Source organism: Hemibagrus wyckioides, linkage group LG28 (assembly GCF_019097595.1).
Source record: "Hemibagrus wyckioides isolate EC202008001 linkage group LG28, SWU_Hwy_1.0, whole genome shotgun sequence".
In the NCBI taxonomy this organism is placed as follows: domain Eukaryota; kingdom Metazoa; phylum Chordata; class Actinopteri; order Siluriformes; family Bagridae; genus Hemibagrus; species Hemibagrus wyckioides.
In genome coordinates this window covers 3467630-3539323 of record NC_080737.1, presented here as the reverse complement: position 1 = coordinate 3539323, position 71694 = coordinate 3467630, and the positions used below count along the sequence as shown (strand labels likewise).

Here is a 71694-nt window from a genome sequence, read left to right as displayed (position 1 = left end):
GGTTGAGTCTTTTACACTCTGAGTAACAATGAAACACGGTTTCTGTTTCATTACAGAAGGGACACATCTTTAAAACATCAGAATTCAGTTTAGAAATTAAAGCATTGACCCCCACTGCACCATGTAAAATTCTCCACTGTAGGTCACCAGCTCTTTTCCTAATCGGCATTTTATAAAACACCCTCCATACCGGCTTAAAATCATCTAAAACCCCAAGTTTCTTCCTCCACACTGTATCCACCTGCCTGTCAAGTTGTCTTTTATTCATCACTTTTACACAACATTTGTAAATTTCTTTCCCTTTTGCTTCAAAAATTGGTAAAACATGTTCTTCTTCTGCATCAAGATAAATGCCCTCATATCCATTTAAGTTGGGTGAAAGCTCAAGTTCAGGAAAGGGGTCACCTTTGTCTGGTGTTTCCGTTCCATCATGATATTCTTTTATCAGGTTCAGCTCATCCTCTGACAGTTTGTTGATCCATCTCTATGCTGTCCTCTGCATGCCGTAGTGACCTCAGGCCAAGTTCCTCTGCCACCGCTCTCGTGTCCTTGAACTCTGGGCCTGCAGTGTCCACTAGTCTCTTGAGTGTTGTGAACCTCTTTGATTGTGTGATGCGTGTGATACCTGGTGAACTGTCCTTAATGTCCATACGTCCTCCTCCCACTAAAGGCTCTTCTAGGAGCCAGTGCAGAGAGACGGCAGGGCCGTGAGAGCCACGTTTAAACAGAGTCCATGCTTTAAAAACACTTTTATAAAAATTAGACATGTTAGAAACATTTAAAACAGTTGGATCCATTAGAAATAAGGTGCGATCGCAATCAAAGTCATTAACTCCTCTTAAAATAAAACTAGTGACATCTAGTATGGTCTGAAAACAGAAGGTTGTGGTTCTACTTCTGACATCCACCAGTCCTTGACCTCCTTCTTCTTTGGGGAGAAATAAAACACTATTTGGGACCCAGTGCAGTTTATCCCACACAAAATTAACCAGTAGAGCTTGCACTTTCTCAATCAACCCAGTAGGGGGCTCTAGGCAAGCTAGGCGATGCCACAGAATTGATGCCACTAGGTTATTAACCACTAGGACCCTCCCCCTGAGGGACATATTTGGTTTAAGCCATTCCCATTTTTTTTAGTTTACCTTGTATTTTTTCTTTGATCCCTTCCCAATTTTTCTTTTCTTCATTTAAGTAAATGCCCAGGTATTTAAATTCTCCTTTTTTCCATTCTAGCCCACCTGATAACTTCGGCAAACCTTGGGACCAGTGTCCTATTGCTATTGCCTCGCTTTTTTTCCAGTTGGATCTAGAGGAAGACACCAGACCAAAATCAAAAAGCACCTTTTCTAAAATCTCAATCTCAGTTTGATTTTGTACTAAAATCATGACATCATCAGCATAAGCAGATAAAACATGTGGAAGAGTAAAACCATTTAAGGAAGCTCGTAGTCTGTGTAAAAAAGGTTCAGTTGAAAGAGTGTATAACATACCCGATAAAGATACCCTTGTCTTTTTCCCCTCTGTACCTTAAAAGGAGCACTTAACCCTCCGTTGATCTTGAGTACACTTTCCACATCCTGGTACATCACCTTCATCATTGCTATAAGACTAGGGCTGAGACCAAACGCCTCCAGGGTCTTCCAGAGGTATTGATGCTCAACCCTGTCAAAAGCTTTTTCTTGGTCCAGTGAAATCAGACCAAGATCGACTGCCAATGACCTGGAGACGTCCAAAACGTCCCGAATCAAAGAAACATTGTCAATGATGGACCTATTGGGCACACAGTATGTTTGGTCTGGGTGGATTACTGAGTCCATGATGTCTCTGAGACGGTTAGCCAGCGCTTTAGACATGATTTTGTAGTCCGTACACAGCAGTGACACTGGACACCAGTTCCTGATGTTCTGGAGATCTCCTTTCTTGGAGAGAAGTGTAATCACTGCCCTCCGGCTGCTCAGGGGTAGACACCTTTTCCCGCAGCTTTCCTCAAGGACCTCCAGCAGATCTTCCCCCAGCTCTTTCCAGAAGAACTTGTAGAATTCCACTGGCAGGCCGTCAATTCCAGGTGCTTTTCCTCCTGGCATGGTTTTCACCGCAGCCTGCAGTTCCTCCAGAACCAGTGGACCTTCTAGTGCTGCATTATCATCTGAGGAAACCTTTGGAAGTCCCCTGTAGAAGGTGTCTAGCAGCTCTTTGTTGTCTCTGTGTTCACTCCTGTACAGGTCTTGATAAAAGTTCGCGGCATACTGTCGGATCTCATTGGTGTGTGTTATATATTGTCCATTTCCTGTGTGTAGTGTGTGTATGTATCTACTCTGACCATTTTTTTTCTCCAGTCCAAAGAAGTACTTTGATGGAGCATCCATTTCATTAGCTCCTTTAAATCTGGACCGGATGAGAGCACCTTGGGCTTTTGTACCAAACAGATCCCCCATTAACGCCTTTTTCGCTTTGAGTTCCTCAACATGCCTTCTATCTCCTGTAGACTCGGCTAAAGCCTGGAGATCCACTATTCCTATCTCCAGGTCTTTTAATGACTTGGTGATGTCCCTTGTGATGTTGACAGTGTACTCACGACAGAGCTGCTGGATTAAAACTTTGCCATAGTCCCACCATTGTCTACGGGAGGAGAATAAAAACTTTTCATTTTTAAAAGAGGTCCAAAAGAATCTAAAAGCCTCCGTAAAATTAGCATCATCCAGTAAGGAAACGTTAAAATGCCAGTACGCACTTCTGTGTTTCTACATCTGATTAACGAATGGTCTGAGAAGCTAACAGGCGTAATTTCGCTAGCTTTAAATACATTAAAATTATGTTTAAAGCAGTAAAACCTGTCTAACCTAGCTAACAAAATAGTTATCTCTAAAATGTGCCCATGTGTACTGTCTTTTAGTTCCATGTAGCCTCCTCCATACCTCTACCAGATCATGAGTTTTTATGAGATGTGTTAATGTGTTCTTGGATGCTGCATGAGGTTCTCTGTGGCTCCTGTCTACTGAGTCGTCTTGTGTACAGTTAAAATCTCCTCCAACAAATAAATAATGGTTTGGATCACAGCTGGTTAAAAGTTCACTTAGTTCGTTTAAAAATAAAACTCTTTCAGGACCTCTGGTTGGGGCATATGCATTGATTAGTGTCAGGTTAAAAAGCTCATATTTTGCATTAATTAAAAGTAACCTGCCAGCGATCACTTCCTGTTTGGTGTAAGACTCAGGTACAAAATGCTTAGCAAACAGAACGCCGGCTCCTGCACTGAGCTCTCCGAACTCAAGGGAACTTCCCCTTCCCATTCTAACTTCCATTTAGACTCATAGTCTTTGTCACAGTGATTTTCCTGCATCAACATTACATCAATTTTCTTTAATTTAATTAGATCAAAGAGTTCTGCCCGTTTTCTAACATCCCTTCCTCCCCTTATATTTAAGGAAGCAATGTTGAAATCCGTCATGAAAAAAAATAAAGAGACAAAGAGAAAAGTAATCCCCATCAGTTCCAGGCTGTAGTTTATACACTCTCCTCGTCTCCCTGTACCAGACCTTGCCTTGTTCTTGTCACAAACTTTTTGAGTCTATACACCTCCTGATCTGTGAAGTTCTTGTTTTTTGTCGTTATTATGGTGGTTGCGGATTCCACAAAGTTGAGTTTATTTGGGAAGTATTGTTCTATTTTGACTCCCTTCATGTTTTTTGTTTTCTGGAGAAACTGTTTGATTTCTTTATCCTTGTATGTTTCTGTTTTCTCTTTAACGGTCTCTTGGTCCTCATCACTGTCTGTTTCTGTATTGGTCTCTGGGTTACTGCTCGAATCTGTCTCGGTTTTTTTATCAGCTGTGATCTGCTTTTCATTCTTTGTTTCGACTGGACCTTTCTTTCTGGATTGAGCTCCACCGCTTCCTACTTTTAGCTTTCTCTTTGACCTGACTGGAGCAAACTCACTGTCATCTATGGCCATGTCTGTTCTTTCATACTCATCAATGTTTTGGCTGTTATTTAACTGTGTGTTATTTTCAGTGTTTTTATTCATGTTACCTTGTGATTTTTCGATTTCTGTCTCTGTATGATTTATTTCTGACTCAGTGTTTTTTCCCCCTTCTTGACTTTCCATGGTTGGTTCCTGCTGTTTGTTTTCTTCCTGGCCCTCTGTTTGTGTGTTATCCTCTCCACTGTCCTGTTTGTTTTCACCTTGTACCTCATCCTGACAATTCTCATTTACTGTTTCTGTCTCCTGTTCACCTGCTGCCTGTTCTTTGGGACAGTTCCTAGCAAGATGCCCCTCCTGACCACACCCGAAACACTTCAAACCTCCAGAAGTTGCATAAATAGTGTATTCTTCTCCATCCAGCTTAACTTTAAAAACAACATTGAGGTCTTCATCTCTGTTGTTAAAAACTACGAAAGCCTGTCGTCTATAGGAGAAGATATGCCTGAGCTCGGGGTCTTTGCAGCCTGTCGGTATCATTTTAATAGGTGATACTACTTTACCGTACCTGGACAACAGTGATAGGAGATCTTTATCGTCAATGAAGGGGGGCACATTAGACAAGATCACACGTTTAGCGGGGGTGCTAAGGGGAGAAACTTTCATCAAGGTCCCTTTTATAACAACGCCCTCCAAAATCACAGTCTCAGCTTTCTGAACCTCGTCCACAAACATGACCACAGCCTTATTCATCCTCACGGCAGTAACAATGCTCTTCGCACCGATTAGTTTAGCCACCGCCGCAGCGCATTCCTCCACCGAACACGCTGCCGTGACCAACACTTTAAACCCGGGGCTCCGGGTTAGAGTTTTAAATGCCATGACTCCGGCAGCGAGCCCACTGCACCGGCGTCACACACACACACACTGAAACACACACACACACTCAAACACGCACACACACTCAAACACACACACTCAAACACACACACACACTCAAACACACACACACACTCAAACACGCACACCCGCACACACACAATAACCGCACTACTCACCACTCACGCTCTTTACACACCATACAATACAACGAGTATAGCAAAAAAGATAGAAAATAGAGTTTTCACTCGCACGCTCCGTCCACGCTCACGCACTCACTCACGCATGCGCAGAGAGAGAGAGAGAGAGAGAGAGTTTTGTGCAGTTCAGTCCTGTGTGTGTGTGTGAGAGAGAGAGAGAGAGAGAGAGAGAGAGGTGTGTGTGAGAGGGGTGTGTGGGGTGTGTGGGGTGTGTAAGAGTGTGTGTGAGGGGTGTGTGGGGTGTGTAAGAGTGTGTGTGAGGGGTGTGTGGGAGGTGTAAGAGTGTGTGTGAGGGGTGTGTAAGAGTGTGTGTGAGGGGTGTGTGGGGTGTGTAAGAGTGTGTGTGAGGGGTGTGTGGGGTGTGTAAGAGTGTGTGTGAGGGGTGTGTGGGGTGTGTAAGAGTGTGTGTGAGGGGTGTGTGGGGTGTGTAAGAGTGTGTGTGAGGGGTGTGTGGGGTCAGCCACAATGCTGTTAGTTTTGCGGATGCAGCGTGTGGAGTAAATGTCTGTAATAGAGGGAAGAGAGACTCTGATGATCTTCTCAGCTGTCCTCACTATCCACTGCAGGGTCTTGCGATCATACACAGTACAATTCCCAAACCAGGCAGTGATGCAGCTGCTCAGGATTCTCTCAATGGTTCCTCTGTAGAAGGTGGTCAGGATGGGAGGTGGAAGATGAGCCTTCCTTAGACTTCGCAGGAAGTAGAGACACTGCTGGGCGTTCTTGGTGATGGAGCTGGTGTCGGGTGACCAGGTGAGGTCACCTGAGCCAGGTGAACACCAAGGAATTTGGTGCTCTTCACAATCTCCATGCTCCCTGAGGAGTTCCAGTGCTCAGTGTGGTGGTGCTGGAGATGCTGTTCCTGATCCGGACTGACTGAGGTCTCCCAGCTTCTTGATCAGGTGCTGAGGAATTATTGTGTTGAATGCTGAACTGACATCTATGAACAACATTCGTACATAAGTGTTTTTATTGTCCAGGTGTGTGAGGGCTGAATGTAGGGTTGTGCTGATGACATCGTCTGTGCAGCGATTTAGACGATATGCAAACTGCATGGGGTCTAGTGATGGTGGCAACATGTTCTTGATGTGCCTCATGATGAGCCTCTCGAAGCACTCCATGATGATGGGTGTGAGTGCAACAAGATGGTAGTCGTTGAGACAGGACACTGAAGACTTCTTCGGCACAGGGATGATGGTGGTGGTCTTTAGGCATGTTGGGATGATGGCGCTGCTCAGGGAGATGAAAATGTCAGTGAAGGCATATGCTACCTGTTCTGCACATTCCCTGAGCACTCTGCCAGGGATGTTGTCTGGTCCAGCAGCTGTGGGTTTCTGTGGGTTAACTCTGTGTAGAGTTTTTCTCACATCTGCTGTGGTAAGACAGAGCAGCTGGTCCTCTGAAGGAGGGATGGTCTTCCACGCTGTCACGTCATTCCATGCCTCAAACCGAGCGTAGAAGCTGTTCAGCACATCTGGAAGGGAGGCATCACTGTCATAGAAGCTGGCCTGTAGTTGGTGATGGACTGGATGCCTTGCCACATGTGCTGAGTGTCACCACTGCTCTGGAAGTTGCCGTGGATTCTCTGGGAGTGTGCATGCTTTGCCTCCCTGATGGCTCGAGACAGTTTGACCCATGCTCTTCTTAGGGTGTCCTTGTGTAAAGTTCTGAAGGCAAAGTCTCTGGATTTTAGCAGCACACGCACCTTTTGCGGTCATCCATGGCTTCTGTTTTGAGCGTGTGGTGATGGACTTGGAGACGTTGGTTGCAGCCTCCCTGAACATGTCCCAGTCAGTGCACTCAAAACAGTCCTGAAGAGCAGAGATGGCTCTTGCTGGCCAGGTTTTAACCTGTTTCAGAACCGGTTTAGAGCATCTGAAAAGTGGTCTGTATGCTGGATTTAGCATAACAGAAATGTGGTCTGAGGAGCCGATGTGGGGGCGGGGCTGTGCATGGTACGTGCTGGGAATGTTTGTGTAAACAAGATCCAGCACTTTCCCTCCTCTGTTTGCAAAGTCCACATATTGATGGAACTTAGGGAGAACAGACTTGAGATTTGCATGGTTGAAATCTCTGGCGATAATAAACAGTCCATTGGGGTGAGCATTATGCAGCTTGCTAACAGCTCTGTAGAGCTCACTTAGCTCCTTAGCATTATTGCTGGGGGGAATGTACTCTCCGACATAAAATATGGTGGTGAATTCCCATGGCAAATAAAAAGGCCTGAATCTAACAGTCACAAACTAGAGATGAACAGTAACTACAAACAAGCACAGAGTTCTTGCACCATTCCGTGTTGATGTTGTCAGTGGTTGCAGAGGGAAGGGTCAGGAGATTCAGGTTGAAGCGCTCACACAGACTTCACTTTATTAAACACCAGAGAAGAGAATAGACAAACTGAGATGCTTCCAAAACTTAGGTAACTGCCACTGCAGGAGAAACTAAGGAGGGCTAGTCAAAGAGCATTACAGAAAGCACGCAAACTCAAAAACAGTCAACAATACTCGCCAACGTCTCTGACGAGTATGGCCTTTAAATAGTCTTTCGGCTAATTGTCAGCAGGTGCACCGGCGGCGCTCAGGTGACTGGGGCGTGATGACGTCACAGTGTCCTGCAGATCCGTGACAGATGTAAACACACACACCACCACCACGAGTCTTACTGCACAGTGCTGCACTCCTGTCGGCAGAAAATGCAGTTAACCTGGCTAGATTTAACCTCCTAACACCCAAGCTTTGGTCTGGCTTGCATTTTAGATTTCTTCTAGCTATTTTGAGGAACAAATAAATATAATAATCAGATATTTTTGAACATGAAGGTTCCAGTTACAAGGAATTAAGTATTATAATGCACACAACCAAAATGTGATGTCCTCGTATGAGGACACCAGGTTGTAGGAGGATAATTACAAAAAATTACAACATTGGTAAAGGTCTCATATGTAGATCACCTGATCACATTGAGATCATTACAACCAAACACCTGAACTGAGAACATGGTACAATCATGAACCATCTATTATGTATTTAATCAAGACACAGGAATAGCCATGCTTGTCTGTGAACAGCGTCAAACTTTAATGAGTCCAAACTGCACAAGCGCATGATAAAAGCCAGGATAAGAGGATTTAGTAAAGGAACATTCTATGCACATTGTATTATGGATATGTGAGCAATACACTACACCATCAGTGTCTGTTTTCATAAAACTGCAATAAAAGGTCATACCAAATCTGTGATCTTCTACTGTGAAGAATTCAAAGTGTCTTCAGTGAACATCAAGTGAGTTTCCACTTCAGTTCCAGTGATTTGAAGTTCAGGTTTTTGTTGTTTCTGGTGTTGTGTGAAAGCAGAAGTGAGTGTGAGCAGTGAGGAGGTTTTTGTCATGGTGTATATCACTGTGATACGTGCTCTTTAGCAGAGTTGTCCCATGTGTTACAGTAATACACTGCTGAGTCTCCCACCTCCACATTACTGATTATCAGTTTATAATCTGATTTAGACAAATGTGTTGATGTGAATTTAGGAGATGAAAAACCAGATCCATATGAAGGAGAGCTCCAGCTATGATGGTTCTCTAACACATACTGAGGAACTCCTCCAGGAACCTGTTTGTACCAGCGTGCAGTTCTTTCAGTGACAGTCCCCAGATTACAGTCCATGGTGGCCGTCTGTCCTGGAGTCAGTGTGAGAACAGGAGGCTTCTGCGTCACCACACTCACACCACTGACACCTGGAATAAAAACAGCACACATGTTACATGGCTTCATGCTCACATTAGATGGAGGCTGAATGCTGATGAGCTCCAGAGTTGTGAAATCTTACATGAGAGAGCAGTGAAGAGAGAGCAGAGCGCTGGCAGCATGGTGTCCGTGTGTGATGGGACTCTGGTGCTGAGTGAAGAGATGAGCAGCGTGACGAGCAGATAAAGGAGAGACTGCAGGGACGTGCTATAAGAGAGACAGGAGGAAGGAGGGGCAGAGGGAGGAGACACTCAACATCACACACCACAGCTGACTCACTACAGTACTGTCATGTGCTTTAGAGTTCACATCTTTACATCTTTACACTGAGTTTTTACAATCAAAGTTATCATGGTCTGGATTTATATCGTCTGTGGAATCCTACTGATTAACTGAGTTTAACTAAAATATCTTTATTAATCATGAACATCCAGAGTTTGTCGTTCTTCCACTCAGAGAGAAGTGAAAGAGAGAAAGAGCATCATTTACATGGAGCTGAAATTACAGATCGGGGGCCAGCAGGTGCATCCTGAGTGAGAGAGGACGTCCACACACTGATTAGGACTCTGAATCGTCTCTTGAGGAAAATCTCTTACTGTGACAAAACCCAGACTAATATGTAACATTAAAAAAACACAGTTATTTCTATGTGTTCCTTTTAATGACGTGTTTAAAGAAGTGAACATTTAAATCTCTGCTTCACACACAGTTTAATCCCACAGACACTAGTGTACTAAATATACTGGACTACAACCAAAATTCATTTGGTTTGGACCCTTTATATTCCAGATGTCACTAAAGTCCTGCTAAACTGGGTCATGTTCTTTATTTTTTTAAAAGAAAGCCTTATTTTAGCCATGTGGAAACATGTTTTAACAAACAGCTTATCATCTTTATTTCTAAAATCTCTGCCCTTGACATTCTAATTTCCCTTTACTTTTTATTCCTGTACCTTCCTTTATTTTACTTTATTTATATCTATATTTCCTTTTCCTCCTTTTCCTTCCTTTTTGTACAGAGTAGTTATATGAATAACTGTAATCATCCTTTCAGCTCAAACCATTCTTGCAATTCTTCATGGACATTCAAAGTACCTTACAGACTCCATCACTAATAATTAAAGTCAAAGAACATCGATCATACAACAACCCAGCCAACATGTATATGTGGGCCCCATATGGGCTGTATCTAGGTGGCATGGACTCCAAGTGGGCATGGGCTGAAAATGGGCAATTTATGTGGGTCCCATGTGGGTATGATAATATGGGACCTTCATAGGATCCAAGTGGGCAAAATGATTTCACACCTAAAATATATCTTTATACCTTTAAACGTTTTGAAATAATTAAATGTGGTTACTAATCACTTTTAAACAACGAATATCACAGATTTTTGATATAGCTATTTTTTAAATTAAAATGCATTATTTTCCATTGTGTTCCATTGTATATTTCCATTATTTTATTTTATTTTATTTTGTTTCTTTGTTTGAATGTTCAGCATTTCAGTGTTCACTTGCCTGTGCATTTATCAAAATGTATTTAACTGGGAATGAGGAGAAATCGGAAAGGAAGACATTTAAATGGGTCTCACTGGACCTACCTGTTCAATAAGACCTACTCACTCACTGACAACACCTTCCGCTTGACAAAGTAGTCCTACTGCTTTGAATGCTTCCTTACGAATTTCTTCTTATAACATTATATCATAATATCATGTGATCTTAGTTGAAAATAAGCGGACATTTAAAATGACAGCTTTTGAATATTTTAAATATTCGAAGTAGAGGAAATCCTGCCATGGCGTAAGGATACAGTTTCTTCCAAACACGTGGAACCCGCGGACAAACCCATATGGGGCCCGTGTTTCAAGCCCATATGAGGCCCACATGGGCCCCACCTTGCAATGTTGGCTGGGACAGTGACTAACAGGTGGGAGGGAGATCATTTCATCTGCTGAAGGCAGCTGAAGGATGTGGATGTGGAGCGAAATAAGCGGGTAAATGCATATTTTTTAAAGATATCTTTATTATTTATCTTTATTATCTGTGGTCTCAAGCATCGGGAACTTTGTTTTGACAGTTTAAATGATCTTTAAAATTAATTAACCGCTAAACTAATGTTAATAACTTTTCTGTGGGGGGTTGGGGAGAAGCGTGAAACAGTTATAATCACTTAAGTGTGTGTGAGAATTAAAATATGGTTATATGTGTTGATAGTGATGTGTAGCGGTTTTTGTTTCCTGAGTGTGAACACAATTTTGTTTATTTTCTGCTTTCCTTGTGTATTTTGTGGCTGTGTAAGGTTAGTCGCCATTTTTTCCCCTGAGGTAAATGTGACTTTACCGTACAGCCAGCTGCTGATGAGGAACGAACGGAGCGCCAATTTACAATAATTAGCACAATTAGCATAACTGTGAATTCTGAGGTATCCGATCAGGCGTCTAGAAGAGTAAAGTGGTGAATTTGAAACAGTTCTGACACCAGGCCCGGAGTGGTCATCAGGTGAACCGGGGGAATTCCCGTTGGTCAGCTCTGTCCTGCTCATAACAGGGCAGAGACTCACTGGATTTTATTTCACAGACAGAGAAAAACGTATATGTGCTTAAGTTATTGTGTGTGACTGATAATTACACTAATTACACTATATTTGGATCTAAATCGGCACATAATGACACCGTGCATTAAAAAGAGCCGTTTTCTTTTGTCAGAGAGCGTGCACGTTTTGATTTTGGGCTAAACTGACCTTTTACCCTGTAAGTAGATTTTCATCATTAATATCACTGAGTACTTGAATGTACAATGACACTGGAACAGGGACACCAAAAATAAAGTGTTACCATAATATACAGTTGGACATTTCAGATGTTAATGTGCATTTGCTTTTACAGGTGGACTGAAAAAGAACACAATGACTGAAGATGTAAACCAAAAAGAGGCAGAAAAGGCTCTCCAAATGGTTCACTGGGGCAAGAGACAGGGGTGGAAAGAGGGCCATTAGAGCACAGCAGGAGAGAAGACCATCTCCGGGAGTGTCTGGATACTGTAATGTTCAACAGGTTTTTTTTATTTTTTATTTTTGTATAGTTTTTTTTTGTACTTCTACTTTGTTAGTGTAGTTCAATTAAAAGAGCACTCATGTTTCTTAAAAGGGGCAGTTCACCCAAAAATGAACATTCGGTCATCACTGACTCCCCCTCAGGTCTTTCCAAACCCTTAAGACTTTCGTTCATCTTTGGATCACAAATTAAGATATTTTTAATGATATCTGCAAGATTTATGTCCCTCTGTTGAACGTTTATTCCCCTCAAAATTCTGATGCTTCAGAATATTTGTAAAGAGATCAAAAATAAATCAAAATGAATCGAGCGGTTTAATCCAAGTCTTCTGAAAAGTCATTATGACTTTATATTATGAACAGATCGAATTTAGGTTTTTATTCACATATAAACATCGATCAGCCAACAATGTTTACAGCATTCAGTTTTGTTAAATAGAAGCACAAGCATTTATATGTGAATAAAACCTTAATTAAATCTATCAGATAAAGCGATCATGTCTTTTCAGAAGACAGTAATTAAACTTCTTGATTCATATTAATTTATTTTACCACCTTTTTATGATTTTTTTTGAAGTGTCCGAGTTTTGGGGAAATAAACTTTCAACAGAAGGACTGAAATCTCAGATTTCATTAAAAATGTCTTCATTTGTGTTCTGAAAATAAATTAATTTCTTGTGAGTTTGGAGAAACATGCAGGTGAGATTATGACAGAATTTTCATTTTTGCATTTTTGGGAGAAATATCACTTTAACTTTTGACTGTTTATTTCTTTTTCCCCAAATGTTATGTACCATTGGTTATATAAGACCAGATGCTGGTAGAGTATCATATGTGAGTTTTACTGTTAATGTTGATGTTCAAAATTTTAGAAAAGCCTGAAAATTTTGATTGAATGTGTCAGATAATAAAGATGATAATAGAGTATTTGATATACTGAACCTTTACAGCATTTTGATTTCTGATTTTTAAAATTTCACCGTTTTCATGTTTTTTCTTTATAGACTCTTACATTTAGACATTTACCAAAGTAAAATCCTGATGTTGCTTTTATCACTTAATAAAAAAATATGTTTGGGATAGCACCAGAATGTAAAAATCACAGGTAAATTAAAAATAAGAATTAAATACAAACTGTTTGAATATAAATAATTATACTGTTCAGGTAAGATGCCTCAAAACACACACACACACCCATGTGGTGCTAGTCCAGTACCCACTGATAAACCTATAATGGGCCCTTGTATATACCACATGGGCTTCACAAAGTGGGACCAATATGGGCCTCATGTAGGTTGCCCAGTTGGACCACACATTTGCCCCAGTCAGAATATACGTGGGATTCATATGGGCTAATTTATATGGGGCCCACATGGAACCCGCGGACAAACCCATCTGGGGCCCATTTTTCAAGCCCATATGGGGCCCACATGGAACCCGCAGACAAACCCATCTGGGGCCCATTTTTCAAGCCCATATGGGGCCCACATGGAACCCGCGGACAAACCCATCTGGGTCCCATTTTTCAAGCCCATATGGGGCCCACATGGAACCCGCGGACAAACCCATCTGGGTCCCATTTTTCAAGCCCATATGGGGCCCACATGGAACACGCGGACAAACCCATCTGGGTCCCATTTTTCAAGCCCATATGGGGCCCACATGGAACCCGCGGACAAACCCATCTGGGGCCCATTTTTCAAGCCCACATGGGGCCCACATGGAACCTGCGGACAAACCCATCTGGGGCCCATTTTTCAAGCCCATATGGGGCCCACATGGAACCCGCGGATAAACCCATCTGGGGCCCACCTTGCAGTGTTGGCTGGGTAAAGTCCTGCTAAACTGCGTCATGATCTGGGACTGTCCTTTCATTTTTATTTTTTTTAAAAGAAAGCCTTATTTCATTACAGTGGGAACATGTTTTAACAAACAGCTTTGTGATGAGGCCCAGTTTCTCTCTTTATTAAAATTAGATACTCTCTCAGGTCTGAGGTCTGATATTCATGACTTTTTTCCAGAACATTTCATCATCCTTATTTCTAAAATCTCTGCCCGTGACATTCTAATTTCCCTTTATTTTTTATTCCTGTATCTTCTTTTATTTTACTTTATTTATATCTATATTTCCATTTTCTCCCTCCTCCTCAGACAGTTAGATAGTTGAGGATGGGTTTGATGTGTGTGTTGTGGGTGTGGAAGAGCTTGGTGGCCTGTTGACTGTATTCTCATATGTTATGAATTGTATTTCAGTCCTGCATTTTGACAGTTTGGGTGAGTCTGTGTCCACTGTCGCTGGTGACCGAGTGGAAACTGATGGGGTCTTCTGCTGCTGTAGGCCATCCACCTCAGAACTTGAGTATGTGTAATCTTCCTTTCAGCTCAAAACATTCTCACAATTCTTCCTGTACAGCCAAAGTGCCTGACAGACTCCATTGCTAATAATTAAAATCAAAGAACATCTTCCATAACGCTCTCATATGTAGATCACCTGATCATACCGAGTTCATTACAACCAAAGAACTGAACTGAGAACATGATCATAAACCATCTGTGCCTGTTTACATAAAAGTGGAATAAAAGGTTGTACCGTATCTGTGATCTTCTACTGTGAAGAATTCAAAGTGTCTCAGAGACAAGGTCTGGGAGAGAGAATGAATGCAGACAAATACAGAGATGTACTTAAAGAAAACCTGCTCCAGACTGAATGCAACATTATAACCTGAAAGCAAGAACTTGAAAAAAGTCTAAAAGTGTGTCTTTGTTTTGTGATTTTGGGTTATGATGTGTACATCAAAGGTTAAGTGTACATTTTTTCATCTTTAATTAAATCTATAAATTAATCAAGTGAGCAAAAACTGAAGAGTCAGGATGATTTTGTTTAACTGTTACTATAATAAGTTCTCTTACACAATCAGAGTATTATTGTAAAATAAATGGAATAAAAGGTCATACTGTATCTGTGATCAGTAAATGTGAAGAATTCAAAGTGTCTTCAGTGAACATCAAGTGAGTTTCCACTTCAGTTCCAGTGATTTGAAGTTCAGGTTTTTGTTGTTTCTGGTGTTGTGTGAAAGCAGAAGTGAGTGTGAGCAGTGAGGAGGTTTTTGTCATGGTGTATATCACTGTGATACGTGCTCTTTAGCAGAGTTGTCCCATGTGTGACAGTAATACACTGCTGAGTCTCCCACCTCCACATTACTGATTATCAGTTTATAATCTGATTTAGACGAGTGTGTTGATGTGAATTTAGGAGACGTGAAACCAGATCCATATTTAGGAGAGCTCCAGTCAGGATAATGACTTATCACATACTGAGGAACTCCTCCAGGAACCTGTTTGTACCAGCGTCCAGAGTTCTGAACAGTCCCCAGATTACAGTCCATGGTGGCCGTCTGTCCTGGAGTCAGTGTGAGAACAGGAGGCTTCTGCGTCACCACAGTCACACCACTGACACCTGGAATAAAAACAGCACACATGTTACATGGCTTCATGCTCACATTAGATGGAGGCTGAATGCTGATGAGCTCCAGAGTTGTGAAATCTTACATGAGAGAACAGTGAAGAGAGAGCAGAGCGCTGGCAGCATGGTGTCTGTGTGTGATGGGACTCTGGTGCTGAGTGAAGAGATGAGCGGTGTGACGAGCAGATAAAGGAGAGACTGCAGGGATGTACTATAAGAGAGACAGGAGGAGGGGCAGAGGGAGGAGATGCTCAACATCACACACCACAGCTGACGCTCTCCACAGTGGTGTACTACATACTGAACACTCACCTCACTGTTATTATTAACACTCCACACAACATGGCTTCATGCTCACATTAGATGGAGGCTGAATGCTGATGAGCTCCAGAGTTGTGAAATCTTACATGAGAGAGAAGTGAAGAGAGAGCAGAGCGCTGGCAGCATGGTGTCTTGCTGAAATGTCCATCCTCGTTTCATCTTCATCATCCTGGTAGATGGCAGCAGATTTCTATTAAGAATGTCTCAGTACATTCTTAGATTCATCCTTCCTTTAATTAGATGAAGTTTGCTAATATCGTATGCTGAAAAACAGCCCCACACCATGATGTTCCCTCCTCCAAACTTCACTGTTGGCATGGTGTTTTTTGGGTAAGGTACAGTGCCTCTAAACATGGTGTGTATTATCCATCCTAAGTGTTCAGTTTTGGTCTCATCAGACCAGACTGTATTCTCCCAGTATTTCACAGACTTGTCCACATGGTGTGCAGCAAACTTAAAATGAGCTTCAACATGCTTTTTCTTCAGCAATGGAGTCTTGCGTGGTGAGTGTGCATACAGGCCATGGCGGTTGAGTGCATTACTTATTTCTTTTTTTATTTGAAACATTCGTACCTGATAATTTTAAGTGTTTCTGCAGATCTCCACAAGTGGTCCTTGGCTCTTGGACAACTCTTCTGATCATTCTTTTCACTCATCTGTCAGAAAGCTTGTGAGAAGCACCTGATCATGGCCTGTTTATGGTGAAATGATGTTCTTTCCACTTCATGATTATTCAAATTAAAATTTTATTTATCACATACAAAATCTCACACAGTACGACATGTAGTGAAATGCTTTTTTTTTTTACAACTGTGCTTGTTCCAAGAGAAAGAAGAATAGAATAGATTTAAGTGAATAGACATAAAAAATGTAGGGAATAGATAAATAAAGATTAAAAGAAAATAGTTTTTCCACCATGAAATAAGGAATAAATGTATGCTTTGGTAAGAACTTTGAATTTAAAATAAAATGACCAAATAATCCTGAGGGTCTCTCTGCTCCACATTCCTGATGGCACTGTTCAGACCAGTCCAGTTCCAAATTACTGCTACATCTTATAAAGCCACTGCATCCCTTTGTCCATGGATTGTAGATGTAAAGTAGTCTCATGACTCAGTGTTCAAGTGTTTTCAGTGGAGATCACAGTGAAGCAGTGTGGCCTGGAATCCTGCTGTTGCAAAGGTCTCAAGGTCTGATATACAGAAGATAACTTTCAACTTTCAAACATCTCATGGATTTATTTTCAGACAGTTTATGACCTCATCAGGTATCTGTCAGGCAGTGTCACTAATCACAAACAACAGAGGAAATCAGAACCAGAAAAAGTTTTATTGCCAGGTACAGCAAAGGGTTCGCAAAGAGCACTTTACAGTACTAGGAATTGGTCTTGGTGTCAGGCGCAAACATATACACACATAGGAAATGTGTACACAATTTTAGAATAAACTAGAATAAATTAAATAAATACAGAAAGTGACTTTCATGAGAAGTAGTGCACTTTAGAATGTAAAAGTGAAAGTGACCGTCCAAACATATATACAGATATGAAGTATGTACACAATCTAGAATGCCATAAATATAGTATACAGTAGTATGAGTTTGCATGAAAAGTAGTGCAATTTAGATGAAAGTGAAAGTGACTGGAAGGTTGTTTTTTTTTGTCATCTGGGGTAAGTGGGGCACTGTTCAGCAGGCTGACTACAGTGAGAAAGAAACTGTTCTTGTGACAAGAAGTCCTGGTCCTGATAGATAGACTAAAAGAGTTCATTTCAGGGATGAGAGGGGTCAGCTGCGATCTTGGCTTCCACGTCCTGGAGACATACAGCTCCTGGAGAGACAGGAGACTGTAGCCAATCACCTTCTCAGCAGAGTTGATGACACGGTGCAGCTTGACCTTGTCCCTGGCTGTAGCTGCAGCAAACCAAAATGTGATGGAGAATTGTGAGGATAGATTTGATGATGGCAGTGTAGAAGTTCACCAACATCTTCGCAGGGAAGAGAAACTTCTTCAGATGTCACAGGAAATACATCCTCTGCTGAGCCTTCTTGGTGAGGGAGCTGATGTTCTGCTCCCACTTGAGCACCTGGGTGATGGTGGTGCCTAGGATACGGAAGGACTCGACAGATGTCACCAGAGAGTCAGAGAGGATGACAAGGGGGAGGGGGACTGGGTCCTTCCTGAAATCTACTGTCATCTCCACTGTCTTGAGAGATTTGAGCTCCAGGTTGTTCATGCTGCACCATGACACCAGACGGTCCATCTGACTCCTGTAGGCCGACTTAGCCACATCAGAGATGAGGCTGATGAGGGTGGTGTTGTCAGAAAATTTCAGGAGTTTGACAGACTGGTGACCAGATGTGCAGCCGTTGGTGTACAGGGAGAATAGCAGAGGAGAAAGGACCTTGGGGGGATCCAGTGCTGATGTTCCAGGAGTCAGAGACATGCTTTCCCAGCCTCACAAACTGCTGTCTGTCTGTCAGGAAGTCCATGATCCAACTGCACATGGAGTCAGGCACATTCAGCTGGGAGAGCTTGTCTCTGAGCAGAGCTGGGACGATCGTGTTGAAGGCAGAGCTGAAGTCCACAATCTCCTTTAGTGACCACATAAATAAAATGTTATAAATTTGGGGCAGCTACCATACACATTTTTCACAATTTAAAAAAAAATAACTTCACATTTTTACACTTTTTTCCTAATTTGTGAAAGAAAAATGTGAAAGACTTACTCGATTCTGTGCTTAATTTGATTCCAAGAGAGTCTGTGGGGTGACAATGGAACCTTCAGGAGATAAACTTTTAAATTCTATGCTTTATCAATAGAAACATACTTGTCCATATGCTTGTGTGTGTGTGTGTGTGTCAAGGTAAGGGTTAACGGGTTGTATGTGTGTGGGTGATTGTGGGGTGACTATGGAATAACCTTCAGAAGATAAACTTGTGTGTGTGTGTGTGTGTGTGTGCGTGTGTGTGTCAAGGTAAGGGTTAACGGGTTGTATGTGTGTGGGTGATTGTGGGGTGACTATGGAATAACCTTCAGAAGATAAACTTGTGTGTGTGTGTGTGTGCGCGTGTGTGTGTCTCAAGGTAAGGGTTAGAGGGGTGATTATGGGGGTCTGGTAACGCTGCATTATGTAACCTTCAGGAGATAAACTTATAACTTCTATGTTTAATCAATAGAAACATTAACCATATACAAGTGGTTAAGTGTATGTGTGTGGGGTGATTGTGGGGTGTTGATGGTTTACGACCCCTTCAAGGACAAAACTTCCATAGGAATTCAGAGGTGACTGTGTGAGACCTTCAGGAGTTAAACTTTGGCTTATGTGTGTGTGTGTGTTTCCACGTGCAAGGGATTTGTGGGGGTGTGTCAGGTATGTGTGCGTGTGTGTATGTGTGTGTGTGTGTGGGTCTCAAGGTAAGGGTTAGGGGGGTGATTGTGGGGGTCTCAGAACGATGCATTATGTAACCTTCAGGAGATAAATGTACAACTTCTATGTTTAATCAATAGAAATAGGTGGGGTTATTATGTAACTTTTAGGAGATAAACATTGATCATCCTCATTGGACGTAGACGAGTTCTGATTGGATCAAAGGGGCGGGACATTGTGACGTAGACGAGTTCTGATTGGATCAAAGGGGCGGGACATTGTGACGCAGACGATTCTGATTGGCTAATTGTGGCTGATGGTCAAAATTTAGTTTGATGAAACATACCAACTATTGTCTCTCTTAGATTTAAGTGAATAGACATAAAAAATTTAGGGAATAGATAAATAAAGATTAAAAGAAAATAGTTTTTCCACCATGAAATAAGGAATAAATGTATGCTTTGGTAAGGACTTTAAATTTGGTTAAGGAATTTAAATTAAAATGACCAAATAATCCTGAGGGTCTCGCTGAGCCACATTCCTGATGGCACTGTTCAGACTAGTCTAGTTCCAGAAAACTGCTACATCTTATAAATCCACTGCATCCCTTTGTCCATGGATTGTAGATGTAAAGTAGTCTCATGACTCAGTGTTCAAGTGTTTTCAGTGGAGATCACAGTGAAGCAGTGTGGCCTGGAATCCTGCTGTTGCAAAGGTCTCATGGTCTGATTTACAGAAGATAACTTTCAGTCCCTTCAGACATGTCATGGATTTATTTTCAGACAGTTTATGACCTCATCAGGTATCTGTCAGGCAGTGTCACTAATCACAAACAACAGAGGAAATCAGAACCAGAAAAAGTTTTATTGCCAGGTACAGCAAAGGGTTCGCAAAGAGCACTTTACAGTACTAGGAATTGGTCTTGGTGTCAGGCGCAAACATATACACACATAGGAAATGTGTACACAATTTTAGAATAAACTAGAATAAATTAAATAAATACAGAAAGTGACTTTGGATGAGAAGTAGTGCACTTTAGAATGAAAAGTGAAAGTGACCGTCCAAACATCTAGAATGCCATAAATATAGTATACAGAAGTGTGAGTTTGCATGAAAAGTTGTGCAATTTAGAATGTGAAAGTAAAAGTGATTGAATTAAAAATGTATCAACAAATGAAATGAACATCAAGTGAGTTTCCTCTTCAGTTCCAGTGATTTGAAGTTCAGGTTTTTGTTGTTTCTGGTGTTGTGTGAAAGCAGAAGTGAGTGTGAGCAGTGAGGAGGTTTCTGTCATGGTGTGTATCACTGTGATATGTGCTGATTAGCAGAGCTATCCCGTGTGTGACAGTAATACACTGCTGAGTCTCCCACCTCCACATTACTGATTATTAACTTACAATCTGATGGAGATGAACATGTTGATGTGAATTTAGGAGAGGAAAAGCCGGCCCCATATTTAGGAGTACTCCAGGACTGATGGTGGCTTAATACATGCTGAGGAACTCCTCCAGGAACCTGTTTGTACCAGCGTGCATCGTTATTAACAGTCCCCAGATTACAGTCCATGGTGGCCGTCTGTCCTGGAGTCAGTGTGAGAACAGGAGGCTTCTGCGTCACCACACTCACACCACTGACACCTGGAATAAAAACAGCACACATGTTACATGGCTTCATGCTCACATTAGATGGAGGCTGAATGCTGATGAGCTCCAGAGTTGTGAAATCTTACATGAGAGAACAGTGAAGAGAGAGCAGAGCGCTGGCAGCATGGTGTCCATGTGTGATGGGACTCTGGTGCTGAGTGAAGAGATGAGCGGTGTGATGAGCAGATAAAGGAGAGACTGCAGGGATGTACTATAAGAGAGACAGGAGGAGGGGCAGAGGGAGGAGATGCTCAACATCACACACCACAGCTGACGCTCTCCACAGTGGTGTACTACATACTGAACACTCACCTCACTGTTATTATTAACACTCCATCAACACTCTGACACACACCCTCTTCTTATAAAGACTCTTTATTCATGAGCTGATCTCAAAGTGATTGTTACAATGACACAGTTTCTGTAGATGAAATAAGTCAGTAACATGCAGAACGTGTTCCTCTACATTTCAGAGAAGAAGTTCATCATTTACATAAATCTAAGATGTCAGCATGAGGAGCAGCAGGTGTTTCCTGAGTGTGTTTCTCTGTCCATGATGTACGATGAGTCAGTGTTAAACTATAGAGACTGACAGGACCATACAGTTCAGTGTATTATCTGGACTGGGGGAAGGATGAATGATGTTCTGGATGTCCTTTATTACGTGAATATCTGACTCCAGATTATACTGAATTACTGTAACTGACTCCAACCATCAGACATTTAGTTATATGTAATATCTCAGTATCTTAACATCTACCTAGCTTTATGTTGATCAAATCTGTCAAGGCATTACTGTTTCCTGAGAAGAACATCTGAGAACACTTTGTTTCTATAAAAGATATAAAGAAATATGCACTGAGGTGAATTTAAAACAATTCACAGGTTAATGTTAATGAGCTCGTTCTAATATGTTATTATTTCCACAGTAGCTCCATAGGGAGCGAGGGAATTGATTGAGACACACCCAAGGTAGCAAACAAAGCTAGCTATTTAACTTCAGTAGCTAATCACCTGCTACTACTGGATAGTTATATCCATTTTTTTAGATTTAGAGTCTTGTCTTATCTATCTATCTATCTATCTATCTATCTATCTATCTATCTATCTATCTATCTATCTATCTATCTATCTATCTATCATCACAAAGTAATGGCTTACCATTTCAACTGTTTATAAAATAATATGACTAATACTGTGTATTCACTTCTTTCAGATTTGTTTGAATTATTAACCTCATTTGATTGAACACATTTCATTTCCACAAAGAAGCTCTTCATTTACATAGAGCTAAAATTACACACTGCAGACCAGCAGGTGTTTCCTGAGTGTTCCATCCATGACATGTGTGTGTCTGTGTGTGTGTGTGTGTGTGTGTTATATAAACGTACCACTAGATGTAGTTAAGTGATCAGAAATAAAATCGTCGAAAATAAAATTTCGAACATTCTGAGGTAAAGTTTAAAATGTTCCACCACCATGTTACTGTTTACGCTCCAAAGTTTTTGTGCTGACAAACTTTCTAAAAGTTCCTCCACTATCAGCATGAAGGACATACAGACACAGTTCTCTTTTTTCAGGATTGCACTTTTATTAAGCTTCTAATTTGATTACATGCAGGAGTTTAGATCCTTTCTTTCTACAGATTCATCTATAACATCTATAAACTTTTGCTGAAAGATTGATATATGTATAAAGCAATAATCAGGTTCATTCACTGCATTCAGACTTGTTAATCTTCACTGATGCGGCTTTTCCTCCAGCAGACACTTCACATGTTATGACTTTGCTGTTGTCCCACTCGGAGCTGTCGATGGTCAAGTAGCTGCTCAGTGTGAATTTCTTATTGTCTTGCTGCTGTACAGAGCCGGTGATGACTCCACTGGTGACCGAGTTCCCGTTCACGAGCCAGCGGACATCAGCAAAACCGACAGACATGTCACTGGCCAAACACACTAGAGTGGCTTTATTAGACTTCAGCTCTTCACTGGACGGAGGGAGAACGGTCAGAACAGGAACCGGGAGAGCAGCATCTGATTCCACACACAGCGGGAGATATTCATTACACAAAACAACACAAATCTAATGTGCAGACAGGAATCTAAGACATTTTTAAAGAAATGCTTCCATTCAGAATGAAGTCATAAATCTGTCTGTGTGGCAGAACATCAGGAACAAAATGAAGCACTAGAACGGATTTATACTTCGTGTTGTGAGAGATTCCATATGAAAGATCGGAATCAACATTTAATAATATAAATAAATTTCAAACTATTAACAAATCAAGAAAACAAACATTTCTCTGTCTCATGTTAAATATACAAAATATTAAAAACTGACTGGAACACAAAGAATAAAACATGTATGAAACATGTCAGAATAAATTTCTCAAACTGGAAAAAGAAATAAAAGTGTGAATCTGAAGCAGTGTAGAAGTCTAGTGTAGGAAAAAAGAGGGGAGAAGTTTTACTTACCGCTGACGATCAGCTTTGTTCCTTGGCCGAATACCACAGTGATTCATTCAGTGTCTTCACCCATACAAAAAGCTCCTCAGATACAGAAGTGAAAGCAGAAGAACTGAAACGTCCTCCAGACTTCAGCTCTCTCTTCTACTGTCTACCATCAGCACACACTCCTTTAAGATCCCGTTCCAGTGGCAGTGAATCACACGTCTCTGTTATACGCTGTCCTGTTCACACGTCCTGTTAGGAGGATTAGAGCTCACTGTCACGTCTTTACTGGGACACCTCCTCGAAGAAGTTTGGATCTACCAGGACTGTTCTTCCAGCTGGCTGTCTTGCCCAACTCAGTAACCAAGCTAAAAGGGCCTTGGTCAGCGAGGTGAATAAAACCCCAGTGACCATGCTTATTGAAGCTTTAGAAGTCCTCTTCTAGGTTTTTGTTGTTTCTGGTGTTGTGTGAAAGCAGAAGTGAGTGTGAGGAGTCAGCAGTGAGGAGGTTTTTGTCATGGTGTATATCACTGTGATACATGCTCATTAGCAGAGCTGTCCCATGTCTCACAGTAATATACTGCTCCACAGTTAGAGCAGAACCCGCTGGAGGTAAAACCATCTCAGAAATACTTCATCTATCAGGCCTGTAGGGTTATGTAGCTAGACAGTAAACACTCCTGAGTTAAAGTCATATGACAGACACTTAATGGGCTCAGAAAACATGATAAACAACATTCTCTGATCTGATGAAACATAAACTGAACTCTAGGCTGAACTCCCAAGCACCATGCCAAATAAACCTAGGTCATGATCATCACCTGGCTAGAACTATTCCTATGATGAAGCATGGTGGTGGCAGCATCATGCTATGGGAGTGTTTCTCAGAGACAAGGACCAGGAAAGAGAATGAATGCAGACAAATACAGAGAGGTCCTTAAAGAAAACTTGCTCCAGACTGCATACAATGTTTCACTATTCATCAAGGAGAAAGCAAGAACTTGAAAAAAATTTAAGAAGTGTGTCTTTGTTTTTGATTTTGGGTTATGACGTGTAGATTGATGGACAAAATGTTGAATTGTGACATCTTCATTTGATTCTATAAGTTAATCAAGTGAGCAAAAATGTATGGGTTAGAATAAATTTGTTTACCTGTTGCTGTAATGTAATGTCTATTACACAAGCACAGTAATAGTGTTGAATAAACGCAATAAAAGGTCATACCATATCTTTGATCTACAACTCTAAACAATTCAATGTGTCTTCAGTGAACATCAGGTGAGTTTCCACTTCAGTTCCAGTGATTTGAAGTTCAGGTTTTTGTTGTTTCTGGTGTTGTGTGAAAGCAGAAGTGAGTGTGAGCAGTGAGGAGGTTTTTGTCATGGTGTATATCACTGTGATACGTGCTCTTTAGCAGAGTTGTCCCATGTGTTACAGTAATACACTGCTGTACAACATCACACACCACAGCTGACGCTCTCCACAGTGGTGTACTACATACTGAACACTCACCTCACTGTTATTATTAACACTCCATCAACACTCTGACACACACCCTCTTCTTATAAAGACTCTTTATTCATGAGCTGATCTCAAAGTGATCACAATGACACAGTTTCTGTAGATGAAATAAGTCAGTAACATGAAGAACGTGTTCCTCTGCATTTCAGAGAAGAAGTTCATCATTTACATAAATCTAAGATGTCAGCATGAGGAGCAGCAGGTGTTTCCTGAGTGTGTTTCTCTGTCCATGATGTACGATGAGTCAGTGTTAAACTATAGAGACTGACAGGACCATACAGTTCAGTGTATTATCTGGACTGGGGGAAGGATGAATGATGTTCTGGATGTCCTTTATTACATGAATATCTGACTCCAGATTATACTGAATTACTGTAACTGACTCCAACCATCAGACATTTAGTTATATGTAATATCTCAGTATCTTAACATCTACTCAGCTTTATACTGTTCAAATCTCTAGAGGCATTACTGTTTCCTGAAAGGAACACCTGAGAACACTTTGTTTCTATAAAATATATAAAGAAATTGACAAAAAAAATTTACAAAATCAGTGGAATGAATGGACAGTGTGGAATCGGGAATTTCTGACAGAGAGATCAGATGGTCGTCTCTATGGAGATCTGATGTTAGAATATCTCACTGACCAGTTGGTACATTTCCCTCTAGGAATGTCCAAATTTCTGAAACTTAAAGTTTACAACTATTTTAGATGCTTTAAGCATCAGTTGAATTCACTCTGCAGTCTTTGACCAGTTTAACAAATTAGAAGAACACCATACTTTTATGACAAGATGAGGACACAACCTGGATAAATCAATCCCAGGGTCCTAACTGAGCTGCAAACACAAGACCCTCTGTCTGGGAGAGGAGTTCAAGAAGGTGTGATACAGATGATCATGAAGATAGAAGTTGATCAGACCAGTGGAGCAGATATGCGGATATATGTTTTTGTGTGTGTGTGTGTGTGTGTATTTTGTACCATGAAATAAGCAATGAAGTTATGTTCTGATAATGAATTTAAGTTTAAATTAAAATAACCAAATAATTCTGAGGGTCTCTCTGATCCACATTCATGATGGCACTGTTTAGACCAGTCCAGTTCCAAATTACTGCCACATGTTTCCACTGCTTCTTTCTAACGATTGTGGAGAAAGCCTTATGACCCAGTGTTCAAGTGTTTTCAGTGGAGATCACAGTGAAGCAGTGTGTCCTGGAATCCAGATATTGCAAATATCTCTTGTTCTGATATACAGAAGATAACTATAAGTTCCTTTAAACATCTCATGGATTTACTTCTGCCAGTTTATGTCCACATCAGGTATCTGTCAGGCAGTGTCACTAATCACAAACATCAGAGGAAATCATTAGTAATGCTCTCATATGTAGATCACCTGATCACACTGAGATCATTACAGCCAAAGAACTGAACTGAGAACATGATAGAATCATAAACCATCTGTGTCTGTTTACATAAAAGTGGAATAAAAGGTCATACTATATTTGTGATTTTCTAGTGTGAAGAATTGAAAGTATCTTCATTGTACATCAAGTATACTTCAGTTCCAGTGATTTGAAGTTCAGGTTTTTGTTGTTTCTGGTGTTGTGTGAAAGCAGAAGTGAGTGTGAGCAGTGAGGAGGTTTTTGTCATGGTGTATATCACTGTGATACGTGCTCTTTAGCAGAGTCATCCCATGTGCTACAGTAATACACTGCTGAGTCTCCCACCTCCACATTACTGATTATGAGTTTATAATCTGAGTTAGATGAACGTGTTGATGTGAATTTAGGAGACGAGAAACCAGATCCATATGAAGGAGAGCCTTGATGGTTCTTTAACACATACTGAGGAACTCCTCCAGGAACCTGTTTGTACCAGCGTGCAGAATAATCAGTGACAGTCCCCAGATTGCAGTCCATGGTGGCCGTCTGTCCTGGAGTCAGTGTGAGAACAGGAGGCTTCTGCGTCACCACAGTCACACCACTGACACCTGGAATAAAAACAGCACACATGTTACATGGCTTCATGCTCACATTAGATGGAGGCTGAATGCTGATGAGCTCCAGAGTTGTGAAATCTTACATGAGAGAACAGTGAAGAGAGAGCAGAGCGCTGGCAGCATGGTGTCCGTGTGTGATGGGACTCTGGTGCTGAGTGAAGAGATGAGCGGTGTGATGAGCAGATAAAGGAGAGACTGCAGGGACGTGCTATAAGAGAGACAGGAGGAGGGGCAGAGGGAGGAAACGCTCAACATCACACACCACAGCTGACGCTCTCCACAGTGGTGTACTACATACTGAACACTCACCTCACTGTTATTATTAACACTCCATCAACACTCTGACACACACCCTCTTCTTATAAAGACTCTTTATTCATGAGCTGATCTCAAAGTGATTGTTACAATCATTCAATTTTTCTTTATAAAATGCAGAATGTGTTCCTCTACATTTCAGAAAAGACTTTCTTCATTTACATATCAGATTTACAAATCTAAGATGTCAGCATGAGGAGCAGCAGGTGTTTCCTGAGTGTGTTTCTCTGTCCATGATGTACGATGAGTCAGTGTTAAACTATAGAGACTGACAGGACCATACAGTTTATGTTACGGGGGAAGGAGAGCTCGGTACTAAAGGAGGCGGTGAGCACCGAGCTATACCCGTTATCCAGATGGATAAAAGCAGGTAGAAGATTTAATCAGGGAGCCGGGCGAAATAGTGGGCAGAAATAGGCAAAAAGAAATACAAACCCTGCAAACTGTCTGAAGCTGGTTCAACGCCGCGCTACATTTCCAGACAAGCTAACTGCTACGTAATTGAGCCGTGTGAACTAGATGGAGATGAGTGCATTAAAAGTGGGTTAGGATTGTGTCAGAGCACACACAGATGCCACAAGGCAAGGGAGAGAGCCCTGCTTGTCACGACCAAGTTTTGGCAGCTTGAGCAATTCCCTCACAGAGTCAGGGTCTGACTTATTAAACACAAAATGGTAATGGGCTGATTCTCAGCCTGCATTGGCAGTAAATGACTTTCTAAATATTCTCTTAAGCAAAGGCCTTTCAGGAGAGTAACTCTACTACCAAATTACCTCTCGGAACCTATTGCCTCCGATACCTGGCACAGACTCTATGTCCGGACGCTGATTGAGAAAAACCTGAGGTTTATATAGCAGCGTGCACAGGGGCCCTAATTTCCTGCGCTGGGTTGAGCACTATAAAGAGGCATGCCAGTAACCGAGGATTTGCCTAAGCAGGCACCCGCGACGTTACAGTTTAGTGAATTATCTGGACTGGGGGAAGGATGAATGCTGTTTGTTATACACTGATCAGGCATAACATTATTATATTATGTGAATAACATTGATTATCTCCTCATCATGGCACCTGTTAGTGGGTGGGATATATTTGGCAGCAAGTGAACATTTTGTCTCAAAGTTGACGTGTTAGAAGCAGGAAAAATGGACAAGCGTAAGAATTTGAGCGAGTTTTACAAGGGCCAAATTGTGATGGCTAGACCACTGGATCAGAGCATCTCCAAAACTGCAGCTCTTGTGGGATGTTCCCCAGGATTTAAAGTGAGCAAAAATTTAAGTGCCAGCATACTTTTGTTCAAGTGTTGCTTTCAAATTTTCTCCTACACAATGACAGAAATATTGTGGAGAAAATGGAATAGAAGGTTGTACCGTATCTGTAATCTTTAAATGTGAAGAATTTTTTAAGTGTCTTTAGTGAACATCAAGTAAGTTTCCAATTCAGTTCCAATGATGCAGAAGTGAGGAGGTTTTTGTCATGGTGTACATCACTGTGATATGAACTCTTGAGCAGAGCTGTCAAGTGTCTTACAATAATAGACTGCTGAGTCTCCAACCTCCACATTACTGCTTCTCAGTTTATAATCTGATTAGTGGGTGGGATATATTAGGCAGCAAGTGAACACTTTATCTCAAAGTGTCACACTTTTGTTTGATGTGTGGGCAAGTGTAAGGATTTGTAAGGGCCAAATTGTGATGACTAGATGACTGGATCAGAGGATCTCCAAAACTGCAGCTCTTGGTTGGGGTGTTCCTGGTCTGCAGTGGTCAGTGTTTATCAAAAGTATCCTTTAAGTCCTGTAAGTCCTTTAAGTCCTGTAAGAATCATTTAAGTCAAAGAATCTGCTGCTAACATCTTGGTGCCAGATACCACAGCACACCATCAGGGATCTAGTGGAGTCCATGCCTCGATGGGTCAGGGCTGTTTTGGCAGCAAAAGGGGGACCATAATGTTATGCCTAATAGGTGTGTGTGTTTCTGTGTGTATCTTCCACCTTGAAATAAGGAATTAAATTTGCAAATTCAGCAGCAGTCAAATGATAGCGGTTGAGCTTACAATCTGTCCTTTTCCAGCACTTCTTACTGAATGCATTGGCCATGCTGTCAGTGGGAAAGAGACTGGTGACTAAGCTGACTGACCTTAACCAGAATGTCATTGAGAAATTGGCAAGCCAGGAAGATAGAAGGCCTGTGATTAGGCAACTTTCCAGTGTGTGTGTGGGGGGGGTCAATGATTACCTTTATTACTTCAATAATGTCAGGTCATGCGCCCTGAACTTACCTCGGTACCCTCTGCCTATCTTGACCTTTGGATGGCATTCAGCAAAGCCAGAGCCTCCTCCTTACCCCCTCATCACCCATACAACTGTGCCATAGACCTCCTGCCTGGCACCACTCCTCTTCGTGGTCGTCTTTACCAGCTGAGGGGACCTGAAAAAGATGCCATGACCCAATGCATCCAAGAGTTCTGTGCTGCCAGGATCATTCGTCTGTCTTCCTCACCTGCCAGGGCTGGGTCCTTCTTTGTAGGGAAGAAGGATGGGTCCCTGCATCCGTGCATCAACTACCGATTACCTCTCATGTCCACCGCCTTCGAGCTCCTCATCTGGTGTGCATCCGGGAGGGGGATGAATGGAAGACTGCCTTTAACACCCCAACAGGGCATTATGAGTATCTGGTCATGCCATTTGGGCTTACAAATGTCCCAGCTGTGTTATAAGCCCTGTTCAATAATATCCTTTGAGACTACCTCAAATGGTTTGTCTTTGTTTACTTGGATGACACCCTCATCTTCTCCCGCTCCCTGGAGGAGCATGTCCACCATGTTTGGTTGGTGCTCTGGCGCTTGCTCCTGAACTGTCTGTATGTGAAAGTTGAGGTTACAGCACCATCACGGCACCCCTGCACTGACTTACTTCCTTGCTTCACCCCTTTTTGTGGACCCCAGACTCTGAGCAAGCCATTGCCTGACTTAAGAGGCTCTTCACAACGGCTCCTATCCTGACCCGTCTGCCAGTTTGTGGTGGAGGTGCATGCGTCACACCATGGTGTGGGGGCTGTCCTGTCCCAGCAGGCTCCTAAGGATAATAGCCTTCATCCTTGTGTCTTCTTTGCTCACTGCCTCTCCCCAGCAGAACAGAAGTATATCAGTAAACGGGAGCTCCTGGTGGTGAAACTGGCCCTGGATGAATGGTGCCACTGGCTAGAGGGTGCAGGGCAGCCTTTCGTTGTATAGACAGGCCACAAAAACCTAGAATACCTTCAGACGTCCAAGTGATTCAATCCTCACCAGGCTCATTGGGGACTGTTCATCGGGCATTTCAACGTCACCCGCTCATTCCGCCCCCGCTTGAAATATGGGAAGCTGAAATGCCCTATCACAGCAATTCACCCCCAATGAGAATGATCCGGCTCCTGATCACATCCTCCCTTCATCGGTGACCATCCATGCCCTCTGCCTGGGGATCAAGAGGAGAGTGCAGCAGGCAATATCTGGGGTACCGGTTCCAAGCAGTTGTCCAGAGAACAGATTGTTTGTCCTCGACCATCTTAGGTCTCACTGGTATCCAGTGGTGCCACAGCAGTCACTTCTTCTGTCATCCTGGGGTTTCCCGCACCTTATCAAACCTCCAGCAGCATTTCTGGTGGCCTATGCTCAAGCACGATGTCCAGTGGTTGACCGCTTCACAAAAATGGTCCATTTGTTGCCCTTGGCTGAACTACCTTCGGCCAAGGAGACTGCCTAGATCCTACTACTACGTCTTCCTTCCTACACTTATACATGTTGCCTCCCAATATTGTGTCAGACCAGGGCCCACAGTTCACTTTGAAGTTCTGGAAAGAGCTCTGTCATCTCCTGGGTACCTCCATCAACCTTTCTCCTGGCTTCCACCCACAAACCAATGGCCAGACAGATTGATTCCCCAAGAGTTGTAGACCAGGCTCCAAATCCTTTGCTCTGAAGACCCTGCATCCTGGTCATCCAAACTCAACTCTCTTCCTTTTGCTGCCACGGGCCTCTCCCTTTTCCCATCCACCTCTGTTCTCTGACCAAGAAGTGGAAGCCTCGGTTCCCTCTGCCCTTGCTCTGGTTAAACTGTGTTGATGGGTCTGGAGGAGTGCTAATCTGCTCTGCTTTTAGTGCTTTTCTGCTCATCCCAAAGCTTTGCTCGATGGGCCAACTATAAGCGCAACCCGGCACCCCCCTACCGCATTGGCCAACGAGTTTGGTTGTCCACTCATGATCTGCTGCTGAAAATCGCCTGTCAGAAGCTCGCTCATCACTTTTTCAGTCTATTCCCGACCTCAAAAGTTCTCAATCTAGTATACGTCCGAGTCAAGCTTCCCCGGACCCTTCGCATCCATGCGATTTTCTATGTCTCCAGACTCAAGCTTGTCCAAGCCTGTTTGCTAGTTCCCTTCACTTTATGATTATTCTCTGTTTGATTACCCCTGTAAGATTTGGTTATTGACTGTCGTATTTCCTCTGTTGTATTTCTCATGTTGGATTTCTGTTATTGACAGTTTGGATTACATTGGTTGGAATTACAGTTAACTGTCCAGTTTTGTTTCCTGTTGGATTATTATTTGACTGCCTCTTTCATCCTGTGTAGGTTCTCCTCTGCCATATGAACTTTGCAGGATTTCTGACTAACTGTTTTACCCTTCATATTCTGTCTCCTCGTACTCTGAACTGTACTGTTATTTTTGAGCTATGCGGCCTATTAAACTCTCTAAACTTGAACTTTGACTGTGTTATGCATTTGGGTCCTCACCTGCTCTCCCTGTCAATTACTGATAATAAAACCACACTGATCTAAAATACTGATTCATAGTACATTTATTGCATGCTTTAATATTTCCAATATTTTATCTTAGCAGTAATGATATATAATCACCTGATTAATGGTTATTTACAGTCCTGTATAACTAACAGTTTGACATTAAGTTTGTTTGCCCCCCCCCAAAAAAAAACAAAAAAACTAATAAATAAATAAATAAATAAATAAATAAATAAATATTAACACCAGCTGCCACTGGCCATAATCATTACTGCTCACTTCAGGGTCCAAGTGTACAGGTCCTGAGAGTGAATGTCACTCTGGACTATCCTTGGTAGTAGCAGCAGTGTACCAAGTTTTGATGGAGGTGAGTGTGGATTCAGTAATGGAGGTGTAGAAGTGCAACATGGAGAACAGTAGAGGAGAAAGAACACAGCTTTGTGGGAAACCAGTATTGATGGTTCATGAGTCAGAGACATGTTTTCCCAGGTTCACATGCTGCTTCTTGTCAGCCAGGAAGTCTGTGAATCACCTACAGGTGGAATCAGGAACAGACAGCTGGAAGAGCTTGTCTTGTAGCAGAGCTTGGAATGACAGTATTGGAAACAGAGCTGATATCCACAAACAGGATCCTAGCATAGGTTCCTGAGGAGTCCAGGAGTTGGATGTTAATTGTGTCATCTATAGACCTACTGGCTCTCTTGGCAAACTGCAGGGGCTCTAGGAGAGGATCTGTGATAGATTTGTTGTGCGGCAGCATGAGGTGCTCAAACAAGTGGTCTGTAGTCATTAAGTCCTATAATCATGTCCATGTGCACAGTCAAGCGCACCTTTGACTTAAATGTCCACTAAATTCACGCATGTGTTGATGAAGGTGGGAAATAAATCAGTAGGGATTGTAGCCCTGATATTCATGAGCTCTTGTCTGGTGAATGAAATCCCAGTGTCAACACAAAAAAATGTGCACCAACATACCGAGGCAGTCATCAGTGCCTCCATTCTAACCGGACACGTAGGGAAAATTTTCCCTGCTCACTGGGATCACTGCTCCTCATTAAAATTCAGCAGAAGAAATGACTCAGTTCTGTGTTACAATGTTATTCCAGATTTATTGCTCAGTTTACATTTAAGTGAACTGGTCGCTTTTAACATGAATTAAGTCTTTTTGTTAAAACTGACTGGACATCGATCAGTGACTCAGTGACATGTTTCACATCATTCATGTACACTTGATATAAATATTTGATTACAATTTGGTTTAAATTTCCTTAAATACTTAATTGCTGCAGCTGTGTGCAGGTTTTCATTTAAATACTTTCTTTTAAAAAATATCTACATTTGTACAAGTCAGAGTCACTAAACCTTCAGCAGGTTCCACATTTGTGTGATCAGAACCTGACACTCTTAGCATTTGCTCTTTTCAGATTTTCTAAAACTCTGAATCTCTAATAGAAAAGTAATTTTAATTCTTACTCTTTATCACATTAAACTGGACAGTGATCAGTAAGTCCTTTTCTGCTTTAAAGACGAATGTTAGATATCAGAAGGCAAAAATCAGAAAACTCCATCCAATAGGATTTTGCAAATGTCTCTTGTTCTGATATACAGAAGATAACTTTAAGTTCCTTTAAACATCTCATGGATTTACTTTCTGCCAGTTTATGTCCACATCAGGTATCTGTCAGGCAGTGTCACTAATCACAAACATCAGAGGAAATCATTAGTAATGCTCTCATATGTAGATCACCTGATCACACTGAGATCATTACAGCCAAAGAACTGAACTGAGAACATGATAGAATCATAAACCATCAGTGTCTGTTTACATAAAAGAGGAATAAAAGGTCGTACCATATCTGTGATTTTCTAGTGAGAAGAATTCAAAGTGTCTTCAGTAAACATCGAGTGAGTTTCCACTTCAGTTCCAGTGATTTGAAGTTCAGTTTTTTGTTGTTTCTGGTGTTGTGTGAAAGCAGAAGTGAGTGTGAGCAGTGAGGAGGTTTTTGTCATGGTGTATATCACTGTGATACGGCCTCACTAGCAGAGCTGTCCCATGTGTGACAGTAATACACTGCTGAGTCTCCCACCTCCACATTACTGATTATCAGTTTATAATCTGAGTTAGACGAATGGGTTGATGTGAATTTAGGAGACGTGAAACCAGATCCATATTCAGGAGAGCTCCAGCCATGATAGTTCCTTAACACATACTGAGGAACTCCTCCAGGAACCTGTTTGTACCAGCGTGCAGCACTACCAGTGACAGTCCCCAGATTACAGTCCATGGTGGCCGTCTGTCCTGGAGTCAGTGTGAGAACAGGAGGCTTCTGCGTCACCACAGTCACACCACTGACACCTGGAATAAAAACAGCACACATGTTACATGGCTTCATGCTCACATTAGATGGAGGCTGAATGCTGATGAGCTCCAGAGTTGTGAAATCTTACATGAGAGAGCAGTGAAGAGAGAGCAGAGCGCTGGCAGCATGGTGTCCATGTGTGATGGGACTCTGGTGCTGAGTGAAGACATGAGCGGCGTGATGAGCAGATAAAGGAGAGACTGCAGGGACGTGCTATAAGAGAGACAGGAGGAGGGGCAGAGGGAGGAGATGCTCAACATCACACACCACAGCTGACGCTCTCCACAGTGGTGTACTACATACTGAACACTCACCTCACTGTTATTATTAACACTCCATCAACACTCTGACACACACCCTCTTCTTATAAAGACTCTTTATTCATGAGCTGATCTCAAAGTGATTGTTACAATGACACAGTTTCTGTAGATGAAATAAGTCAGTAACATGCAGAACGTGTTCCTCTGCATTTCAGAGAAGAAGTTCATCATTTACATAAATCTAAGATGTCAGCATGAGGAGCAGCAGGTGTTTCCTGAGTGTGTTTCTCTGTCCATGATGTACGATGAGTCAGTGTTAAACTATAGAGACTGACAGGACCATACAGTTCAGTGTATTATCTGGACTGGGGGAAGGATGAATGATGTTCTGGATGTCCTTTATTACATGAATATCTGACTCCAGATTATAATGAATTACTGTAACTGACTCCAACCATCAGACATTTAGTTATATGTAATATCTCAGTATCTTAACATCTACTCAGCTTTATACTGTTCAAATCTCCTGAGGTGTTACTGTTTCCTGAGAACAACATCTGAGAACACTTTGTTTCTATAAAAGATATAAAAAAAAATATGCACTGCGGTAAATTTGAAACAATTTACAAAATCAGTGGAATAAATGGACAGTGTAGAGTCTGGAATTTCTGACAGAGAGATCAGAAGGTCATCTCTATGGAGATCTGATGGTAGAATATCTCACTGACCAGTTGGTAAATTTCCCTCTAGGAATGTAAAAATTTCTCTAACTTTACATCCATTTCAGACGTCTTGACCATCAGCTAATTTGACTCTAAAGTCATTGACCAATTTAGCAAATTGGAAGAACAGTATACTTTTATGACAGAATGAGGCCACAACCTGAAAAAAATCAATCCCAGGATCTTAACTGGGCTGTAAACAAAAGACCCTCTGTCTGTGTAGAGGTATTCAAGGACTTTTACTTCGAAAGGGGTTTTTTAGGGTAAAAAGAAGGGAGAGGACAGGTGTGCCTAAAAAAAGATGTGATTGATACGAGCGTAAGCAATAAGAAAAAACAGAGAGAAAACTGGGGAGGAAAAATTATTTTTTTCTCTTAATTTTTTTTGATTGTACAACAATGGGATTGGACAAGAGTTGAGGTGAGCTGACAAGAAGCTGGACCGAGCTGGACCTGTTGTTGCTGTTGTCCGTAATGTTCTAGTAAGGACTGGCCATTGAGCTAGCCGAGACAGTGAGCTTGCACGAGGGTTCGTGTCCTAGGGAAGGGAGCTGAGATACTGTTTTTTTTTTTCACTGCTGTTTAACCACAGTTGAAATTCTGAGGAGCTAAACAGACATTATTTGCTTGGGTCCAGTGATTCTTTGTCTACTGCTGTTGAGGCTCCTCGTGTCGTCTTTGATACAACAGTACTAGTGTTAGTGGTGACATGACTGGCATTTTGAACTCTTTGACACCCTGCTCTTGACAATATTTCCCTTCTATATTTCATAGTTTTTTTGTGGACACTTAAAGACTGAATTTTTTTGGGTCGGACACTCACATCTAGACTTGTGAACTGATAATTAAGTTTGCACAAGCGAAAGGATCTGCATTATGGTGTTTTGGTTTTTTTGATTGGACTGCTTCAGTTAATGGAAACGTTCGGGGAGATATTTTTTTCGGGGAGATATCTTCTCCCCCTGAACATTCTTCTTTCTGTGTTAAAAGAGAGAGACTTTCTGTTTTGGAACGTGTTGCCATTTGCTTGCTTTAATTACCCTGCCATATCTGGACACTCCAATACCGGCTCAGTCCTACAACTCAAACTCTGGGTTGTGAATCACACTCAGGAATGTGAACTGACATGGAAAGTGTCTGATGTGGAATGTACCATCTGAAATGTAAAATGTAAAATGTTAGTGTGAACTGAGCACCATTTGAACTATCACCATTTTTGTTCTATCAGAATTGTTGTTTTCTATTTCTGTTTGTTTATGTACTACTGCAGGAAAAACAAAGACTGAACAAAAGTTTGTATCTGAATTAGATTGAACAAAGTTTTTCTGTCTTATTGCTTCTAATTTTCTTCACTTATAGTCAGGTACGTGTAACATGAGCAGATGTGCGGATATGTGTGTGTGTGTGTATTTTCACCATGATATAAGGAATAAAGTTTTGCTGTGGTAAGGATTTTAATTTTAATTTAAAATGACCAAATAATCCTGAGGGTCTCTTTGCTCCACATTCCTGATGTCACTGTTCAGACCAGTCCAGTTCCAAATTACTGCCACATCTTATAAATCCACTTCATCTGTTTGTCCAAAGATTGTGGAGAAAGTCTTATGACTCAGTGTTCAAGCGTTTTCTGTGGAGATAACAGTGAAGCAGTGTGTTCTGGAATCCTGCTGTTGTAAAAGTATCTTGTTCTGATATACAGAAGATAACTTTAAGTTCCTTTAAACATCTCATGGATTTACTTTCTGCCAGTTTATGTCCACATCAGGTATCTGTCAGGCAGTGTCACTAATCACAAACATCAGAGGAAATCATTGATTAAGCTCTCATATGTAGATCACCTGATCACACTGAGATCATTACAGCCAAAGAACTGAACTGAGAACATGATAGAATCATCTGTGTCTGTTTACATAGTGGAATAAATGGTCGTACCATATCTGTGATCTTCTACTCTGAAGAATTCAAAATGTCTTCAGTGAACATCAAGTGAGTTTCCACTTCAGTTCCAGTGATTTGAAGTTCAGGTTTTTGTTGTTTCTGGTGTTGTGTGAAAGCAGAAGTGAGTGTGAGCAGTGAGGAGATTTCTGTCATGGTGTATATCACTGTGATACAGCCTCACTAGCAGAGTCATCCCATGTGCTACAGTAATACACTGCTGAGTCTCCCACCTCCACATTACTGATTATTAACTGATAGTCAATATTTGTAGAGGCTTTAGATGTGAAGCGTGAGGATGAAAAATTGTCTCCATATTTATCAGGAGAACTGTGAGAATGAAAAAATCTCAACACAAACTCTGGAGCTCCTTGTGGAATCTGTTTATACCATCTGACATAGTTACCTTCATCTTTTGCGATGTTACAGTCCATAGTGACAGTTTTACCTGGAACTACTGTTATAACTGAAGGCTTCTGTGTCACAGCTTTGTGTGATCTGACCACTGCAACATAAAGCAACACTGAGTGTCATTATCATTTAAAAGAGAATGATAAGGAATAAAAAAGGTATCAGTGTGAAGAGGAAAGCAGCAGCAGGAATCTTACACGCCAGAGCAGAGAGCAGAGAGCAGAGTGCAGACGGAGAGCAGCATGATGTCAGTGTGATCAGCAGAGTGATGAACAGAGCAGAGGCTGCTCTCATAAAGCCTCAGAGAGAAGTGAAAAAGAGAAACCACATCATTTACATGGAGCTGAAATTAGAGATGCAGGTGCATCCTGATTGAGAGAGGACGTCCACACACTGATTAGATCTAGCTGATTGGGGAAAATTTCCACATAAGTGCTCTTTTTTTCTCTATCTGAGCTTCTCATTCTGCAGTGAAAATTTGTCTCTCTCTCTCTTTGATATAATAAACCTGAGAACATATATAAAGTAACATACATAAAAAACATATATAAAGTATTATATAAGCATGAAAATGAAATGTTTAATAATGTTATTGCACTACATTAACTGAAACGCTTTTTAAAGTATAAAACATTCTTTATAGATTTATTTTAACAGACTACTAAATGTTAGACGCAAACCCAATCCTTGAACCTGACACTTGTATGCAAATAATTCTGTATTACGATTTTGGAGAATTTCTTTCCACATCTCTGCTGCATGTAGGATTTTCTTCTCCACTCCTGGGACAACGCTGCCCCCATGTGGTGTGGTAAGGCATTTTGAAGGCGGTATTCATGTTTCTGATGATGAAGGCTGTTTTTCTCCAGCAGTATACACCATATCCTTATAGCTTATATCCATTAAAATGACATCATAGTGCTGTTAAATATGTGAATCTGATTGGTTCAAAGGCTGTAAGGTTTATATTAATGCATGCTGTGATATTTTACTATGGGAAATTGTACAGCAGATGAAATGGTGAAGTTTTCTGTTTTACGGAAGGAGTCTCCAGTGTCAGCGCTTTGGAAGACAGGCGTGATGGGAGTCCATGCTGTTCAGTTACATACATAACTAGCTGCGCTAAATACACAGCTTGTTATTTAAGTTAATATGAGGGTCTGATATAGTGTATTATCACTGAATGCCACTTGCTGCATGTTCCACGGTGCTGTATGGGTGACCTCTCCTATCTCACACACACACACACACACACCTCCATACCTACACACTGCAGGAGAATCCCGGAGCAACGTTCAGTGCATGAAAATCGTATTAGGCATTTACACCGACGCTGTCTGCTCTTCCAAAGGCCATGGGTATTATTAGCATTTGCAGTTAGGGAGTGCTCCACTCTCACATTACTCACACCATGTTCTCTTGCACGCCCACACATGCATGCACACACACACACACACACTTCATCTAGAAAACTCCTTTCCACTTCCTCCTTCTAAAACTGTGTGTGTTTGTATTCAGATCCTGTCTAAAGTATTCCCCAGTCACCGTTAACCCTTAAACAGTCTTTAGAGACTCATTTGTTTCCCTGTTTACTGATGGTACATTTTTACAATCCCACACACCGTCTTGAAAATGCAGAGAAGTAATGTGGCGTTATTAAATAACAGTGACTGATTTAAGGCTAATCAATGATTATGGTTTAGGCTGCAGATTCAGTTGAGATTTTGGGACCTGGGAAGAGGTTAGTCCTGAAATTATACAAATATAACACAAGGCCCTAGAAAAATAACACACTGAATAAACTGAGCCTTGGGAATACAGGATCCTAGATGTACTATATTGCTAAAAAAAAAAAAACAAAATACAGATAAACAAGGATGTAGAAATATAGTGATTTTTTTTTTAAATCAAATCCAGTCTCTCTCTCTCTCTCTCTCTCTCTCTCTGAGTTGTGTAAGTGTCCTAACACATAATTTGGCAGGAGTAACACTGCTGTTAATACACTCTCTAATTCAGGCAGAGAAAGCTAACTGGTGTTACATAACACACATGAATCAGATGCTGTGTCACACCACAATGCTTTGCCATTCAAATCTATATTCTAAATGCATAGACGTGTAATAAAATTAATACTGCTGGTTATAAAGATATGGCATACAAGTGACAGACAAGTGTCTATTAGAGCACCAAATAAACGGAATCTGGTGTGTGTGGGAGAAAAGAAAAAAAAAGGGATAAATTGTGTAGCTGTGTTCAGAGTGTCACTAGAATGCAGCTATGTGGTAACTTATCAGTATTTGTCCACCGGTTCAGAGAGTAAACTAGTTGTGGGTGAGTTATAGAATAGTGTTCAGCTGAGGAACTTAGCAATAATGAATATATTAGCAGTGCTAGCATAATGTAACAGAAGCAGTTGACTGAGCTGAACATTCTTATTGAATGCATTTCAGTAAATCGGGAAAGAGGTCATACGTGTGTGTGTGAGAGAGAGAGTGAAAGTGTTAAAGGTTCGACATTGGCGTGATTAATTCGGTATGCAGGCTGTTGAATCAGGACGAGCAGAGAACAGCTGTGTGTTTGAGAGACAGAGCAACTGTGACTCTGCACGAGCGTCACAAACCGATTCCATGAACCGACTCCTTTAGGTGAACATCAAGAATCGCCTTTTTTAATAAAAAAAAAAAAATAGATTTCAAATCCCGGTAATCACATATGTGTGCACAAACGAGTGAAAGTTAATCCAGAGCAATGAATCGATACGTAAGTTGTTACGGCAGAGAATAACGGCGTAGACCCAACATTAAGACACGATAATACACCACTGGTGGGCCGTCAGGGCCAGCAAGGCCTTCTTTGCTGGCCTAAACAGCAGTGATCTGAATCACTAACTTGCATTTTAATATATTTAATATATTTTTCCATGAATGTGTATTAAATTATGCCCAATAGTCTGTTCTTTACATTTCATAGCTTTTCTCTTGGTTGCGCTGCTTCCAGTAGTGGCTGACATCATGTGTCGCCAGGGTGAAAGAAATCTGCCTTAAGGCCTTCAGAATCAATAGTGCAGGCGCCCATAGCTTAAAATAAGTGGCGATGAAATTGTTACATTAACCAATCAGATTTCGAGTTGGCATCACTGGGGCCATCTAGCAGGCATACGATTACGTCAGCAATTTCCCGTCCTTTGATTGGATAATTGGAGTAGTCAGAGGCAGCGAACTGCACAAACTAAATAAAATATATATATTTTAACTCATAATGGCTGACAGAGGAGAAGAAATCGATTTGGTGAAGGCCAGTGAAGGCCTAGGTGTGAAATGCACGTCCTGCCACTGGTAAGACCAATACTGAAATAATCACAATATTCGAAAGGCACTGCAAATATAGACCACCGTCATGTTTTTACACTAAATCAATTAGATTTCTCTAAACAATGTAAACAACTTATGCAAAGACGAACACATTTCTTGTGTCTTGGCAAGGAGCCGCCTGAGATGTGAAAAAGACCACGCTTATCTGTGCTGCTAATCCGTCCATTTTCTATACCCACTTTATTCCTAATTAGGGTCACAGCACACATTGGGTGAAAGGCAGGGGTACACCTACAGTCCATCACAGGGCCACACATATAGACAGACAACCACACACACTCACTCCTATGGGTGATTTAGAATTACCAATCAACCTAATGTACATGTTTTTGGACTGTGGGAGGAAACCGGAGTACCCGGAGTAAATACACACAGGCACGGAGAACATGCAAACTCCACACAGAAAGGTCCCTGCCTGTTCAAAGGGCCTTCTTGCTGTGAGGCAACAGTGCTAACCACGAAGCCACTGTGCTGCCCTGCTGCTAATCAAACGATCTAAATCAATTTTTTTAGCCATGTTAGTCATTGTGCATTGTGACGTCATAACGTAAACACTATTACAAATAATTAGGAGACAAAGATTTACTCAACGCCTACTAATTACTAATTCGCCCTTTTAATTTGCATTACAATTGTGTGGCATGTATGAATGAGTATTTTTTTACTTGGGAAATGTTGGGTGCTGTTACCAAAATCAAGTAAATATTAAACTGTATCAAATCTCTAAGGAAATAACAGATAAATGTAAACTTAATAGTTTTGTTTTTTTTAACTATATGTAATATCTATGTACACAAATACCCTGTATATGAATAACATAGCTAGCTCACTATCTACCTAGCTTACATTAGAAAGAAACCCAACAAGCTTCACATTACTAAAATTCTGTTTTAACGTTTATTTATCATATTAAATAATACAATTAAATGCTCTTTCATACTATATTCAGAAACATAGTAAGGGTTTACAGCCTTCTGAAATACACGTCCTAAATACACTTCAGCTGACTAGTATAACTATTAGCATAAAAGGGTAGCTGTGCAGCTTTTACTCTTGCATCATAAGGATTCTTTTTTTAATTAGACAGGAGTAATAACATACACATTCCTGAACCATGATGGATAGGGCATGTAGAAAAACCTCCAGTACTAGAATGTGTCTTAGAAATGGTCTTCACCTACATACACACTACATTCACACCACATTCACACCTAAGCTACAGCCATGTACACACACCTGTGTGTGATCTGAATCAGCACAATCTAGAACCTGTACCCCTCTGAGCATTTCAACATCTCACAAAATGAATTTCTTCAAAGATGAAATGAGCCAGGAGCTTTGTGTATGAATGTGTGAGTGAGTGCAAAAGTGAGAGATATATAATAACAGCTGTGTTGATTTGGTACATATTGAAGGCTGCCATGGCATCTTCCCCAGTGTCAGCTGACCATGAGCCTGGCATACTGGCGTTAATGCTTCCCTACCCTCTTTTCCATCTCCTTCTATCTCGCTTCCTCTTTCTCACTGGCACTTAGCCAAAGTCGCCATCTCTGCAAGCAAAGCAGGCCAGGTCTTCTCTTTCAGTGGAATAAAAATTTTAAAATAACTCAGTTAACATTTTGAAGGTAATATAAAATGGTGCAAAAGTGAAAAGGTGGGAAAACTACACTGTTCTATGCACAGTCTGTGGAGTAATATATTTCTAGCAGCACTATGTTGTTGATATCAATTTATGATATCAAAGTTCTGTTGGTTCAAATTGGACCATATGTCCTTCTCCATTAACACAGGCAGTTTTTAAGAAAGAAGTTATTTTGTTAGAAGCCCAAAGGACTCAACATAACATTTTTGACAACCAGAATTTGAACCATTTTCTCAAATTGCACCAGATTCTGCTTCATCAGCTTTCAGCTTTAGGGTTTTTCATGGATGGATGACCTTAGAGATTTATAACCATATGCCTGTGCAATATAAATCAAGTGTAACACATCCTCCTCCTCCTCAAAGTACTTGCACACACACACACACACATACTGTGGTTAGCAAAACATCTTAGTCTTACAGCATAGCTATATAAATTCTGAAATACTGTGTTTTTGCTCAAATGTTTAATCTGTTAATATATTATCTGGAAAAATTCAAATGTTCAACATTGCACTATGCAAGAATTTAATAAAATGTAAATGTACATAAATTTCCAACGAGAAGATAATGCACATTCATTCTCTCTGGTGAAATATGTTCAGCTCTAGAACATGATCATCTGATAAGCTCAGTGTTGCGGTTCATTCTTTTTCAAGGTCTTTGCTTGGCATGAACATTGCTGCTATCCCTGGCACGCATGGCAAAACTCTCACTTAGCCTTTTTAGCCTTTGTAAACCCCACCCCCACCACCACCACCACCCCCTGCCTTCAATCCTCCAGGCTTATATGGAAACCTATATATGGGGGAGGAGGATGGGTTCTGTAAGAGAGGGGCAGGCCACAGCTGCCACCCTGGTTTGGATTACGGAAATGTAAATGCAGGACCCATTTCGTAAGCTAATCTGGGCATCAGAGACATGCCCTGTCCAATCACAGTCCATCACACACTAAAATGGACCTTTGTGGTTAGAGGTATATAAAGCTGAACTGAACCCTTCTCCACTGGGTGACCCCTATTTCGGCTTTGGTGAACAGGAACTGATCCCAAGGACTGTTTTGTTGTCTCGTGCGCAGGTAAAGAAATAAAAAAAATTCACATAACATGTATTCTGATAAGCAGAAGAGATTGTTTTGTTGACTCAGGAAAAAAGGTGACCTAAGACAGGTCTTTGTGGGATTCCAAGCTTGCTCAGTTAATTGGAGGCTAAGAAGTGAATTAAAGTGTATCTTTAGCATATAATTTTCCCAAATGATACCATGCTTAATGCATGGATGCATAGAGCAAATATGATTAATATATTTTCTTACTGATTGCATTTTTTTTTCCATTTGATTTTTCAAGAATACACTGCCAACATGTTTGATTACATTTATAATTTAGCATCATTTAGCAATTTACCCTTACCAAGGGTATTCAGGTTTTGTTCAGATTGGTACATCTGGTGCATTTACTGAGTTTTCTGCAGAACAGTTGTTCAGTCATATCATAGATGAAGAGGTGGAGTTTGACATGGTGACAGGGACAAATGCATGTGTACTCATGACGTGTGCTGACATGCGATCAGATTACTGCTGTCCTCACAGTTTTATTCATTTGTCCATAAATGCCAAAAATGTTCTTGGATCAGGATAAATATAGACCCAAGGGACTTGCCTCCAATCTGGACCGATCTCTTGCTTCAGCTATTTTTAGTCTGTGATCATGTGCTGGTCATATCAGAGAGGGTTGTGACACTGGTGTCCCTCCGCTTTATAAGATGGCTGGATCCAGTGGTCCGAAGCAGTTCTGGACTGATATAACCATAGCACAGCAGATTACATAATGAACTCTTAGACTATATATATATATATATATATATATATATATATATATATATATATAATTACTGATATTTATACTTATGTAAGAAATCTGGCAGAATAATGTTAATGTTTAGACTCTTTGGCTCTAAAGGGAACTGAAAGGAACTCTAGCAACTAAATCCCAGCAGGATACATATCTAGAAGGTGTTATATCCTTCTGGGATTAAGTTTTGTCTTGTCTACTGCCTTCAAAATTTGAAAGCATGCAAATACAAATCACACATTTTAAAAGTACATGATGAATATGTGCACATTGACAAGAGGCAACAGAGAACACATATATAGCATAAAATTTCTCACTGGCAAGAGTGAAGGTAATGTGAGGCTAAGGGAAAGGGGTATGATCACCAAAATAAACGCTTCTACATATAGACCCTAGAATGACCCCCCTTTCCTGGCCATATCAGACATACAATATGACAGCTGAGGAGTGAAAGTCCTGCAGGTTACTTGGGTCACCGGAATACCAAAGAACTTCAGACGTCTGTAAATGCACAGCATATATGTTCTGCTTGACTGGTGTAACACCATCCATAGCTTGTGACAGCTGCTAATAGAGTCCAATTGGTTCATAATTGGAGTTAATACTAATGGAAAAACTAATATTTAATAGTTTAAATTGCCAACTAGCACTGATATAGTGTGAAAAATAAACAGTTCCATCAAACCAATATATTACATAAGATGAATCTCGAATTATTGGGAGGTAAGGTTAAGAAAAAACAGGACTAAAGATAGTTTTGAAGACAGTTTATGAAAACTAATAATCTAATGATTGCATTACTTCTAATTCATGTCATACTCACTCGAATCTCCTACAGTGTCAGAAACGCAATCATGCCTTTTGGAAACACCCACAACAACTTCAAGCTGAACTTCTCTGTTGATGATGAGTTTCCTGACCTTAGCCAGCACAACAACCACATGGCCAAGGCGCTGACCAAGGAGATTTATGCTAAACTGAGGGACAAGCAGACCCCCACTGGTTTCACTTTGGATGATGTCATCCAGACCGGTGTGGACAACCCTGGTGAGTAAAGCTATATAACACATTCACGTTCAGTGCAATTGAGACATCAGAAAATGCTACCAAGCCAACAATGTTCAAACTTGTTCAAAATTTTCCATTTGGTTGGCAGTCCATTAGTGGCTTTGGATTGGTATTTATATTTCACTGACCACCAAATTCCAGAGTGCTAGGATTGCCCTTGTCATATCTGTGTTCTGACTGGTGGATGATTGCACGATTTCTTCCAGGTCACCCCTTCATCATGACTGTTGGCTGTGTTGCTGGTGATGAGGAATCCTATGAGCTGTTCAAGGATCTCTTTGACCCAGTCATCTGCGACCGCCATGGTGGATACAAGGCCACTGACAAGCACAAGACTGACCTGAACTTCGAGAACCTGAAGGTGAGCCCAAGAGGGGCAAACTGAAGAATCTTTCAGGTTTTAGAATTATGAGGTGACAAAACCAGAACTTACAAGAACATTACAAAGTAGTGGTCCACATTAAATAACCAATTAATGGTGCAATGGTAAAGCTCCACCCATTAGTTCAAAGTGGGGTCATCAGACTTCAGTATCAGTGGTCGGGTTTCTGCAGAGCATCTGTGCTTGTCACTGTAAAACAGTGCAGTGCATACTCTGCAGAGCATCTGTGCTTGTCACTGTAAAACAACCTTGATGCATAACACATTAGACTGGTACATGCATTTCCAAGTCTAAATAAAGACCAACTTTGGCTCTCTACAGGGTGGTGATGACCTGGACCCCAACTACGTCCTGAGCAGCAGAGTCCGTACTGGACGTAGCATCAAGGGATACGCTCTCCCCCCCCACAACAGCCGTGCTGAGCGCAGGGCTGTGGAGAAGCTCTCTGTTGAGGGTATGTCTCCGATGCAAGGATAAACACACTTCACTCATTTTCAGACAATACCTTCAACTAAAGGACATGAATGACTGTGGAACTGTAAAAAGTAGAGAGTTCTAGGAGGCAAGAGAGACTGCCCCATTTAGAGTGTGGTAACTAGGAATAGTGGCCAGTGAAGGCATGAAATAGAAGCACAAAACAAACATTGTTACAATGTAAAATCAATTAACATTAGTCGTATTTTTTCCCCAGCTCTGACCAGCCTGGAAGGTGAGTTCAAGGGCAAGTACTATCCCCTGAAGTCCATGACCGATGCTGAGCAGGAGCAGCTGATTGCTGACCACTTCCTTTTTGACAAGCCCATCTCCCCCCTGCTTTTGGCTGCTGGTATGGCCCGTGACTGGCCTGATGCCAGAGGCATCTGGTGAGTGGCAGAAATGTGTAGGGTATATGTGGTAGGACATATGATTATGGGGTTCAGTACAGGGAATAGGGTAACAGGGTAATGTTATGCAGAATTCATTACAGAGTTTAGTGGTATAGGGTATAGTAGGGTATGCATCATTAAAGATGTTTAGTCAGTCTTCTTAATAGTGATTTGGGACATTGTTTTTTTTCCTCCTTCAGGCACAACGATGAGAAGACCTTCTTGGTCTGGGTGAATGAGGAGGACCATCTCCGTGTCATCTCCATGCAGAAGGGTGGCAACATGAAAGAGGTCTTCAGGCGCTTCTGCGTTGGCTTGAACAAAGTATGTGACATACACATCAACTGCAATACACTGATACTTACCAGCATTATTTCCATTTCAACTATTGTATGGTATACTCCAGACTGGCTTGGTGATTAAGATCAAAATTCCTATTTAAAATTTACCATATTCTTTATAAATGTTGAAATCATTCTTGCTGTTTTCTTTCTAATAACAGATTGAGGAAGTGTTCAAGAAGCACAACCATGGCTTCATGTGGAATGAGCACCTGGGCTACGTCCTCACTTGCCCCTCCAACCTGGGCACTGGCCTGCGTGGTGGTGTCCACGTCAAACTTCCTAAACTCAGCGAGCACCCCAAATTCGAGGAGATCCTGACCAGACTGCGCCTGCAGAAGCGTGGCACAGGCATGGGCACCCACAGTCATAAACACATAACTCAAATTAGACAAAATTAATTTCTGACAATATTATTAAGCTGTGGTGTAGTGTGAGTTAATGTTATCACGATTGAACTGTAAAAAGGAAACAGCTTACTGAAGATAAACGCATTTTCTATTGCCTTTCCTCTTCAGGTGGTGTGGACACCGCCTCCGTGGGTGGAGTGTTCGACATCTCCAACGCTGACCGTATCGGCACTTCCGAGGTAGAGCAGGTGCAGTGCGTCGTGGATGGTGTCAAACTCATGATTGAGATGGAGAAGAAGCTGGAGAAAGGCGAGGCCATTGACAGCATGATCCCCGCCCAGAAGTAAAGAGGCAAACTCCCGTTTCCTTTTATTTTCCTTTCTTTTTTACACCAATACATCACTCGGGCAGCACATGGAGTGTTCTACTGCACTAAGAGACTGCTTGACCCTGTCCGTTTCTCCTTTCGTTCTTCTTTACCCCCTTGTTTTGTTTTTTTGACATCCGGTTTGTGTCCACCTTATGGCTGGTGTCATCTTGGGATCAGATTCCTGGCGCTGGTGCAAAACGCCTAGCGTCTCAGTTTCGCCTCAATTTGAACTTTGGTTGTAAAAAGTCAATCGGTCAAATTGTGAATCAATAAAAGTGTACCCCATGAAACATACTTGTCTCTTATCCATTATTTCATTAATACCATCACGGAAACATTGTGAATTTTACATGCTCACAGGTGAAATTTACCAAAGTCTCAGTCTCAGTATAAGAGTTGTATTCTACACCATCTATTAGAAGTCCACATTTTACAAACAACTAGCCGACCACAGCAAAAAATCTCCACAGGACACTTTGGCTAACTGTCTCAGTCATAATAATGTTTTCTAGAACAATACAATTCGGCTAATTACACTGCAATAACATTTCATTCTTACTTTCAAGTGTTGCTCACTTTCCAGTCCCACATTCACCCTAATAAACTCAGACGCACAAGGATCTCAACATCAGTGAAGTTTTATTTCTCTCCAGATCTTTTTTTTGTTTCCATTTCTCTCATTTTGGCCAGAGGCGCACAGACTTCTGGGGAACAAAAAATAAAAACGAACCACAATCTCATTGCAAACTGCCTGAATCTCTTCTTTTTTATCTGTTGCTGTTTCTTATCAGTTCTCCCATCATATTGCATATTAGAATAATGCTTTATGAGAAATGCCATGCCGTCTCAGCGCGCACACACACAATCTCTCTCTCTCTCTCTCACACACACACACACTCATCCACGGACACACTCTCTGGGTGTTCATGCTCGCACACATGCACACACACAGACGCATGCACTCACACACTCACACCCCTGCAAACCCTGTTTCGCAGACACATACCTGCTCTCTCATATTCTCTCTCTCTCTTTCCGATCTCCGGTTTTCCTTTTCCCCCTATCTCTTTCTCTCTCTGTCTTTCTTTCTTTCAGTGTCATGCAGGACTGCAGGTTACTTTTTATCTTCACCACACACAGAATGTTCTGGAGAGCTAGCAGAGGATTTCTGCACTAGCTAGAAATTAACCTGGAGGTCTAAGATAAATACTATAGTCATATTAATATCATCGTTATCGTTATCTTCATATTTATATGCAGTCAGAGTCTGACTGATATAAATCATGTATTTTCTTCTTTTTTTTTCTTCCCAAGATAATTATCCTAGAAAATAAATTAAGTACCTGTGCAAATATCCACAAATTGAAGTGTTCACATTTAAGACAGTAGCGCCCCCTGGTGGCAGAGCCGTAGGATGCAGCTGATTCAAGTCGAAGCAAGTGAGTGAGTGCACGGAGGTCTAAACACACACGTTTAACAGATGACGACCCCGGGCCGCCCAGATCTGCCCAGACCCGAACGGCTTCTTCACACACCGCTCGGGGTTCGACACAGAAAGCGTCTCCGCTACAGGAGTCCAATCACGGAGCAGACATGACAATGACCCGAGGATTTCTGGTGGGCAGACGTGTTTTTTTTTTCTTTTTTCTTGCACTCACATCGAATGCAGCGTTTGCCAGAACGCAGATGTAAAAAACAAACAGAAACAAGAAGGATGAAAAGAATGAGTTCATCAACAAAAAAAAGATGGTGTGGAAGACGGAAAAGCCGACAGTGTATATGGCACATAGTTTAGATTAAAGGTGCAGTTTGTGAATTTTTTGAAAGACTAAGGACATTTCTGGCCCAGAAAAAAGACTCCAGCCTAAACTGAGAATACAGAGAGGCTTGTCAATGCTCAGTTCATCTCACAGGTAGGAGACATCTCGGAAAACAACAAACTGCTCCTTTAACCGTTAAAGCTGAGGTGCGTAAAGCTGGGGAGGCAGTCGGTTTCTCGGGCTGTGTTAAGGGTTCAGTTCAGATCAGGTAAGAACAGAATGACAGAAATGCATCAGCTTCGAAACACTTCCTGTTGAAACTGAGACAGAACAGCTGCAAGCACCATCCAGAAATCCTGCCATGTCATTTTCTGTGGTTATTTCGTTTGCTACAAGAAAATGACGAATACATATATATATATATATATATATATATATATATATATTAAAAAAAAAAAACCCACTGAGATTAGAGCTGTGGTTCCCTTCCTGGAGAACCGTCAGTCTATGGTGCGCTTCACATTTCAAGCACGAGATCTACAGCAGTGTCTGAACTTAGCGACCAACTCACAAGCACCATTTGCAAGGAAACAAGGCGTGTGTCCCGACTCGTCATTTTCTCTCTGTATTTGATTTGCTACAAGAAAATGACAAATCTACATCTGAACTATGGTCAACTTCCACAAATGGGCAGGGCTTATTCGGTTCCAGGTCTGCTTCTGATTGGTGTCTGGAATTCTGAACTGAACCTGAACTGTAGTTGAGTTGGGTCTGCTTTGGTGGCACAGAGAGAACCATGTCGTACTGGGAAAATGGGATATTCCCAGTTTTACGCTACACTCTGATCCACTGATGAGAACGTTCATCATGGAAGGATAGCATTTGCCATTTCTGCTTTCCTTACTTCTTTTTATTTGTGAATTTTCCAGCACAGGAAACTTCTCAGGAACGTTCTCAGAAAGCCAGTGTCAGTGACTGAAAAACTTTACGGCCGTTTCTAACTTTCCTCAGACGAATCAGGTAGCCACTTTAGGGACAGGGCTTCCTGAATCTAATATCATTAATCAAATCACTTGGTTTCTTCCCTGTATTGTGGTAATGGAAAAAAAACAGTCCAGAAGTGTGAAATTCTTCATTTGAAAAGCTACATTAAGTTTACCGTCATAAGGTAAAACAAGAGCAGCAACATTCAGCAGCATTCTGGAATTTTCCACATCGGTGCCAGTTTCTATAGAGCAGATGTGAAGTAGAACTGCAACTTGTCCAGAAACCCTGAAGTTCAGAGTTTCCGAAAAAAATTCCAGTGATAATGCCAAGGGCAACTTCTGCATCTTTTAGGTGCGTCTATTTAGCCGAGAACCGATGACACAACCCGATCCACTGCCATGGGTGTTTCATTGCAAAGGCTCATGGGAGAGTTGTACTTTCAAGGGGGTTGAATCAGGGGAGGGGGGTGGAATCAACCAGTCACATACTGTTTAAATAGTGGAAAGGCTTTAGTGCATTGTTAAAGGTTTGAATACAACTATTCATAACATTGCGTATGTGTAACGTTGTGTTGAGCGAACACCAAATCATGCTAGTTATCCCTTACGAAATCCTACTTAGTTATCTATCTAAATGATTATAACCGCTCTAGTCAATAAATTAGCACCAGGATCACTACGTACTTCGGAAATATTTCAGTATTTCCTGTTTAATGTGTTTCAGGGTAGAGGTTCCTTTAACTTCTCCAGCTAAGTGAGAAACCTCATCTGGTGCATCACTCCCCCGGGAGCTGAGAGTGCTGCATTAACACGGCCGTATTTTATAAAGCAGACACACTCGTACATATCGGACATCGCTCGTCTGAAACTCGGCCAGGGTTAGAGTCGACTCAGATATCAGTCTGTGATTGGCTGATGGAAAGGAAAACACCCGCAACAACCTGCTGCTTACGTTTGAAAAATGTAAGATATTCTGCTAAATCAGATGTTGCCCAGATGTTGAATTCCCTCAATAGAAGTTCACTGGAAATTCCTTTTTGTTTCTCCATAAAAGTAAATTTTGAAAATTGTTGATCATAGCAATTTCTATTCCCATTCAAATGTAATGTTGGTTAATTTCACTGACAAAATGAACAGGACCTTCAGACCTTTCACCATTATAGCGTGTGTTCTGAAGTTGAACTGAATTTCACAAATTCTCATAAGTGATTTTTGGTTTCTTCTGGTTTTGATTTGACAAACTGCTGGAGTATTCATTATATTTTAAAAGTGTTGATTAGCAGGACTCAAGTTCAGGGGCTACAGGAAGGGGTTCGGGGAGGGTGACAGGGGGGGGGGGTTGTAGTGGGCAAGGTGACGGTTGACATGGGGGGTATAAAATTAAGGAATGAAATGAAAAGTGCTTGGGCAACAAAACAAAACGTACAAAATACAGTTTAAGACCAAACAAGGACGCAGAATGACACTGAAAATAGAATCGAACTATTTCATGAGTTAAACGAGATTAAAAAAATACTACTCTGGAGTCAATCCAGGTCCTGTGGATGAGGTTGCTTAGAGGAGGAGGTGTGTGTGTGTACATTTGCACTGTTTGTGTGGATACACATCTGCGTGTCTCTGGATGTGCCTATCAGGCGAGCGTGACAGCTGGGGGAGGGCGGGGAGTGATTTTCCAGTTTATGCAGCCAGGAGTGGGCGGAGCCAAGTCAGTTCAGGAAGAAGGAGGGAAAGACGTGCCACTGGTCTAGGCCCCTCCCCCATCCACTCAGAGCTCCACCCCTTTGTAGATCCGAGACGCGATGTGAGTGAATGCTAGTGGAGACTCCCAAAGGCGTGCGTGGTGTACACTCAGCTGACACACCTCCCCCTGAAACGTGACCTTAGACCCCGGCGGCTCGTGGCTGCAGCCGCACCCCCTCGCTGCATCGCGCACGGCCAGTACCAACTCGGCGGGAGCGCATGGGGGGCGGGGCCTCACATCCCAGCCCCCTCCCCCGAGCCAGGGCTCGGCCTCTTTCTGATTCCCAAATAGATGGCAACTGAGAGAGAGCGAGAGAGCGAGAGAGACAGACATACAGACAGACAGACATCAAATAGAAGAGAAAGAGAGACAAATACAGATTATTCACCTAGTTTTGTTTAGCTGTCTCATGTAGCATTAACTGTCTCTCGAAGCGTAACACTGAAGGTTCAGTAAATTAGTGAAAGCTATTAAACATAAACATGACTAAAATCGAGTCATTTGAAAATTCAGTCAACTGAATTTTCTGTTATTAACCCGTGCGGTGGTGTAGCTCACCCTGAGAGCGTAGATCGGCCGACTCTCTCAGGTTCATTTGCGACCCTGAAAAACCAAAGGACACGTTTAAGAATTCTGAACAATCCTCGATGGTTCAGGAACGCACCGTGCCACAGGACTCGGGACAAAACCAGGCGCAATGCAGTATCACTCCTGAGCTTGAAACAGGACGTCCGGCATCGTGAACCACACAAACACAAACACACACACACATCTGTCTTCCTTAACCTTAGTAAAGGAAACATTTCGGCTGTTTTATTTTTTTAAACAAAAGCAGTCTTCCTCATGAGGACAAACCAAATGTGCAGACAAGGTCATACCCATGACTCCCCCACACACACACACACACACAAATCCTGATGCATGCACTGATGTCCATGCACCCACACACATGCGCACACACACATACACACACACTCACACACAGGCTGCCAGAGAGAGAGAGAGAGAGAGAGGCATGCTAGAGACAGACAGACAGGCAGGCAGACAGACGGGCAAGCAGGCAGATGCGCAGGCAGACAGGCGAGAGCGAGACACAGGAACTTACTAACTGTTTTGGATCCCTGTGGAAGAGTGCAACCCGATACTGACTTATTAGAACCCTGCCTCTTAGAGGGGTCGAGATTGACCCTGAGAGAGAGAGAGAGAGAGAGAGAGAGATGTTAAAAAAAGGAAAGAGAAGCAGAGACAGGAAGACAGAAGGAGCAGTAGGTTTTAAAGGTTTGGAGCAGCAGCGCTATAGACTAGCAGAGTATTTTAGTGTGGAGTTCACACATACACACACACACATACACACACACACATACACACACACACACACACACACACAGACAACATAGACAATACTTTCCAGCACTGGATAATGTAGACTTACACTGCATTTAGCTGTGGATTTGAGTCTTGCCTAAAATTGAGATGTTATTGTTGCTAGGCTACCGGGACAAACATTATCACTAGCTAGAAAGTCAGGTTTAGTTCACAGCCAAGTCACTTACCCAAACAATGGAAAGACAGAATGACAGCGGAAATGATACAGAATTGTAGGAAAAATGGATGTTTCTCTCAGATATACTGTTAACTTAATTTAAAAAAAATAAATAAATAAATAAAATACACTGTGATTACAATTAGCATCAGCTGCAAACATACCGTCTGTGGGCGTGTCACGTACCTGCGTGTGAGTTTGGAGGTGATCTTGCTGAACAGGTTGGCCGTGGCTCTGGAGCGGCCGTGCGCCGGCAGCGAGGCATCGTGGCTGAGCGTGGGCGAGGTGGGCGGCGGCCCGTAGGCGGAAGGCACGCGCTCCCGAATCTGCCCGCCGTGGAACGTGCTGCGTATGGTCGAACCTCGTGTCAGTCTACACCGATCTGCTGAGGATGAGGAGGACGACGCTCCCGCTCCGGAAATACTGAGAGTGGAGGGAGAGGCTGGGGGGAGACGGTGGGAGAGAGAGCTGCAGAGAGATAGAGAGAGTTTATACAGTGGTTATAAAGCTACAGTGTTTTTAACGTGTAACAAACAATAACACAATCTGTGTGTGTGTGTGTGTGTGTGTCACCTGTTCTCCTTGCCATTCTGCAGAAGAGACTGTCTGTCCGCACTGGGCCGATCTGTACATACGTACGTGTTCCTGCGAGTCATTGCACTGCCAGGGATGTTATTCTACACACACACACACACACACACACACAGATTGTGTTATTGTTTAGACTACGTGATTCTGTATAATCTTCCTCTGACTCTCTTTTCTGCTTCTCATCAGCTTACAGTGGTGGCGGTCATGTCTTTCCGCCGGTCCGGAATCTCAGCTTTGTTTGGGTTGTTGGCCGTGCTGACCATGGGGCTGGAGGGCGGGAGGCTGCGACTGCCCATCACGCTGCAGCTGGCCTTGCGTGGGGGCATCCGGCTCTCACGTAGCTCACGGTCGGCCCCGCCTGTCGGACTGCGCTTAGGGTGCATCACAGGCATGCTTGGACCACCTGAAACACACACACACACACACACAGGATCAAGTCTCTTTTAATTCAAAGAAAGGAGTTTGTTAACCTGGTGTTATATATGGGTGTGTGTGTATGTGTCCACATCAACACGGATGCAGCTATTAAACAGCTGTGTATCCTTTTTAAACATCCTGGACTGAAGTAAAGGATGTGCACAAAATAAAATAAATAAATAAATAAAAGTAGCAAAAAAAAATCTTGCATAAATTATTGTTGAAAGACAGTTTTTATGTTAAAAACTGTTAAAAATAAGTTCAACATTTCTTTCATTGCAAATTTTGTGTCGTTTAAAATTAAGGGTGCCAGTAATTCTGGAATAAACATAACCATTATTTGGTTTCGGTGTGTGGGAGGTACGTGGGCCGGGTTTGGGTGGAAAGGTGGAGGGCGTGTCTCTTACAGAAATCGCTGTGCCGCCGCTGGCGGTGGTAGGTGGAGGCGCTGCGCTGCGTCTTGCTGTGAGACGAAGAGGAGGACGAGGATGAAGAGGCAGCGGCGGTGGCGGAGTGTTTGTTCGTTCCGTTGGTGATGGGGCTTGGCCTCACTCTTGGCAACGTCATGCTGCCACTCACGCGTGACTCCGCCCCGTCCTGCAAACACAACCTCAGACGTTTATTTAACTCTAAGGAAAAAGTTTTGAAAAGAGTTTGAGTGCAGTGTGTGGATGTATAACCTCAGTCTTCAGGCCCAGCAGAAGGTAAGTCGCAGTGACTTCGTTATATTTCTGATTGAGTAACGCATCTTTGATGTCCTCTGTAGTGAAGCCCATCCCAACCATCACCTCTACAAAGAGAAAGAGAGAAACAAACAGGTCAAAACAGCAGCGTGGAATGTTTCTGCAGGATCTGAGACCATTTACGATGGAAACAATCTCAATCCCTCAGCCACCAACTGACCCCCAAACTTTCAGGAAAAGGGGGCGGAGCTGGAGATCATATCCGTGAGGGAAAAATCTCAGCAGAAGTAATGATGAAATAAAGGAAGTAACTAGACCTGCTGTCTTCGCTTCTAAGACAGGTTTGAAATTAGTCCAAATTTAGAAATATTCCAAAGTGCACTGTTAAATATCTGGGCTTCTGTGGCTCAAACTCAGATCTACTCTGTAGAAGCCAAAATAGTTCTTTTTTTGCTTCACCGAACATATCGAACTCATGGGGAAAAAGGCAAATGTGAAAACAACATCATCCTCCAATATCTGATCACTGAAGCACCTGAATATCCTCAGGTGTTAGTCTGCTTTGTGTATGTGTGTGTGTGTGTGTGTGTGTGGACTCACCGATGCGGGTGGGGTCACTGTAGTCCTCCACCGGCTCCGTGTGAGGCTTCAGCTCATCGCCTTCATACCCTGTGTTCATCCACTTGTCCTTCATCACTTGCTGTGGAGCGAGACATAAGGGGTCCAAGCACTTAGCTGAAAGTAACCAGGACACCTGAACTCTGTGTGTGTGTGTGTGTGTGTGTACCTCCAGTGTGCACCGTTTGCTAGGGTTGAGCACAAGAAACCTGCGCAGAATCTCTTCACAGTCAGTGGACATGTAAAAGGGCACTCGGTACTTCCCTCTGAGCACACGCTCACGCAGCTCCTGCAACACACACACAACAATGTACATGGTGTTCAACAACCAGAACCTGAGTCCAAACAGCTGTGTGTGTACTAGACTCTAGGGAAGTGTGTAAATTAGTATGAGTCAGCAGTAAGAGAGCAAGCAAACAAGAGAACAGTAAAGAAGGATTGAAATTGAAGTGTGTAGGTGAGTTGGGGGAAATTTAGGCCCTGACCCCTGACCTTGAGGTTCTGTCCATCAAAGGGCAGCGAGCCGCTAACCAGAGTGTACAGGATGACCCCCAGACTCCAGATGTCCACCTCGGGCCCATCGTATTTCTTGCCCTGGAAGAGCTCGGGTGCAGCGTAGGGCGGGCTGCCACAGAACGTGTCCAGCTTATTCCCCAATGTGAACTCGTTACTGAAGCCGAAATCCGCTATCTTTATGTTGGAGTCGGCATCCAGCAGCAGGTTCTCGGCCTGCAGAGAGAAAGAGGAGGAGAAGAGCGAGACAGAGACAGATAGAGAAAAAGAGAGAGAGAGAGAGAGAGAGAGAGAGAGAGAGAGAGAGAGCAGAAAGTAGCCAGAAAATGAAATACTGAGTCAAAGGGAAAGTATTTAGAGTGAAAGAGAAAACAAATTTGAATTGAGCTACGCTAAAATCTGCCACGCTTGCTTTATCTTAGCTGCATTAGCTAAACCAGCCACATGTTTAAATGAAGTATTGCCAGTAAATGGGTTAGTTAAGCTATCTGGCTAATTATCTGAACTCAGTAGCCATGTTAAAGCTATGCTAGCTGGCTAAAATTATTCACAGTGTAATTAGCATCAACACGCCGAGTTGCTAGCAAGCCAGCGATCGTTAACTAGCCATGTTCTATGATGTTCTCCAGCTTACCTTCAGATCCCTGTGCACGATGTTCTTCTGGTGACAGTAATGAACAGCCGAGACGATCTGCACACAAACGACAAAACTGTCGATCATTGTTTTTACCACAGCGAGCGAGCGAAAGGAATGCTGGATTCTGATTGGTTGGAACGTGTTGATTCATTTTCTATTCTCACCTGTCTGAATTTGGCTCTGGCCTCCACCTCCTTCATTCTCCCATGAGACACCAGGTAGTCAAACACCTCACCTGATTAAATAATCACATTAACATAAATACAGAAATAATCACGATGTAGGGCAAAGATGTGAAACACAGACATCTTTAAGCAGGTTAAAGGGTTTCAGATTGTCTTATTAACGTGTTCAGTCACAGACACTTACCTCCGCTAGCGTACTCCATGACCAGATACAGAGTCTTCTCCGTCTCGATCACCTCAAAGAGTTGCACTGAAATACGACAAAACCTTATATTAGCACAAAAACCTGCTAAAATAAATGCTGAGGGAGACAGACAGAGACAGTTATGAAGATAGACATAGAGAGAGAGAAAGAGAGAGAGAGAGAGAGAGAGAGAGGACAATAAAAAGAGAGAGAGAGAGAGAGAGAGAGAGAGAGGGGCTGATAGACAGATAGACTCTCTCACAGTTATAATGTGAGAGAGAGAGAGAGAGAGAGAGAGAGAGAGAGAGGCTGATAGACAGATAGACTCTCTCGCAGTTATAATGTGAGAGAGAGAGAGAGAGGCTGATAGACAGATAGACTCTCTCACAGTTAAAAATGAGAGAGAGAGAGAGAGAGACAGAGAGAGTACAGACAGACAGACATTTAGATAAACAGACACATACAAAGATATGTAGACAGACAGACAGACATAGAGAGAGAGACAAACAGAACAGTCAGAGATGGGCTGATAGACAGGTAGACTCACAGTTATAAAAACAGAGAGAAAGAGAGAGGGAGAGAGAGAGAAAAGACAAGCAGGCAGACAGACAGAGATGGGCAGATAGACAGACTCACAGTTATAAAGAGAAAGAGAGATGTAGACAGACAGACAGACTGACTGAGAGACTGAGACAGACAGAGATGGGCTGATAGACAGACAGACTCACAGTTATAAAGCCAGAGAGAGAGAGAGAGAGACAGACTGACAGACACAAATAGACACAAAACTACAGGTGTGTGTGTGCGCAACTGTGTGAGGTGTGTGGTATGCTTATACATTAATTAAAGAGAGAGAGAAAGAGAGAGAGAGAGAGAGAGAGAGAGAGTATGTGTGTGTGTGTGTGTGTGTGTGTGTGCGTTACCTATGTTGGGGTGACGGAGAGCCTTCATGATCCGCACTTCACGAAACAGCTGCAAAAAAATTATAGGTACATGGTAAAAAAACACAAAACACACACTCAGGGAACAAAACAAGAATCTGGGGCTCAGTTAGCATAGGTACTTTAGCTGATTTGTGAACACACACACACACACACACAGAAAGAACACATTCTGTTCCACTCCTCCTCTTTCCTCCTTTCCTCTTATCCTCAGGCAGGATCCTATAGATCGGGCCTGTTGCCATGGAAACCCCTGTGAGGAGACTGAGTGCTGGTCCAGCTGAGCCGGGGGGGTGGGGGGGGGTGATGGGATACGTGTGCAGCAGTCAGAAAGCCACAACACAAACACAGAGGGAACTAACCTAGCAGCTACGCCACGCCGGAGACCTTCATTTGCAGCACTCAGTTAGCGTGGCTTTAATTAAACGCCTCTGCTCCCAGAGGATTCTGGGAAATGTAGTCAACTACTCGCTTGGTTAATAACATCTTAGCTACTCAGTGAAAATTACAGAAAAAAAACACAGATGTCACGCCTACTTCTGAATGACTGACAGACTGAGAGTGACACATACTGTAAAACCCTCTCACATGGTAACCATAGTAACAGCAAAGATAAGCACTGTTAGCATAAAGTGTGCATTACTTTAACATTAACATATCGATGGTGGGAAATTTATTTAGGAATGTTAGTGAGTGACTAACGGAGGAGATTAGCTAGCTAGTTGCCTCACACATCATTCATAGATTTTATAGCATGTGTATGTAAACACACACACACACACAGATTACGTCTTGGACTAAGATTTTATAACAATATCAATAAGTTTGATCATGTCATTTGTTTATTATCTGCTTTTGTGTCAAATTAGTTTGCTATCCAAAGTTAGCAAGTTAGCTAGCTAGCTAGAAACGTTGGCTGAGGTGATACCCGAAGGCTTCTTTGGTCTTTATCTCTTGCTTATACAGCAAAATGACGGACGAAGAAACAATTACACACTCCAGAGAAATGTGGTTATGTGGTTAAGAGATTAATGTTGTGTGAACAAGGAGAGAAAAAAATAAATAAATAAATCAAGCGCTCGTGTTTGTCTAAATGGAATCTGACTGAATGAAAATCATTCGAGACGCCAGTCATAAACAATTCAGCAGCTCAGGATGTTCGGCTGGGAGTAAATATATGATTTAATTAATAATTAATTCATCATTTGATGGATTAGCTGATTATTTTTTTCAGTAGCTGCAGCCTCACAGCAGCCTGGTGGCCATCTTGGATTCTGTGCTACATGCCAAGATGCTAATCTGCACCAACTAATCTGCAGGCTTGCGTTTGAATGAATCACCAAAAATAAATGACGTGGTTTATAGAAGTGTATGTGCATGTGTGTGTGTGTGTGTGTGTGTGTGTTACACAGAGCTCAGATTGAGACACTGAGGGAGTGATGGGGCCTGTGGAGGACCGCATCTGTCGACCTCTCATCTCACACACACACACACACACACACAGGGTTTACAGTGCCTCTAGAACACTGTATGAACTTTTGAAAATAAGCACTAGCTTCTTTGTACAAATGCTAAGCACACTTTTCTGGTCACGATGCAATCTGATTGGTTCTCAGCACTTGCTGCTCCTCCAGCACAGGAAACACACTTTGGAACAATAAACCTGACTAATTCAAAACAGAGCCAAAACAAAACATTTACAGCTAAATAAACAAAACATTTACCGTTAAATGTCAAGAATGTTTTAATAAAGGATTGTCTTTTTGACAAATGTTGTCTGATTGGTCGTCTGGCATGTCAATCAAAAGATGCCTGTCTGTTAAGGTGCGAGGTTCTCAGCCAAAGTACTGAAGAGGTTCTGACTAGCGAGAATCTAACATTTTATACTTTCCTGGAGTCATGGTTTCAAAGTCCAAAATACCATCATACATACATTATATTGCCAAAAGTATTCGCTCACCCATCCAAATAATCAGAATCAGGTGTTCCAATCACTTCCATGGCTACAGGTGTATAAAATCAAGCACCTAGGCATGCAGACTGTTTTTACAAACATTTGTGAAAGAATGGGTCGCTCTCAGGAGCTTAGTGAATCTAGAGCAGTGGAGACGCGTTCTCTGGAGTGACGAATCACGCTTCTCCATCTGGCAATCTGATGGACGAGTCTGGGTTTGGCGGTTGTCAGGAGAACGGTACTTGTCTGACTGCATTGTGCCAAGTGTAAAGTTTGGTGGAGGGGGGATTATGGTGTGGGGTTGTTTTTCAGGAGCTGGGCTTGGCCCCTTAGTTCCAGTGAAAGGAACTCTGAATGCTTCAGCATACCAAGACATTTTGGACAATTCCATGCTCCCAACTTTGTGGGAACAGTTTGGAGCTGGCCCCTTCCTCTTCCAACATGACTGTGCACCAGTGCACAAAGCAAGGTCCATAAAGACATGGATGACAGAGTCTGGTGTGGATGAACTTGACTGGCCTGCACAGAGTCCTGACCTCAACCCGATAGAACACCTTTGGGATGAATTAGAGCGGAGACTGAGAGCCAGGCCTTCTCGTCCAACATCAGTGTGTGACCTCACAAATGCGCTTCTGGAAGAATGGTCAAAAATTCCCATAAACACACTCCTAAACCTTGTGGACAGCCTTCCCAGAAGAGTTGAAGCTGTTATAGCTGCAAAGGGTGGACCGACGTCATATTGAACCCTATGGATTAGGAATGGGATGTCACTTAAGTTCATATGCGAGTCAAGGCAGGTGAGCGAATACTTTTGGCAATATAGTGTACCTCTGGTCATGTGACCAACCTACATGGCCATGCCCACTACAATCAGCACCGAACTTCAATCAATTTGCATTGAAAATGTGTGAAAGATTTAAACGTCGATTGCTAACCGCAATATATTGAGACCAGGTTAACACACCGCCAGAGAGTGGATCTGAGGCGTGATGCGTTTCCTGTTTTCACTCGTTCATCAGTAACTGATTGATTCTGTTCATTCTGTTTTGTTTTGTTTTTTGTCATGACCTGTGTGTGCAAACCCTAATATCTTTGCAGGAAAAACAAAAAAACAGTCACCTTTCCTAAACAGGAACCAGTACAAATGAAAGTCTTCATGAAAATTCTGGCATGATTTCAGTTTCGCTAATCAGAAATGCTCGGCGCGCGCCACTGTCCGCCGCCGCCTCGGAAAAGTCAGGAGGCATGCGTCACCGTGACTGCCGGCAACCTTCCAAGAGTCTCGGAACTGGCATAAAAACTGATTTATTAGTGGACAGCTTTGCAGCGGACGCACTCGCCGAGCGTAAATCAGGGCTGAGCAAACATGATGTGATCATGATGGAATCTTCCAGCAAGGTTAGCGCAGATGTGCTGCGGCTGATTACTGCTGTACATTAACTCTGTACTGTGCAGAGGCAGCAGCTCGCTGGGCATTGCGTCAACTCTCTCTCTCTCTCTGTCCGTTCTCCCTCTTTCTCTCTCTCCATCCTCCCCCTTTCTCTCTCTGTCCTCTCTCTCTCTCTCTTTCTCTCTCTCTCTTTCTCCAGCCTCTCTCTCTTTCTGCCTCTCTCTCTCTTTCCACTCTCTGTCTCTCTCCAGCCTCTCTCTCTCTTTCTCTCCGACCTGTCTCTCCCTCTCTCTCTCTCTCTCTCTCTCTCTCTCTCTCTCTCTCTCCGTCCTCTCTGACTGTCCTACACGGAGGAGAAACGTCGGGTCAGCGGGTTGTCAGGACTATGTCTAAAGACAAGTGTGGCTCAGTGGAAAGATGGTAATTTGTCTGCTGTAATTTGTAGCAGAAATGTTTTGACACACACACACACACACACACACACACACATACACACACACACACTTCCAGTGCCAGTCTTAAAGCCTAAAGCAAGCTATGTACAGAAACTCACCATAATTAGGTTCACATCCCTGATATTTTTGGCCTCTTTAGCCAGCTAACTATTACAGCTAACTTGGTTAAATATGATATAAGTTGGCATTAACTAGAACTAGCTTAAAGTGGGCAGGTTTAAACAGATGGCACGTGTTAAAACAAGATTCAGTAAAGTGGTGAGTTTGGCATTAGCACAGCATGAATGGATCAGGACAAAGCTTCTGATCCCTGTCACTGTGTGTGTGTGTGTGTGTGTGTGTGTGTGTGTGTGTGCGTGTGTGTGTGCGTGTGTGTGTGTGTGAGCTAATGCAGGGCACAGATCATCTACTGGGAGGGAGATGAGTCACAGAGCAAGCTACAATGAACAGAGGCACGATTGACTAGAATATTACACTATCCATCCATCCATCCATCCATCCGTTCATTCAGCTGTCCTTCAATGCATGCATCCATCCATCCCTCCATCTGCCCATTCATCTGTCCTTCAATGCATCCAACCACCCATCCATTCATCCATCCATCCATCCATCCATCTGCCCATCCATCTATCTATTCATCCGTCCACCAATTCATCTGTCCATCCATCCATCCATCTGCCCATCCATCTATCTATTCATCCGTCCACCAATTCATCTGTCCATCCATCCATCCATCTGCCCATCCATCTATCTATTCATCCATCCACCAATACATTTGTCCATCCATCCATCCACCAAATAATCTGTCAGTCCATTCATCCATCCATCCACCCACCAATTCATCTATCTATCCATCCATCCATCCTTCCATCCACCAATTCATCTGTCCGTCCATCCATCCATCCATCCAGCCATGCAGCCATTCACCCATTCATCTGCCCTGCCATCTATCCATCCATATATCCAACTGTCAATCCCTTTCTCTATACATTCCCCATACACTCATCTGTCCATTCATCCATCTATCGATCTATCCATCTGTCTGTCTATGAATCCATCTATATGTTAAACTGTCCATCCATTCATTTGTCAATCAGTCCATCCATCCATCCATCATCTGTCCATCCAACAATTAAACTATCCAACTATCTATCTCTCTGTCCATTCATTCATTCATTCATCTGTCGGTCCATGCATCCATCTAAATATCTATCTGCCTTTTCTTTTATCTGTCAATCAATCCATCTGCCTGTCTCTCTGATAATCCACCCGTTCATCCACCCATCCATTTGTCCATCTATTAGCCCATCCATCCATCGGGTAATCTGTCTATTGATCGATGTTAACAGCTACTGCTCTGCTTTAGGGATCGGAACTAAATTGGACTTCCTGTCACAGCAGTGCAGCTCATTGCTCAACCACTGCAAAGACCTCACTAAACACCACCCCGTGTTCCATTCCTCCTCTGTCACTAGTTGTCTTATAAATGATCAAGCTCGTTTCTGGCTTGCTAGTTACAAGGTAGAACTAACTCAGCAGGTCTTGTCACACTGAAGTCTGTGAATGAAACCAGATTTTGTCCAGAAAGATTGCTTTATTTTACAGCACAGGGAGGAAGAACCTGTGTGATGTCATGAGTGACATCATCAGTGATGTAGGAGACGTATCTAACGCTCAATGCTGCAGATCACCAGAAATCTCTTTCTCTTCTCAAACACTGTGATAGAGCTGCGATTAAATGAACACCCACTGCGGCCTCGACTGTAGGGGCTAATTATCCAGTTAGCTTCATGCCAGAAGCCCCAAAGCTGAGCAGAACAGCTTACCTTTTGCAGGCTGGTTGGGTTCAGCTGAGTTTTGTCGATTATCTTTATTGCAACCTGAAATAGGTAGGAAGAAGTGGGATTAGTTCCAGAAGATGCTAAAAGTGCTAAAAGAAAAATCAACTGTACAATGTATTTCCCTCTTTACTCCGGATTTGGAAGTCTATGTAGATGCTTCTTCCCAGTCAGATGGTAGGATTTCAGTTCCCGCCCCTCACTCAGATGACAAGAACATGTCTCCACCCCCTTACCAGGCCACACCTCTCAATCATTAAAGTTTTAAAGAGTTTAAATACATCGTTGCTATTTTAAAACCATGAACCTTATTAGAGTCTTTTTGCTTCCTGGCTAATCTGAAGAAGCCGAAGAATCTCGGACACCAAACGAGTTGATCAGCTGTTTCTGTAATAAGGAGGAACTTGCGTGGATGTGAATTTAATGCCAGCTCTTCTTTTAAAAGCTGCTAATTCGGACTCAGCGCTCTGCAGGAACGCTAGCGCTTGCCAACATGCCGCAGATAAATATGGCATTGTTCTAAAATCCACACATGATTCATACAATAAGGGCAACGTGCCCGAAAGTAAGTGCGCCCTCTCCTTTTAGAGTCTCCTCTCACTTTTACAGACGAACAACACGTTTCTCTTTCCACTTGTGCGCTCTGTGTGGACCGCGACTTCACGCGCTGGCGTCCGGTGACAAATCTGTCAGAGTGTGAAGTCAGTCACACGTGCGAAAGGTCTGATTCAAACATCCATTCAGCTTTCTCTCTGTCTGGTCCTACTGAGCAGAGCCTACCGCAACTCCATGCAGAGCTGAAGTGTATAATATAGCTATATTATCTATTATCATAGCTAGATTATCTATAGGTTAGTCAGGTACTAGCTAGCTAGCTGGTCAATAGATATCTATTATTGTTAGCCTAACAGATTAACAGGCTAGCTAATATTCTGTAAACTAATTCTGTATATAAAACCTAAAAACATAAAAACTGTTCTGTAAATCAGGAATCTATTAAAATCAGGAACCATTTTGAATCTCATGCTAGCTGGGTGAGTTTTACTCAATAACTGAATAAATGTTGGGCAAATTTGATTTAATTTCTAAAAATTAAAGAATATACAAACATGTTAGGTAAACTAGCAGTGTGATATGGTCAAGAACTGTTTGTTCGACCCAAACAGACGACAAATCAGCTAATCAGCGGACAAAGCCTCACTTTTGAGGCAGTAAAACCGTTCGTGTGAATGGAATGTGGTTGTGTATGTCGGAGCAGGGCCGTGCTCTCACCTCTCGGCCGGTGAGGACGTGGCGAGCCAGCTTCACTTTAGCGAAATTGCCCTTGCCGATGGTTTTGAGGAGCCGGTAGTTGCCGATGTGCGGGTCATCCGGGCACGAGGGCATGGAGTTGCGGCAGCGCACGCCGAGGGAACGACTCGACACGCTGGTGCCCTTCTCCGAACGGCTCGCCGCCAGAGACGCATGCTACATCGGGATGAAGGGACAAAATGCGAATTATAAGCAGCTAAAAAAGTGCACTGCACACAACAAGCAGACAACAGAACTGCACCACATTTCTTTTCGCTGCTTACATGTATTAGGTTTAGTTTTAGAAAACACAACTGACTACAAAACTAGCATGATGTTAGCTAGCAATTCACTGGCTTTAATTAGCCAGTAAAGCTGTTAAGTTAATGTTAACTAGCTTGTAACAAACTTGTCTACTTTAAATCACATCGACTGATGTGAGTAAGCTTTCTATCAGACTTGACTACAAAATAAAACATTAGCAACCTTGAACAATAAAACATTAGAAAGCCATATAATGCCAGATGGCTACTGATAAAGATTAGCTAATGTCATAGTAGCTGCACATAAAGTCACTTGGGAGCTTATCTAAGCTAATGATGTTAAAAATGTTGTTTTATTTTGCAAATAAAGTCATTTTTATGCTAAACTTGAGATTAGCTGACTGAACTGATCTTACAGACAAGAGACTCATCAATCAGCATGTATGCATTTAAAATAGGACAAAGCAAAGGAGAGGACACACACACACACACACACACACACACACATGAATGCAAGGCCTGATGTGTTAATGCATTATTCCATTCAGACTAAGTGATATTGATGATCAGATTAATTATCGTATTGATTAACGTGGCTGTGGCAAAAAAAGCATGAGCACACTGAGAGATGGAGGATCTTCCATTAAGGGTACAGAGTGATAAATAAAAAATTTTTTTTTTTTGCTCTAAAATAGTCTTGTGATAGATGTTAATGTTTTAGCTTATTTTATTTCCATTCATATACAGAAATGTGTTACAATTGCTTTATTTAATCCTCCAAAGCCTTGAAACTCCATACAAACACCATATTCTATACATAACAATAAAACTACTATTATATCATACATATTTCTGGTTGATTTAATAAACAGGTGAAACTATAGTATTTTTTATTCATTCAGAGCCTTTTTCTATACCAAGTGACTCAGTGCTCTTTTAGCATTTGTGGGGTTTTTTGTTGTTGAAAACAGAAACATTATGAAAATGAAATAGTATCTAAACAGGGAAATGAGTGAGATGTGTTCTGACAGGAAAACAACACATACTCAATGTATCTGAATTCACTCCACTGCAACGCCATGGGGGTGAGGGGAGCTCTCTCTCTCTCTGCCTCACACACACACACACATACACACACACATACACACACGCACACACACTCAATAACCACCATCTGTGCCATGCTACATACGATCACATGATCATGGAATAACAACAGAGAGAGTGAGAGGGAGAGAGAGAGAAAGAGAGAGAGAGAGAGAGAGAGAGAGAGAGAGAGAGAGAGAGAAAATCTAATTATCTAATATCTGGATGAATATAATAAAATCATGTGGTCTATGTTTATTGTTTTTATCCACTCACTCTGCCTACACTCACACTGTAGCCTGACCTACTATCACTAACCCCTAACCTTTACTACAATGTCACTATCCCCTGCTTCACTATCACTAAACCCTAATGCACTACTACTAACCCCTACTAGACTAATGCACTATTACTAAACCTTAACCTTTACTACAATATCACTATCCCCCACTTCACTATCACTAAACTCTAATGCACTACCACTAACCCCTGCTTTACTATCACTATCACTAACCCCTAACCTTTACTACAATATCACTCTCCCCTGCTTCACCTTGACTATCACCAATCCCTAGCAAGGCACTATCACACTATTACAAACCCAACTAAACCCCTACACCACTATCACTAAGCCCTATCACACTAACACTTCCCATGATACACTAACCCCTACCCTAGTAAAACACTAACCCCTACCACACTATCAGTATGCCCTTAAACACTAACCCCAATAAAACACCAAAAACTACCCTGTACTACACTACCACTAACCACTAAAACACTAATCCCTTCAAACGATCACTAACGACAGCACTATTACTAACCACAACACTAAACCCAACCACACTATAAGTAACCACAAAACACAAACTACCATCACTACCCAAACCCACACAATCACTCACCACTAAAACCACTAAACCCTACCATCTTTCCATATAAAGTTCTGGATTCGATGCTAACCCCACCCACAACTCCACGAACATGGTTCTAATACTAGGGAGCCTCTGAAAATCAGGCTCAGGTGTATTAGACTAGGGCTCAGTGAACTAATCTGCAGTCATTAATCATTCATACTAGCAAAGTCACAGGCTTGGAACACACCTGACTCAGCTCATGCTACGCTATTACAGCAGGACCAAGCGCCAGAGGCTTCCCCTATTACTAATTCACCACAAGTGTGGGCAGCAGGCATGAAATATGTATTTAATCACGACTAATCACAGATTCATATTCCATAAGTCGAGCAAACCAAATACAAAGGGACAGTCACGTATCTCGATTTGATTTCAGTTAGCTGGCACACAATTTAGTCTACACTCAAAAGCTCAACAGCCATTTTACTATATGACACGGTCAGGATGCTGCAAAATAGTGGTGTAGAGAATATGCCAGAATTGTTTAAACTAAACCCTGAAATCTCAGCTCCATCACTTGAGTTATTGGTTCAATACATTTGGAGGAATATTTATTTACGCTAGTGTTATGATTATATATATATATATATATATATATATATATATTGTATCTACCCGCAATATTACTAACAATCTTACTAGCAAATCAACTAGTAGCTTCATTTAAACCTTCACCACCCTGACCAGGCAGTTACTAAGGATGAGCGATTAAACACTGAATGCCTTGTGTATATCTTTCTTTATGCTATTTATCTGACTTCTTGCGTGCTTATAGTATGCATTAATGTACAAACCTCCCTGCTTGTGCTTCACTTTTGTTGGCCGGCCAATAGTCTTTTATCCACATCCAACCCCATCCCAGTTCTACCCCCCGTTCTTGGCCGCACTCCTGAAGGATTGCTGCTCTAGCACACTTGATTTAGCTTATATAGAAACATTCACTGCAGTGTTGTGGTCTCCAAAGACAGGGACTGGGAGCCACTGTTTAATCTCGCTCCCAATAACTAAACTCTATATCACACCAACAACAGGATTCCCAACCAGGGGCACCACAAGAGGGGGAAACACTAAATGATTCAACAGGGAATAAAGTACACCAGGGGCCTTGAGATATGTGTATTAAAGCAGAGATTGGTGGAGAGGGATCAGGTGGGGGCCCAGGTTTTCCAGACCCACCAGTTCCAATCATGCAGATTAAACATGGCTGCATTGTAAATTGCTTAAACATGGCTGCATCACCTAACATACCTGATACATGTGATATAATAATCAGACCCTCCATGATTCGATTCAAGTGTGCTACACTGAATAAACTCATCTCCTGAGCTGACCACATTATGGATTTTGATGCTGCTTCTACTCTGTTTGATATACAAGCAGTTTAAATAGGAAGAAATATAACTGTTTATCTGTTGTCAATGCATGTAACGGTAATTTACAATACATACTGACCTATTTGTTGTTTATTCCTAGCGCAACACAATATGCGCTATGAAATTCTCTGATGACAAGTGCTTTGTTCAACCGTGGCTGTGTGTTCATTATGTTCACAAAAGGATTCCAGCTCACGCTTGTGGAAATTCTTTGTTAGTTCATAGTAAACACAACGCGGCCAACTTAATATTGCAGAATCCACTGAAGTTTGCTTTGCTTTTGATGCTAGGTGTAATTATAGTGTACAGTGAGTCAAAAGAGAGCATTTTATTTAAAATTTACGGACATGTTTGTGGAAAATGTTGAAATTTCTGATTACTTTGACTTCTTTTCTGTACATTTTTCATATGACAACCTGGCTATGTGCTATCTGGCTGATTCAATAGCATTATTTATTAGCTAGCTTGTTAGCCGGGGTCCATATTTCCCAGCAGCCTAGCAACAGTGTTCTCTCAGATATATCCAGGTCAATGACAATCACATTGTGTTTGCTGCCTCATGTCGCAAACACAAATTAGTCTCGCCATTAGTTGAGACCACTAATTAACTGACTGTAGAACGAGATGGTTGCTAATAGATTCTAATAAGAACGCTTGGACGGGTGTATTAAGCTATCAACTCCCAAGTACCATAAAACTGTAATGAAGCTTTTTTTGAATTGTAAAAATGTTTATGTTCTTTATTACTGTCAGTAATAATCGGTTAATAAGTTAATAATCGGTTTAACCCCATATCACACACTCATTGTAATAGAGATGTTATTATTGAAAATGCAGGGGGTGTTTTTTTTTTTGATCAAGTTCAAGTGTTCTCAACTGGCTGTGACATTGCTAGTTGATAGCGTCAAACGATTAATGCTAGCTAGTTAACTAGTTTATGTCGTATTTGTAATGTGTTTACACTGGCGTGCAGGTAAAGAGGATTTTTGACAGCTTTAAAGCCAACATCAGGCAGTTCTTTAAATCATTTATTTCGGCTTCCAACACTAAGAGTTCATTTTCCTAAAATCCCGTGCACAAAAATTAAGCAGTCTGAGGTAATTCTGAGACGAGTAAATTTGATTGACAGCTAGTCACATGACCAGTGGTGTAGTAGAGGCTAATGATCATTGTGGGAATAGTGAGTACCAGTACTCGAGATTAGTCAGTATTAGTCAATAGTAAAGCGTTTACTAGTGCAGCATGCAGAGTATAAACATAGCATTTAGGACACAAACGGTTCAGCACCAGTTCTAATCGGTCGCCATGGCTACGTTCCAAAACCGCATACGTGTAGCCTCCTATATTGACATACTACTTAGTAGGCTAGTATGCAGTAGCTATGCAGGCGTCTGAACAGCACTAGCATACTGTTTAGTAGGATAGTAGCCTCTGCGGTTTTGGAGCGTAGCCCGGATGAAAACGGGGACCGCTCCTCGAGTATCTCGTGCAGCTCGTTTTTTTATTGTCGTTCACACACATTCAAGGATGCCCCCCCTCCCCCTTTTAGCCATGTACGCTAACGAAGGCCTGCTAACTCGCAGATCGAAATAAAGCATGAAAATAAACAACACAATTAACTAAACAAGCAAAATGCGCACCTGAGTAATGATATTAAGGTGCACTTACGTGATCCGAGCTCCGGTCGGTGGCAGACGGTAAAGCAGGCCGAGAGGACATTTTGCTTTTTTTTTTTTTTTTTTAAAAATTGTTTTCTTTGTGTTATTATTGTTATTATTATTTTTAAATCCCTGAGATTGTAACCGATTAGAGATGCAGAATGAAGAGGCGATGCGTGCAATCTCGCTCCGACACCGGGGCCGCGGGTGCAGGCCGCTAACCGGCCCGAGTGGAGCCCACCGGAAAGCTCGTCATGGCACCGCACACAAATCCGTCCGTTACCTTCTCAAAGCAGCCGCTTCTGAAAAAGCCGGTGTACTGAAACGCAAAATGGTGGTGGTGGTGGTGGGGAGGCTGATGATGATGATGAGGAGGAGGAAGAGGATGAGGATGATGAAGAGGGGGTGGGGGGTCTGCTAAAACACAACGACGCTCGGCCAGAGAGCAGCAACGATTCCGTAGCACCTCACCGCCGCCGCCGCCGCCGCCCCCCGCCTCATCTCCGCGCGCGACGCAAACAACCCGCTCCCCTTTCTCATAATCGCGCTTCCGGTTTAACCCTCCGCACCTTTTCACACCGGGGCCCTGACAGTCGTAGGTGATTTTTTTTTTTAAAGGAAGCTTTGTATTTTGTCTTAAGGACCAAAAATCGGTCACATGTCCGTGACTGATTGAAGCGCGCGGCTGATGATGGTGATGATGATGATGATGATACTCGGTCCGGGAGTGCCGCCGCCGACTGACGCTCAAGCACACACACAAGCGCGCGCGCACACACACACACACATATACACACCTCCCTCCCTCTCTCTCTCTCTCTCTCTGTCTCTCTCACACACACCTGCTCACACAGCACAGACCTATATGCAAATAATAATAACACCACTCCTTTATATTTCCTGTGTTGCTCTAAATGCACAGTTTGGCTCAGTAGCTAATAAATAATCCACCTATTCTAAGTCTTAACCTCTTGGCAGAAGCAACCTGGTCCACTACAACAATTTACTGAGCACTCAGCTCAGCTAATCAATACGATTCGATTCTTTCATCTCCCAAACGACTCTTTCTCCTCAAAACTAGCCAAAGTTTC

General features: G+C 42.1%; 4 protein-coding genes and 1 gene segment (V, D, J or C); 1 reads left to right on the top strand and 4 right to left on the bottom strand.

The window, feature by feature from the left end:
• LOC131348410 (immunoglobulin lambda-1 light chain-like) overlaps positions 1 to 8908 on the bottom strand; it is a 15163-nt gene extending 6255 nt beyond the window's left edge. Inside the window, exons 1-2 of the mRNA XM_058383311.1 lie at positions 8822 to 8908; positions 8585 to 8729 (exon numbers count right to left, since the gene is read on the bottom strand). Coding sequence (XP_058239294.1) covers positions 8585 to 8729; positions 8822 to 8861 — 185 coding nt within the window. The 5' untranslated portion in view covers positions 8862 to 8908. The remainder of the gene's footprint in view (positions 1 to 8584; positions 8730 to 8821) is intronic.
• Positions 8909 to 14778: 5870 nt separating this feature from the next.
• Positions 14779 to 15516, bottom strand: LOC131348406 (immunoglobulin lambda variable 3-21-like). The segment is given in 2 exon segments: positions 14779 to 15252; positions 15345 to 15516. Coding segments are annotated over 2 exon segments (507 nt in total).
• Positions 15517 to 22167: 6651 nt separating this feature from the next.
• On the bottom strand, positions 22168 to 34254 carry LOC131348408 (immunoglobulin lambda-1 light chain-like). The gene is made up of 6 exons (XM_058383310.1): positions 34103 to 34254; positions 33866 to 34010; positions 26646 to 26770; positions 26234 to 26553; positions 23066 to 23099; positions 22168 to 22624 (listed from the first exon to the last, which is right to left on the bottom strand). The coding sequence occupies exons 1-6, from the start codon at positions 34182 to 34184 to the stop codon at positions 22302 to 22304; spliced, it is 1029 nt and encodes a 342-aa protein (XP_058239293.1). The 5' UTR covers positions 34185 to 34254; the 3' UTR covers positions 22168 to 22301.
• Positions 34255 to 43291: 9037 nt separating this feature from the next.
• ckma (creatine kinase, muscle a) lies at positions 43292 to 47601 on the top strand. Its single transcript, XM_058383298.1, has 8 exons — positions 43292 to 43431; positions 45042 to 45250; positions 45478 to 45632; positions 45975 to 46107; positions 46345 to 46516; positions 46720 to 46843; positions 47022 to 47211; positions 47379 to 47601. The coding sequence occupies exons 2-8, from the start codon at positions 45058 to 45060 to the stop codon at positions 47555 to 47557; spliced, it is 1146 nt and encodes a 381-aa protein (XP_058239281.1). The 5' UTR covers positions 43292 to 43431; positions 45042 to 45057; the 3' UTR covers positions 47558 to 47601.
• On the bottom strand, positions 47573 to 71372 carry mark4a (MAP/microtubule affinity-regulating kinase 4a). 2 transcript variants are annotated; one of them, XM_058383272.1, is made up of 18 exons: positions 70614 to 71372; positions 65289 to 65483; positions 64005 to 64058; positions 58362 to 58410; positions 57439 to 57504; positions 57234 to 57304; positions 57067 to 57123; positions 56412 to 56648; positions 56089 to 56208; positions 55902 to 56001; positions 55299 to 55408; positions 55026 to 55215; positions 54393 to 54604; positions 54184 to 54287; positions 53797 to 54078; positions 53173 to 53255; positions 52626 to 52670; positions 52159 to 52365 (listed from the first exon to the last, which is right to left on the bottom strand). In XM_058383272.1, the coding sequence occupies exons 1-18, from the start codon at positions 70662 to 70664 to the stop codon at positions 52301 to 52303; spliced, it is 2091 nt and encodes a 696-aa protein (XP_058239255.1). In that variant the 5' UTR covers positions 70665 to 71372; the 3' UTR covers positions 52159 to 52300. The 2 variants fall into 2 exon arrangements, with proteins under 2 accessions (XP_058239254.1, XP_058239255.1); XM_058383271.1 differs by lacking the exon at positions 53173 to 53255 and having other exon boundaries at positions 47573 to 52365; positions 70614 to 71371.
• Positions 71373 to 71694: the final 322 nt, after the last annotated feature.

Excerpts from the sequence above, each read along its gene's own strand:
- ckma (XM_058383298.1), top strand. The coding sequence starts at position 45,058 with ATGCCTTTTGGAAACACCCACAACAACTTCAAGCTGAACTTCTCTGTT. Across the intron at positions 45,251-45,477 it reads GACCGGTGTGGACAACCCTG|GTCACCCCTTCATCATGACT; the intron begins GTGAGTAAAGCT and ends GATTTCTTCCAG. Across the intron at positions 46,844-47,021 it reads TCTGCGTTGGCTTGAACAAA|ATTGAGGAAGTGTTCAAGAA; the intron begins GTATGTGACATA and ends TTCTAATAACAG.
- LOC131348408 (XM_058383310.1), bottom strand. The coding sequence starts at position 34,184 with ATGTCTTCACTCAGCACCAGAGTCCCATCACACATGGACACCATGCTG. Across the intron at positions 26,554-26,645 it reads TCTCTTCACTGTTCTCTCAT|GTGTCAGTGGTGTGACTGTG; the intron begins GTAAGATTTCAC and ends TTTTTATTCCAG. Across the intron at positions 23,100-26,233 it reads ATGACTCTGCTAAAGAGCAC|GTATTCGGCCAAGGAACAAA; the intron begins GTATCACAGTGA and ends TGAATCACTGTG.
- mark4a (XM_058383271.1), bottom strand. The coding sequence starts at position 70,664 with ATGTCCTCTCGGCCTGCTTTACCGTCTGCCACCGACCGGAGCTCGGAT. Across the intron at positions 64,059-65,288 it reads ACGTCCTCACCGGCCGAGAG|GTTGCAATAAAGATAATCGA; the intron begins GTGAGAGCACGG and ends TACCTATTTCAG. Across the intron at positions 57,124-57,233 it reads CCAGAGCCAAATTCAGACAG|ATCGTCTCGGCTGTTCATTA; the intron begins GTGAGAATAGAA and ends GTTTGTGTGCAG.